The sequence below is a fragment of the Pholis gunnellus genome (assembly GCF_910591455.1).
Source record: "Pholis gunnellus genome assembly, chromosome: 23".
In the NCBI taxonomy this organism is placed as follows: Eukaryota; Metazoa; Chordata; class Actinopteri; order Perciformes; family Pholidae; genus Pholis; species Pholis gunnellus.
In genome coordinates, this window is record NC_136550.1 from 14658436 (window position 1) to 14730524 (window position 72089).

The following is a 72089-nucleotide window of genomic DNA, read 5'->3' on the forward strand; positions in this document are numbered from 1 at the left end:
TTGCACCACCAGAGCTTCCGAAGAGACGGCCCCCACTCTACAGTCGCCATTCCCCCCGTTCCTGCCAGCTGCCGGACACCTTTTTTTTAATACATTTTTCAACATACTATACTGTGAGATTTTATGACTTTTTCGACATTATATTATGACTTCTTATGACATACTATACCATGACTTTTTATTACTTTTTCGACATAGATGCCAAATAAGTTATAGGGAGAGAACCTGGAAGCAAGTGTGTAGCAACTCATTTAATATGGACTGCCAACCACATCCACTGGAAATATTAATTTCAGGGCTGAATTAAAATGTATCTAAGAAATCTTAGAAATGACTGAGGTCAGGAGTCCAGATTCCACAATTACAATCCCACCTACCTTAAACCAGACAGGACTGGGCTTGACTAGCCACCAAAATAGGCCTGTGAATATTTTTGATGTTTTCTCATTTTAATTTATCAATGTAAATGTGAAATTACTGTGTGCTGTTTCAAAGCCCTCTCCACACTGCCAGTGTACCTCAGTTCCTTTAATACTTTATTTAATGTACAATTTATCTGAACACACTCAATATGTATTCTTGGAAATATCATATCATTAGTAGTATAGTGTCATTACAGTAGATAAGCTCCCCTTCAGAGCACTAAAACCCCAATGCTCCCAGAGACTGACGTGACTTTGGTGTCCTTAATGTGTCTTCAGACCTGATACATGGTGGACATCTCCAACCTCCCCCTGAGACACAGTGCAAATAAACAGAAATGGTGCCAGTGGACCAATATATGGAAGAGGGTGTGTCCCTGTAAGGTTTAACCTGTGACAATCACAATCACAGTCCAGTATGTTGGCACCACAAACTCTAAAAAAACAAAAACCTTTTTCTTTCAAAAGGAAAATATAAAAAACGGAGAAACTTTTAATACAGCTTTTATTTTCCATAAATGTTAGTTGATATCACAAAGGAAACATCAGTAAAGATATAGGTAGTGATCATCATAAAGTAATCAACAATCTGAACAAAAACATTTTCAGAAAAGCATTAATGTTTATCAATTTGTGATTATATTTATGCCGTAAGCGTTAAGTTCATTTGTTGCCTCTATAGAGTGGTGCATGAATGATGTGTTTTTGTTGGCCACCACGGCCAACAGTTGTGCATGAATGCTCTGGCTCCTTCCACAAAAAGCAAACTTTTTTTTTTCTATTTTTCCAAATGAACACCACTTTTTAAAGACATGTAAAAGCTTAACAATTCTCGAGAGGGATATTGACAAAGGTATTTTATGTTGTAAAACAAAACTTTAAGCTTGTGTTGACTGCAGAAATGATTTCAGGCAACCAAAAACCCATTACAAAAACCATCGACTTCGAGACGAGGGAACCAGAAAACCAGAAACGCTGACTAATTTCTGGGTTTTAGAACTCATTCCCACAGCACTCTATACAGTTGTAACTATTTACCTATGATTAAAGTTACTTTAGAGAAGGAGTACATATAAAACAGACATACAAAAATATGGTAACATACAAAATGTAAGTACATTGTAATTTAACTAGAAATACTGAAATTCTTTCTTAAGCTCCTCCTCAGATCATTAAACCCCCAATGTTCTTGATTTTACTTCTTTTTTTTACCACTTGAGTGGAGTGGAACAAGCTGTTAACACAAAATTGACACATAAACACCTTATAAAGTAGCTATGAATATTATGACAGAAAATACTTATTTTACACATCCAGCAGATCAGAGCAGCATTAGCATTTAGACGTGCACGACTGCTTAATGTAAGTCCAAGTCTCTTTTAGCTCTGGTTTGGTCTCTTTGGTCTCTTTCACTGCTAAATACTCCACTATGTTCACCACCTAGTCTCGGACTGTGTCTGTGTTCTGTTCGCTGCTGGACAAGTAGGGTAGGTTTGTAACAACAACAACCTATTTCACATTACATTACATTTTCACATTGTTAATACAAAGATATTGATTAGAGCAGCTTTAAATTTGTATAGCATTTGTAAGTAGCTGAAAAACTGTCTTATGCGCTTGTCCACTTTGTCTCCTCACTGTTGGACAGGTGGCACATGCACAGTGATCACTGGCTGAGAGGGACAGAAAAAAAGAAAAAGAAGATATTACATGTAATGGTTGATTAAAAGTTACTGTAACGAAACTCTGCTTAGGGTCCTAAACACAAAGATTGTGCTGGCCCTGCATCTTTCTTTTGCTCGTGTGGTTGGTATATATTTAGGCATTAGTAGTAAACCCTGTTATCCAGAGGAGTGCCATGATAGAACCAGATGTGGATACAAGATTTGTGACAAAACTAGAACATTTTTGCAGCTGTATTGCTACAGCCATTGTCAGCATGTACTCACCATTTTGGGAGCTGGCGAGCAGCAGTTGACCACCTTGCAGCAGTAGGCGGCCAGAGTGATGGAGATGGCGAACAGAGCAGCCTGAATGACCACAACCTCAGCAAAGAAATGGGAATTGGCGCTCTGTAATAGAGATACGATTTGCAGAAATTATGCTTGGACAATATAAAGAAAGATAAAAAACAAATAATGAAAAGCATGAACAGATGTGATGTGTAGCATTATAGGGTTGCTCAAAGTGGCAGCTGAACTTGGACAAAAAGTATACATTTTGAAGATACACTTTAACTAATATTTTAAGTGACTCTATCGGTTACACTTTAACTGACACTTCATCTACTTTCTCATGTCAAGTGAGATTTTAACTGTCCATCTGTTACTATTCAATTGCTTTAATCTTGTAACCTATAACTCACACTTCAGCTGCTTTCAGATTTTAAATGATAATGTAATCCAACTCTGAAACATGAAATAATTGTTCTTAAAACGAGCAAACAGTTATAGCTCACCTGAAGTTTATGGCAGATTTCTTCTAAGTGAGTGGAGTCGGAGTCATAGTCATAACTCCAGCAGCCATAGTGAATAAGATCCATTTTAACCAGAGAACAGATCAAGTTGAGGACGGAGGCGACGCAGGCCACAATCTGCATCCCTAAACAGGCCTTCAGCTGAAAAACAGGGGATTTACGAGACATATGTTTTCTTTTTTGCTTGGTTCTACAAGATATTTACAGACTGGATAACATACGTGACAAAGAACTCGATATTGAATTCCTGAAATTAAAATTGAAAAAGCAAATCATTCAATCAATTTACCCGTTGTACTAGGTAAATTCACAACTATTATGAAGTGTCACAGCCTGATGAACCGGCTTCACTCTCATCTGCGGTGTATTAAGTTTTGCTTCTCTCCACTGCTTCTTCACTAAATAGTGCTCTCTTTCACTTCCAGTTAAAGGAGCAACATGGCTGAATCTGGACACATATGGACAAGTCTGCCGGGGCCGGAGGACTTGTGTAACAATTCAACCTTACCCAGTGACTCATTTGACTTCTCCTAGAGGAAGTGACTGAAGTGACTTTTTTTGGGGTAGGGGAAGTCCAATAGTCTTCATTTCTCATGACAAGACATTTTGATCAACCCGTTCTCACTTCCAACTTGTCAAATACCGCAGCTTGCTCAATGCCCCTAGGCGTCCGATACCGATGCATTGAGGCCACCCTTAGCATCTGTATGAGACACACCAGGCTTTCAACTAGCTCCACTGTTAACCCATCCACATCATCATTTGTTGCTCAGAGCAACTGATGTAGTATCAAGAGCAAGAACGCCTGCTGGGTTGGATGGGTGAAACAAACACAGGATGTTCACCCAGAAGACCCCTGTTCATGTCCAGTGTAAAACCAAGTCAATGTTGACTAACTTTACAGTAGTTTTCTTTAACAACTTACGCACTTAACTCACGCCAGTTACATAACAAACCGACAAATTTTACGTTACAAGCATACTTTTTTAACCCAAACCATGATCCTTTCCTAAACCTAACCGAGTAGTTTTGTTGCAAAAGCAAACCTAAAAACAAAATAAACCTACATTGAAAGTTTATCTTGAAAAGACACTATGCATGTAATGAGTGACAACTGACACGCAGGACATGATGCGTCCATTAGGTACGCTAGATTGGTACCTAATGCGTCATAGTTTGAGGCGTGAGTATTTACACTGACAAGTATTTGACGAGTTGGGAGTGAGGATGAGATATGTTCTGGTAATTTCTGAAGGCAGTAGGCCTGGATCCGTATTCAGTACTTGTTTTCACACTGTACATTGCTTCTATAGGATTGGTGATCATGTTGGTGTCTCCTCTCAGTCGGGTAACTCACCGTTGGCAGATGGAGGTTCCGTGCTGCTACAGCCAAACTCCCAGCTATTATCAACTGTGAAGAGAACACACATCACACAAACCAAACGTTTCAGCGTCCAGCCAGAGTTCCACCAGTTGACAGCACAGTCAGACTATAACAGGGTGAAAAAAGGTGGCCTGACTACAGCTAGGAGAACAAATAGACATTAGTTAGTCTAATACATTTAAAACAATTGACTGTCCAAATATGTTGGCGAGTAAGAGTAGAAGTGAGTAAACAAAATCTGCTGTCAAGGTATTTCATTTCAAATCATGATATATAAACTCTTTGTGGATAAAACAGTAAAATTGTCATGGTTAGGCCGACCCAGTCTGAGAAATCTGTGGTATAATGTCTTCTGCACACCTACAGTAAGACTTAACAATACTGACTATATGTGCACAGTAAATATGACCTTCAGAAGCAGTGGTGAATTGTAACTAAGTACATTTAAGTATTGCACTTTTTATTTTTTAAGATTATTTCTTTGGGCCATTTTGCCGTTATTAGATAGAGAGGAGAGATATACTATTGTATGCCTCTTTCTTCTCCTACACTACATTTCACTTTTACTCAATTATTAACAATTATTTGACTTTTCAGATTAAGATTTAAATATTGACATATTAAGAACTTTTAAAAACATAATGTATAAAAAAAACTGCCAAACAGAAATATACAAATTGACCTTAAATGATTTATCAATTAATCAATAAGTTTATTCATCAATTATAAAAAACTATTTATAATCAACATTTCTCATTTCATCAACATTTCTCATGCCAAGTCCCTGAAATATTTCATGGCTTCAGCTTCATAAATGTACAGAAAAGTATCTCTGGAGCTTTAGCTATGATGCCATTTCTTTAAAAAGACAGAAGTGAGTGCTGCACCCTGAATACAATACTGAATCACTGGACTGCCCCTTTAAATACCTGACAAAATCAATTGACAACATTGCCATCACCTACTGTTGACCTTAGGTATCATATCTGAGTTAACCACGTGCTTACCAGCAGAGATGAAATGAAGAATGGTATGTCAATCCACTCGTGACTCAGGCCTTTGGACAGGAACACAGCCACACAGGTGATCTGAAACACACTCAGGCCAATCTGGGTGATCTGGGGACAGCAGAGAGGATACTTTATATTGAGGTCACAGAGCTCATGGCATGTATAGTTTTAAAGAGACACGCACTATACCCCCAGAGCTTTGGGTTCAGCCTCCAGGTACTTCTCCTTCCTGTGGACGTTTCTCTGGAAGTTGACTGCGACCAGAGGGCTCTGAGCTGGCCCGATGCCTTCCTCCACAAATGCTGCTACATCTGCAACAGCCACCTCTGCTCTTACTTTCACGTCGTATATACGCACACGTATAAGACGCACAAGCGTCGTGCATTGCAGACGCTTGTGCGGCGGAAATCAGCTTCAGTATCTCAAGCAGAAAACAACATCTGGATTTCATCACTCTGCACAAACTACATAGATCTCCATGTCTTTCGTTCCTCACGTTCGACATAAAAACTGTGATTTAATGCATTAACAAAGCATGTTTTTACCTGCCATGGTCACGATATCTGCGATTACTTCCCTTTTTTAAAAGTTGTGTAGCGCTCCGACGCTGCTGGTCGGATGTTTAGCAATAACTGATTTGGGTGTTCGAGTCCCGCCCATGGATGTAGCCTTATAGGTCCCGCCCCGCGTCTGTCTGTCACGGCAACATGACTCCTACGGAACGTCTTCTCTCGGAAACAGCTGTATCAAACTGGGCTCAATACTGGCGGAGGGGCGGCCAATTCAACTTCAGTTCCGTTTCTGCAAAAATCTGCCAAGTTTTTGCCAAGTCACTTTTGCCAAGTCAAAAAAAAGTCTTACTATGACCATTTTAGTTTAGTTTGTTACTTTATTTTCATCTGTAAAAACAACATTATTCTAAACAGGAATCCTGTTTTCTTGCAAGTAAGTTTTATTTTCTCCATGCAATCTAAACTCAAGGTGCACACATGTACAGTGGGTACGGAAAGTATTCAGACCCCTTTAAATTTTTCACTCTTTGTTTCATTGCAGCCATTTGCTAAAATCAAAAAAGTTCATTTTATTTCTCATTAATGTACACTCAGCACCCCATCTTGACAGAAAAAAACTGAAATGTAGAAATTTTTGCAAATTTATTAAAAAAGAAAAACTGAAATATCACATGGTCATAAGTATTCAGACCCTTTGCTGTGACACTCATATTTAACTCACATGCTGTCCATTTCATCTGATCCTCCTTGAGATGGTTCTACTCCTTCATTGGAGTCCAGCTGTGTTTAATTAAACTGATTGGACTTGATTAGGAAAAGCACACACCTGTCTATATAAGACCTTACAGCTCACAGTGCATGTCAGAGCAAATGAGAATCATGAGGTCGAAGGAACTGCCCAAGGAGCTCAGAGACAGAATTGTGGCAAGGCACAGATCTGTCCAAGGTTACAAAAGAATTTCTGCAGCACTCAAGCTGCAGAAGGTTCCTAAGAGCACAGTGGCCTCCATAATCCTTAAATAGAAGAAGTTTGGGACGACCAGAACTCTTCCTAGACCTGGCCGTCCAGCCAAACTGAGCAATCGTGGGAGAAGAGCCTTGGTGAGAGAGGTAAAGAAGAACCCAAAGATCACTGTGGCTGAGCTCCAGAGATGCAGTAGGGAGATGGGAGAAAGTTCCACAAAGTCAACTATCACTGCAGCCCTCCACCAGTTGGGGCTTTATGGCAGAGTGGCCCGACGGAAGCCTCTCCTCAGTGCAAGACATATGAAAGCCCGCATAGAGTTTGCCAAAAAACACATGAAGGACTCCCAGACTATGAGAAATAAGATTCTCTGGTCTGATGAGACCAAGATTGAACTTTTTGGCGTTAATTCTAAGCGGTTTGTGTGGAGAAAACCAGGCACTGCTCATCACCTGCCCAATACAATCCCAACAGTAGAACATGGTGGTGGCAGCATCATGCTATGGGGGTGTTTTTCAGCTGCAGGGACAGGACGATTGGTTGCAATTGAAGGAAAGATGAATGCGGCCAAGTATAGAGATATCCTGAAAGAAAACCTCTTCCAGAGTGCTCTGGACCTCAGACTGGGCCGAAGGTTCACCTTCCAACAAGACAATGGCCCTAAGCACACAGCTAAAATAACAAAGGAGTGGCTTCGGAACAACTCTGTGACCATTCTTGACTGGCCCAGCCAGAGCCCTGACCTAAACCCAATTGAGCATCTCTGGAGACCTGAAAATGGCTGTTCACCATCCAACCTGACGGAACTGGAGAGGATCTGCAAGGAAGAATGGCAGAGGATCCCCAAATCCAGGTGTGAAAAACTTGTTGCATCATTCCCAAGAAGACTCATGGCTGTACTAGCTCAAAAGGGTGCTTCTACTCAATACTGAGCAAAGGGTCTGAATACTTATGACCATGTGATATTTCAGTTTTTCTTTTTTAATAAATTTGCAAAAATTTCTACATTTCATTTTTTTTCTGTCAAGATGGGGTGCTGAGTGTACATTAATGAGAAATAAAATGAACTTTTTTGATTTTAGCAAATGGCAGCAATGAAACAAAGAGTGAAAAATGTAAAGGGGTCTAAATACTTTCTGTACCCACTGTACATGTTGTTAGCAAGTTATGCAAACAAAAATGTGTGTGTGTGTGTGTATGTATGTATGTATGTATGTATGTATATATATATATATATATATATATATATATATATATATATATATATATATATATATATATATATATATAAAGCCCTCTAAGGTGCATTTGTGATTTTGGGCCATACAAAAATATATAATATATATATTATACACATATATTTGCATATGACCTATGATAGTCTGGCAATCTGTCCAGGGTATACCCTGCCTTCGCCCAATGTCAGCTGGGATCGGCTCCATCAAACACACACACACACACACACACACACACACACACACACACACACACACACACACACACACACACACACACACACACACACACACACACACACACTTAGAAATATATCTTTATTGGCACAGGAAGTCAACAACAGGAAAACGTGCTCACACACTGTGGTTAAGTGTACATACAGAGAGGTCCCTCATTTCTGATCACTAGTGTAACCTGCTTTCATCCTTACCTCTAGTGGTATCAGACATACACAGGTTTGGTTTGTTCAGGTTTTGAGGTATCTGCCTTTGAGATTTCTGCTTCCAAACTTGAAAAATGTAACAGCAGCTTAGTGATTTCCGGCACAATGTCCTGGTTACACTGTGTACTCTACAGTCTCACAGGAACTAATTTCTTGTTTTATTTAAAGAAATAGACACTTTGAAAATTGCTGACAGATACATCTGTGGATTACACAGGGTGCCCGGAACATGGATTCTACAAATACCAAGCACTATTCCATTTTTCAATGCTTCGAGCATCAATGAAATTACGTTCACCTTCATTCTATTAAAGTGGCGAATATATCAAAACCTGAGTACATAAAACTCAAACGACCTGCCTGGTTAAATACCACTATTTCTTTATAATGTGTTTATTTTACTTTGTGTACTCCAATTGCAATTCTATCTCCGATAGGCGCCTGAATGCAGCATCATATTTGAGGTTCAAAGTTCATTTTTGACCTTGGAAAGCGGTTTAGAAAACAATCTCACCATTAGGTTTATTTAGAAGCTGTTCTGGAGCATTTTGTAATGACCTGTTTTCTGAGCATTTTAAAACGTTGGCTTTTAAGATGGGCTGATGAAGACTATTTTTAAATTTCAATTCAATTTGATTTGTATCGCCAAATATCACAAATTTGCCTCATCATACAGATCATGTGTCATGATCAGAAGCTCCAGAGCAGCTACTAAATGGACATCGGGTGGGCATCGGTTTTCTTAACAACATGTTTATTTCTTACATCCACTTAGGTGCATATTTAAAGGACTAGTTTGACACTATGGGAAATACACTTATTTGCTTTTGGTGTCGAGAGTTAGAAGCTCTATACCACTCTAATATCTGTCCATTAAATGTGAAGCTAGAGAGGAGACTATTAGCTTAGCTTAGCATAAAGACGGACAACAGCTAGAATAGTTCATATGCGTATTTCCCAAAATGTCAAACTTTACTTTTTTTTAAATTTGAGGCAGTAAAGTGTATGAGAGTAGACCTAGTGAGAGAGGAGCTGGACTCCTGAGATGTGATCAATTTAGAACTCATTTGAAGTCTAATCAGGATCAGACCAGACTCATTACTGACCCACATGGACAGTCCATCCCTGCATTTACAGCTACGTATTGTATGACAGAGACAAAGGCAATCAAGTTGGAACAGCATCAGTGCAATTATTGTTGACTAGGTTTTAATAATCCCTGACTAACATCCCTGTAATTTTCCCTTTGTGGTATTCAATAATGTAGACACATTCAGTACAATCAGATGTAACATTATGGATATGATAACTTCCCTTCTTCGTTCCTAGAAGACAGAGGACACGATATTTGATTCTTTAAAAACAAAGGAATAACAAAACATTTCCACATAATCTTAAAACAATGAAGAAAAGCTAACATTTACTTTATCGTGTATTTCCTTAGACAAGCTGAACATAATTTCGATAGAACCCAGGAACATCTGTCTTACTTGTATAATGTTGGGTTAGACTGATAAAAGGAATGTAAGTCTTGTGTCAGAAATGGAATATAACATTGCATCATTATCACAGTACTACACACTAATAAACTGTCTGTCTATGGGAAAAATAACCTGTACTGATTCTGAATTGAGACATTTTGGTCAGTTTTTACTTTAGTAGTTAGTATTTAGATGTCAGTCTGTAAAGAATGTAATTATTAGCATCATCGTTTTCACTCGTCCCATTATAGAAATGCCATTTCAGAGGATTGTCCATCCTGATGAGATTTCATTTGTAACTTTGTGTAATTTGCAGGAATAAAAATGCTCACATATAAAGATTGGCCATCCGCATGTTAAATCTAAAAAATTTTGTCTTATATTGGAACACCTCACAGGTATGGAGCGTGCCACTGGAAAAATAATACAAAAGATACTTTAAATGTATTTATTACATTTGCATTTATTGAATGTTCTCTCTTTAAATAATGGATTCATAATTGAGTTTAAAAAAATAATTGAAATGAATTGTCAAATCATCACACAATTCATTTGTTTCCTGCTTCAACATTTACAGCTTTCATTTTGTTTTATATTCTAAACTTTAATCAACGAATTAATTTAGTTTTTTAGTGCTATAATTGAATCTAAAGATGTTTAAGCAGTGTGCCTGCTTTAACATTTTGAGTTGTGATCAATTGATTTATTTATTTGACTTTGAATTCATGAATTAGATTCATTAATTTATAATATTATGATTATAATCATCACTTTCGAGGTCTACAATTATTCCAGTGGCACACTCTAGCCTCCATACTTGGGAGCTCCAGTTAGCAAACTGTTAATACCAGCAAATTAGGTAACCCAAGGCATAAAAGAACAGAAAAATGGCACGTTAGGTTTTAGTGGAAGGGCCCTTTAGCCCCTGACAAAGATCCCAGACTTCGGATTTTAATAGGATTAACCTCTGAATTGTGAATTCGGATCGAAGGCTGCCCGGCTTCCCTCACAGAGACTGGTAGCCATTGGCCCTCTTCCTGCGGCCCAGCAGGTAGGCCACCACCACGATGACAATGAGCACCAGCAACGTCACTCCAACCGCAATGGCAACGCGGTAGTCAGGCTGGTCAGCAGCACAGAGATCAGCTGGAAAACACACACACACACACACACACACACACACACACACACACACACACACACACACACACACACACACACACACACACACACACACACACACACACACACACACACACACACACATACATATCAGAGATACTTCTGACAACAATAAAACCCATATTACGAAACCCTATGCAACAGTAAATTGCTTGCATCTAATATCATTAACACACAAATAAGAATTTCGAAATACTTGTATCTTCAGTTATTAACGTATTATTTGTTAAATGTGTTAATTAAGAAGGTGCCGTTTTACCAAGCAGAGGTTGTCTTTACTTTTCTTTACTCCAGTTTACTTAAAAAATGGATAATTACTACAAAAATCAATCTTCATTTTTAAGTTTAGGTTGCACATTGTCGAACAATTTGAAAATAAAAATGACATGTGTATTTGACATACAATACCTTTATCATTTTAGTAGTGTTGTGCTTAACCACATTTCCCCATGGGGTTACATTGAAATGTTTTACAGTCATTTTTAAACATACAATTTTAAATAAAAATTGGAATTTTGTCATCCATCATGCCCACCCAATTGGAAAATGGCATCTTCACATTAATGAATTTAAATGATTTGATTGTATTATTGTTTCTTACCAGATTAGAAGCCTATTCTCTTGTGTGCACAAACACAAACAACATCTTTTGTAGTTGTTACATGCTGTGAGCAGCTGTGCACAAATCATTTACAGCCGTCAAACATGGCATCATGATGGTGCAGTTAGGCCTGGCCTGCAGATGGCTGCTGATAAAGCCACTGGGTGTGTTAGTACACTGATAAGCAGTAAATGCAACTGTCTTACCCAACTTACACTTAAGTGATTTAACTGTGATTAAGGATTGGTGGAAGTAACTAAGTACCTTTACAACAGTACATTTTAATGGTACTAGTACTTTACTGAAGTATTTCTGTTTCAGGCCACTCTTTACTTCTCCTCCACTACATCGAGCCTATTGTCGTCTTTAAAATATTGTACTTTTAACTCCACTAGCTTGATCTTAGAGCTGTATTTACTATGTACTTTGCAGATTTAGCTTTTACATAGAAAACACATGATCAGTTTGTAACAAGAAGTTGTTACTTGTTTTAATTTAAACGGCACAGTACAGCTACTTTATGAAAGGAGCCATTCCGTGTAACGACAGTTTAAATACATTTCGCTTCTACTTTTACATGTATTGGAGTATTTTTACATTGCCCTATTGCAGAGCATCGTCTAAGGAGCAGCTTAATGTATTGATAAGAAGCTCTAATTGAGCCAAAATGCTCCCATGCTCATTTGTCTTCATAAACACACTTACGAGTGCCAAACCCGCTGCCCTTGGTCAGATTGAAGGCCTGCATCTTGTCTTGATCGACGTCAAGGTACAGTCCACCCCCCATGTCGAGTGATTCCATCTTGCAGGAGTAGGAGTGTCCGACCTTTGCGCTGAAGAGATGCATTGACTTGTTGCTGGCAGTGTACCGGGTTTTGCCTGCAACAATAAAACATAGCAATGTCCGGGTGCTTTCAGAGTCTAATGACGATTCCCATAACAACAAACTCAGATGATCAAATATGGAACCAAACCTGTTACACTGCATTGCATTGAAAGTAGGTTGGTTGTTACCAGCATCACATGCTTAACAGTAATTCCACAGATTATCTTATTGAACAGACACACAAACAAGGAAGTTGTTCTTGTCTTTATTAATATTTGACCGTGTGGCACAACCCCCACCTGCAATTTATTAGTCTAAAGTTTATATAATAGCAGCACATCATATCTAGAGACTGGAGTATTTCCAAACTTACCTCCTGGGGTTAAGGGGTAGGAGAGGTCGAAAGACAGAGCATCAACGTAGACAGTATTATCCGTGCTCTGAGGAAAGAAAATAGGACACGTTGTATCCAATGGAGGTGGTTGTTCTGTGCCGTTCACTTATATATCTGGATAAGGAAGGTACCTTTTTTAATAAACAATCAATTTGTTTTATCTTTTTGAATTCAATAATTAAAAATCTGTTTTAGTGTCCTTTAATAAGCACCATTACCCATAAGGCCAAGCCAAACCAGACGAAGGACGAGGTATTACACACGCTGGCATACTAGTTAAACCTCTAGTTCTCTGAAGGCTAACGAATAAATTACTTTTAAAGTTGTCCATAACTTGTATTACTTGCCATTGTTAACAGCTAAACCTCAATAGTTTTGCTAAAGGTTTTGAAAGGGTTCAAACTCAGGGGGCACAGCAGAGCTGATTGATCGATTAGTCAATTGACAGAAAATTTTGCAGCAAATATTTTGATATTTCAATCATTTTTCAAGCAAAACAGCCAGATATTCACTAGCTCCTGATCTTTCTCTGTTTTATATCATGGTAAACTGCACATCTCTGGGTCTTGGATTGTTGGTCGGACAGAACTAGATGTTAGAAGATGCCACCTTGAACTCTGAGCAACTGTGACGGGAGTTTTTTTTAATGTTCTTTATTCAGAAAATCACTAAATGAATCACACAAGCGCTGTGGAGTGAGGCACTCCCTGTCACATGCTCCCAGAACAGGCTTGTCAGCTAAACTTCCCTTTTTTATCAAATCTTCTCTGATTCCAGTTCCTATGAAGTTACTAGTCAAACAATGTGTTATTCATCAATATACTGAATTGGTTAATTGTGTTAATGTCACAGTATAGTACCTTGTTGAACATGAACATGATGTAGCCCTCTTTGAAGACAAGGGTAAGGTTGGCCTTGGTTCCTTGACAACCTCCCTTTGCTGTCGTCATATTTGGCTGAACAATGAAGTTTCCTTTGACCTGAAAGATAAAGAGAGAGAAAAATCAGACAATGGGATGGCCACTTTGTATCAGAATGTTCCACATCGTACTACCAACAATATTACTTTGTCATGTAGAATTAGAAATTGTCATTTGACACAAATACAACATCGACCACAGTCAATCAAATGCGCCACAATGAGGAAATTAAAACATGCCACGCAAACATGTTTCTGAAAACAGGATAATGACAATTACATTGCTGAAAGCTGAGTCAGAGGCTCGTGCAGAAACTTCTATGTTGACACATTTTGAAATGGTTTAATAAACACCTTAAGATAAGAACCAGCTCAAACATTTAGGTCTTTTAACCAACTTTGCTGGGGCGATAGTGAGGAATTGTACCTTTGGTGTTTCCAGTCGGATCTGTAGTGACATCTGAGCCACCAGGCAAATCACATTTTTGTCTGTCGTCACGTTGTAGTTTCCTGCAGCCCTCTGGGTGGGGGGAGTGGGTTTGGGAGGGGATGGGGTTGTAGGCTTGGTGGTGGTAGTCGTGGGGGGAGCCTTGGTGGTAGTCTTGGGGGGAGCCTTGGTGGTAGGCTTGGGGGGAGCCTTGGTGGTAGTCTTGGGGGGAGCCTTGGTGGTAGTCGTGGGGGGAGCCTTGGTGGTAGTCGTGGGGGGAGCCTTGGTGGTAGGCTTGGGGGGAGCCTTGGTGGTGGTCGTGGGGGGAGCCTTGGTGGTAGTCGTGGGGGGAGCCTTGGTGGTGGTCGTGGGGGGAGCCTTGGTGGTGGTCGTGGGGGGAGCCTTGGTGGTGGTCGTGGGGGGAGCCTTGGTGGTGGTCGTGGGGGGAGCCTTGGTGGTGGTCGTGGGGGGAGCCTTGGTGGTGGTCGTGGGGGGAGCCTTGGTGGTGGTCGTGGGGTTAAACTCCTGCGCAGGCTTCATGGTTACAGAAGGACTAGAATTCTTTTCATCTTCAGCCAATGACAGTGCTTCAGTCAGAAAGACAGAGAGGGAGAAACAAATGAATTTAAAGGTTTATACATATACCAAGAACAAGCTGAAAACACAACATCTAACATATCGTCGACTTTAAAAAAGTTGTTCTGGCTAACAGTTAGCAAACCTAGCAGGTTTAGAGCAACATTATCATTCATTTGGATTAGTGCCACCTGATAAATGTATGTCCAATGTTCTCCTTTTAGCTTTGGTTTGGTCTCCATCAATGTCTGAGAAAAATACTTGTCTCTTTAGCTGCTAGGTGTTCTTCACCAGCTAGTTGCTAACTTTGTCTTTCTGCTAGTTTACAGTAGGTTAATTAAACCCACTGAAAACCGCTATCTGCTGCTGCTGGAAATGTAGCTGATGTTATGCTAATATTCAGGCTGTAAAACCAAACCAATGAGCTATAACAGGCTAAAAAAAAACAGAGGGGAACTTCAATTAGATGATAATTATCTGGAGATTTGTTAATAGAAGTGAACCCTTTCACATTACACAAAGTTATTTAACCCATTGTTAATATGAAAAATACTGAATTGTGCAGCTTTAATGTTTGTTGACTAAAACTGCTGCTCTTTGAACTGTGAGCAGCTAATTCCTTTTAAACAAACAGTCAAATCAGCAGACATCTGCCACACGTTTGATAACGTCAACTGGTATCGCCACATTTAAGGACACAAGTCCGCACTCCGCATTCATTTATGACACTTTGTGATGCACAGCTTATCTGCAAGTTCAGGCAGTGTTTATTGAAGGGTTCCACTTGAGGGTTCAGATAGAACACACACGGTTGGCTTTTAAAAGTGTAATATTACTGGTCAGCTCAGCTTGAGGCAGATAGATTCATAGCAGCCATGAACAGTAAATACAAACTATGACCTCCAGTCAGGGATCAGCATTAAGTAAACAACCACCAAAGGAAACACACATATGCATACTATAAATATCTCTAAAAACATAATTCTAGATATGATTTATGTATTTCTGACGAATTGATTTGACTTAATTGCACTTAGGAATCCTATTTAATTGTACAACCCCAATAGATAAATGTTAAATGTAACGCTAATAATGGGTTTGGGCTTCAACACAAGTTGCAGATTCATCCTGTCCTGTAAAAAAACACAGCGCGCTTCTGCCAGCAGACATGTGACTCAGAGCTGAAACACCGTCGAAAGACTGCGGAAACTTCTGTTCCCTAAACAATCCAGGAAGTCAGTCATAAACGCATCGCACGTCCATTTCTACAGACAACGCGGAGACTATTTGATAAACTGATGAAGGCAAATACTCCGACATAAAAGTTGCATACAATTATTTTCAAGTTTTGACATAAGTCAATACGCGCAGCAACTCAATTTCATTACACAACACTTGGACTCATAAAAACAGGTTTCGTACAGCATAACACCTTATATAAACTTCTATAATAAATCTTCCGCATGTGTTTGCACTTAGTGTGACATAGTTAGAGGAGTCCTACCTGAGACAACAGCGCAGACTATAAGAGTGAACACAACAGCCCTCTTCATCATGGTGACAGGTGCTGACTGGCGGACGGTATCTCGTTCTCTTCTGCACTTTTTCTGACCTGAGCTCAATGTGCGAAAACAGCGCTGCGTCTTCACAGATAAATAATCAGCCGCGTCAAGCTAACAGGAACACGACGTCACCGGAACAGGCTGATGTAAAAAGTAAATGTATCCAAGTGTCAGAGAAAAACATTTGATTAGGTACCGTCGGTGATCGAGAGGGAAGCCAGACAAATAGTCTGAAAAAGACAGTATTCTTGAAACTTTTTGATTACTTATATTTAAATAAAAAGCTATGTCCTTTTTATTCATGCCAGAGTTCTTCAAATTAAATTCTAATTGAATCAATAAATAATATCTGTAAATAAGATGTTTTAAAAAATCAATGTGATATTAGGAATTTGATGTATGTTGGTGGTTTGAACTATTTTAGAGTAATATATTAAGTGGTTTTCTGAGTGGAGTAAGGAGGTTTAAAGTCTTAATGTTTTAATTAAAGTGCAAATGCAGGGATCCACAACACATTTGACAATAATGAACACATTGACAAATGTATGAATTACAATATATTTTTCAGAATATGTTAATATTTAACACAATGCCTTTTTTAATTCAGACCCGTTTTTTTGTTTTCAAGATATCTCCTCGGTCAAGAGGGAACTTCAACCAGTTAGTGGTGTTACATGAGTATGAGAATAGCCAAGGCGATAATAAACAGAGGTGGTTTATCACAATAACCAAATCACTACCACAATCTGGGCTGAAGAGTTATGAGCTTTTAGACATGTACTTTTTAAGAGGCACTGCGGCGCGCGATAGTATTTTTATTTTGAAAGCACTAACCGGAAGCGCTAGTATTGACTGAAGTGCTAATGAATCTTTTAAACTTGCGAACTGATAACACTTGGCCACTCAGGAAACGAAAGTTACACGACAGCAGGGAGCGAAGTCGCTGCCTAAAAGAGGAGCGTAGGGTCACGTGTTATTTTCCACCAGAACGAAACGAAACCTAAACTGATTCAAACTGGAATGACCGCACGAGCTCACCAGACCTGCTCCGTGACTTAGTTCATGTGATTTTTTTACCGTGTCATTTAGGACGACATGCTTCACTGCAAGAACAACAAGTATAGAACCAGTAGCTATAGGCCGAGAGCCGTCAGTACTGTCTGTAGCAAGAGTACTTCTGGTTGTAGAAGTCGCAGTAGAAGTAGTGTAATAGTGCTAGTAACAGTATAACTGTAATAGTCGTGATAGTAGTTGTAGTAATAGTAGTGCAAGTAAGTATCTAGTCGTCTTAGACCTAGTGTAGTAGTTCAAGTGGTAATTATACAGTAGTAGTAATATGGGTAGTTATTGTACTAATAGTAGAAGTAGTAAATGCAGTGGTGGAGAAAGTATTTAGCTCTTTTACATTGAGTAGCAATACTACGGTGTAAAAATACTCTGTTACAAGTAAAAGACCTACATTCAAAATGCACATAAGTATTAGCATGTGCTACGCTGGGTAGTTTAACCTATACAATAATATATCATAATGTATTTGTTGATTTATATTTCATATTGATATAAATCTGTAAGGTAACTAATCACTAAAAATGTCAAATAAATATAGGGGAGTACAATATTTGCCCCCAAAATGTAGTGGAGTAAAAAAAATGAAGTAGCATAAAATGGAAATACTCAAGTAAAGTACAAGTAGTTTAAAATTGTATTAAAGTGCAGATAAATGTGCTTAGTTACTCTCCACCACTGAGTATACAAGAAGTGGTAATGGTGGCAGAATAGCAGTAGTAGTTACAGTAGTATTAGCAGCAGTGGTAATAGTAGTTATAGCAATAGTAGTAGGCCTAGTAGTATACTTTAATTCAGGTAGTATTTGTTATCGGAGTAGGAGTGGTGTAAAAGTAGCAGCATCGTTTCTAGTAGGAGTGACACTATTAGTTATACTGTAGTAGTATACTAGTGGTAGAAAGATTAGTAGTGTAATAATAGTAAAAGTCACAGTAGTTGAAGTAGTAATAAGTCTTTTTTTGTATAGAGCTGATGATAATAGTAGTAGTTATAGTAGCTTCATATATGGTGGTAGTGGTAGCAGTTATAGCAGTTATAGTAATCGTAGTTGTAGTAGTAGAAGTAGTTGCAGTGCTAGTGATACTTAAAGTAGGAGGACAATGAATGTAGTACTATTGGCAGTAGACAAGAACATGTACTGTAATAATATGACAAGGCTTAAGATTGCTGTGAGCATCTGCAGTAGACAGAACGCTGAGGACATTTCCTGACATCATGTGACACAAAAAGAGGAAACAAGTCATTTACCAAACACACACACACACACACACACACACACACACACACACACACACACACACACACACACACACACACACTAGCAAGTGGTTCACAGTGACACTGCTTAATGAGCTCGTCTCACATAGACAGGCCTGTTGTCACCTCAACCTTGTGACCGAGTGTATAGCTGTTGCTTTGGTAGTGCTTAGAATGGTTGCCACCCTGGCATATGCTAGTGTGAACGTTTCTTAAAGTCAGTTTTAAAAAATACATGTGATATTTGTTCAATAAAAAAAAAAACACACACAACATACGTAGACCCATTAAGGCTACTGTGTAGTTTGCAACCTCCAAAGTGTTTGAAGCTTGACCCATGCTGGGGACTAAAACCCACAATATCTTTGCCTCAGCTGCTTCAACTTTTCTTTATTTAAATGTGTCTCTTAAATCCCTCTTCGTTTTGGAAATGAAATAATGAATCGCTAGAATACTATTTTAATTAAGAGATCATTTATTGTTCCGATATTTGTGTACAAAATATAGGAAAAAAACACCACCAAAAATTCAGAAGAGAAGTCAAATATCAAAGTCAAAGTAAATGAATAATATGTAAATGTATTGCAGTAAACAGGTTTATGTTGAATTCTGACAAGCTCAAAACAATCATGATAAAAATAAATTAATAAAAAAGACTTATGCTGCTGTTCTGCCCTAATATGAAACAAAGGCAAAGGTAAAATTATATTAGGTCTCCGTCTAAACTACGGCAAGTCTGTGTTTTCAATTTCCCCATTGGTTTAATTTCCCGGGAAAACTGTTATGATAATGAGGGCACTCTCTGCCAATCCCGATGCCGCAAACCCAATTGGGCCCGCCTTCGATGACGACAAATAAGAGGAAACGGTATAATACCATAAAAGGAATATACTCCCGCATGCGCAGTGGCCTGAGTTTTGTTTGAAGTGAACTGCTGCCTGGGACTGCCCTACAAGCTGCAAAGTCGCCAAGCATTTGATTTTAACAGTATATATTTCCCATTTCCTCCATATTCTTTTCGTGCCTCTATGCATCGTAAAGACGATGTTAGGCCATCACTACCCAAATGCCGACAAGTCGCAACAACTGGTCAACTATGTGGAGGATTATCTGGAATGTGTGGAGTCCCTGCCTTTGGACATACAAAGAAATGTTTCTCTGCTTCGAGAAATTGATGCAAAGTATCAAGGTATTGTGTTTCCGTGTTTCTGTCATTCATTACCTCTGCGTGTATACAATTAGCGAACATTAACTGCAGTCTAGCAGGGTGTGCTGAAATGGTGGAGCAGGCGCGAGCCGTGTGTTCCCATTTTGCAAAAACCGAGCGCCTCTTGTCTAAATATCTAACGTTCCTCCGATAAACAGTACTGTGACTAACTGTAATATGGATAACCATATAAGCGAGCCAATCGTTAAATGAGCAAGTCAGCCAACCGTCAGTTAGCGTAGCCCGGATACGCTCCGTAACGTTTGGTGTGTGACACCAAACTCAATGAGAAAATTCTGATATTCGTTATTTCTTTCTCTCAGCAAAAGTAAACCGGCATTATGACCCGATACGAGATCGGTATTGAGTACTTCGTGTTCAATAGCAAATTCGGCATCAATATAATCCCATAACAAGCACCGAAAGATAATAAAATCTGAACTTTTTTAACAGGTACACACTGCCGCCCACCGCGGTGTTTCCGTGGAGGATTATTGTGCGAATACCGGGGAAAACAACGAATAAACTCGGGCATTTATTTGGAACACAACGCTGCTTGGTGTGCATACTGTATGCCCAAGCCCAGACCGGAGAGCAAGGACGTGTAGACGTTGAGAAACGGTGGTCATTGAGGTGTGAATCATTGCCCGATAACCATGGTGAACATACACCGCCGTGTTTTTAAACGACAAAAACAAAACAATCCTCATTGATGCTTTATGTTGACGCAGGGTTAGCAGCGGCTAACAACTAGCCTTCGTTACCAATAGGTTCTACGAAACCATCGACAGATAACGACATATATCGATAACATTGAGGACGCATTGCATTTGGACATTTTGAAGCGAGATTCAGCATCTTCGAGTGTTGGTACAGCGTCTGCACCTCCACTGTGCTCCTGTCGAGTGAGAGTCGCAGAGCCGGATAGCTGCTCCTCTAGGCAACCCCTCTCCACAGCTTCCTGACGTCACTTCCTGTAGGCAGGAACTCACTGCGGCTCAGCCCTCCTCCTCTGAGGTTTAAAGCAGCATCGATAACGTCGCGTTACTGTCCCCCTCTGGATAGTCTTCCTCAATGCCCATTTTAAAAGTCAGTTGCATACTGGACTTGAAAACGTCATAAACTCCTGCTGGCACATCCGAACGGAGCACAGATAACCTCTCCCTTTCTCTCCCATTAGATGAATGCACACACATAATTCTGTCAAGGAACAATAAGAGATTTGTTATTGTATACGTTGTTATAAATATTTTTAAATTTGTGATTTATCTCCAGAGGTGCTGAAGGAGGTGGATGAAGTGTTTGATAAGTACAAATGTGAGCAGGATGCAGCTCAGAGAAAACGCCTGCAGATCCAGCTGCAGAGGGCGCTCATCGTCAGCCAGGAGCTGGGCGACGAGAAGATCCACGTGGTCACCCAGATGACGGAGCTTGTGGAGAACCGCTCCCGCCAGATGGACTCGCACTCCCTCTGCCTCCAGGAGCCCAGCGAGCCCGAGCGGCTCACGACGGAGCGCCGTGCCAGCGTCCAAGACTCCCCTGCGCCCGAACGCACCTCGGCCCGTCGCCCGCGACGCCAGCGCAACAGCGAGAGCCGCGACTCCAGTCACCCGTCGGCCAACGGCTCCCTGGTGGACGACCCAGTGGAGGAGCTGTCCATCGCTCCGCCCCGAGAGAAGAAGTCCAAGTCCGCGAAGAAGAAAAAGCGTAAGGCCAAACAGGAGCGGGACGCCTCGCCGGTCGACTTCGCCATCGACCCCAACGAGCCCACCTACTGCCTCTGCGAGCAGGTATCGTACGGCGAGATGATCGGCTGCGACAACGACCAGTGCCCCATCGAGTGGTTCCACTTCTCCTGCGTGGGGCTCACCTACAAGCCCAAGGGCAAGTGGTACTGTCCCAAATGCAGAGGCGACAATGAAAAGACCATGGACAAAAGCCTAGACAAAAACAGAAAAGACCGCAGGTCCAGGTAGTGACGCGTCTTCAGTCGCCTCTCGTCTGGAAGATGTCTTCAGCCTGAGGGTTGAGACCATCAGCCGTAGTTGATAACAGTACTCGTGATGTTGTAAGAGCACAATCGAACACCATTAGTAGCAGCACTTATCATTAATCAAGGACAAGTTGTGATTGAACTTGTGCTGTGACATCACTGAGTGTTTCCTCTGGCTATAACTGTGCTGTCGTCTGTAGGGAGTCCAGCTGCTGCAGGAACCATCAGCCTGAAGCTCCCATCTTCCTCAAGTGTTTTGCTTTGTGCCAGACTTTTATTTCTTATTTTGATTTACTTAAAACAAATGAAAGCATCTTTTGGTTTCATATCCCCTTTTATTCTGGACAAGGTCCAATTTTAAAATAAGGTGATCCTGCTAATGATCATTATTTTCGTCAGTTATGGCCAATCAAAACTTTTTTCCCCATTTTTTTATTTTAACTTTCTTAATAGCACGCAATTCATTTGAAATCAGTGTCTGTCTCTATACAATAATGGCTTGTAGAGAATAACCTACAGATGTAATATGTTTACAAGAGATTATTTAATTGAGGAGATGATTGTTGGGACACTGGAAGAGGATGTCATGTTTGTGGACTCAATGTTTTCACTTGTTCACTATCACTATTGTGTAAATGTCTTTTTATATTCATTAAAACAAAGTATAGTCATTCAGTCACCATTCAGTTGTCTTTTCTCCATCATCATGGAGTATGCAACCAGGTTTACACACAGCCTGAACCAATGCAGTACAGTCTGTTGTGCTATTAGCCAAGAGTGTTATTCATCAATACATCAATATTTCTTTTTTAGCCACATTAGCAGGCATTAGCCTCTGCGCTGGCATTGTTAGTCATCAGTCTTTGGTCCAACACTGAGTGAAATATCAACTTAAGTGTTAACTAGATAGCGCTGACATTTGAAAGAGACATTCATGCTCCCCAGAGGCTGAACCCTGATGACTTTGGTGATCCTCTGTCTTTTCATATTGTGTATTTATAAAGGCACAAACCCCAGTATCGAGATTATAGTTATTGTTGTTCTCAACAACTTCACTCAACTAATGGAAGACGTTCAGAAGTGTTGAACATGCTGTATGTTATAACTGCTAAATTCAAGGTTATAGGCTCTAGAGGTGATTATTGCAGACATAAATAATGAAACGTTAATGAATTTTAGAGCTTTAATGAGTATGAGTACATTGCGTATAAATGGCTAAAAGCATACTGCCCTAAAGCCTCTTGGCTGCAGTACTGTTTTTAGTTTAACATAGTTGTCAAACTAGGAAGCAGAGGCTATATCAAACCTTTCCAACTGTCTGTCACGGTCATATGGGACCTGAAATTAAAAGCAATAAGGATTACAAAACTCTGACGTGCACAATTAAAGCTGAATAATAAAAAAATGACAGCTTGATTTCAATCCAATTGTAATTTAACTCTGGTTGCAAGCAAATGGACTTGATTCAAAAATACTACAGCAACAAACACATGTTTTTGATGTATATCTAAATGTGAACAAGCTGCAGTCACAATGAAATAATTGGTTTGAAATGAGATGATGTACAATCCTCTGATGATCTGGATTATGGCTGCATGTGACCCCCCACTGGCCTTAAAAGACCGTAACGCAAAGATTACAAGAAAAAAGCTGTAAAACTCTGGATTTTCACAAGTCCTGCTCTTCTTCCTCGCTGCTGCTGGACTCACCAAACAGGTCTCTGTGTGGAGAGACTTGAGCCTCTGGGCTCACGGTCCTGGACGTGGACCTGACGCTGATGAGGACAGGGCTGTGGCTGAGGCCGAGCAGGATGGAAACCTGGCCTCCGCGAAGCAGCCGTGCACAGCAGACATGTATGTCCAGGGACAACATGGACAGGACGCTGCATGCCTCCAGGTCCCACAGGCTCAGCTGCCCTGGATTAGCAACATAGAAAGTCACTGTTACACATGGAGAGAGTCTGCTGTGTATGATATGATAGTGAAAATAAAATATGTTCTTAGTCTGATTATTTTGAATCGCTTTTTGGGGGGTGAAATGTTATAATCCTGAAGATGTTAAGGCCTGGAGGATATGGCAACACCTGTGGTTACTGGTGGTAACGGCAAGTGTGTTTTTAACAATAAAGGTCCAAGAGTTCCTTTAGAAGCAGGCAGCAACCTGATGCTGAAGTGCCTTAAACCTGCATTCTTTCTAATGGCCATCAGGGGGCGACTCCTAAAAAAAGTAGCCTACAATGGTCATATACATACTAGGGGTTTCTCCGACTATGGAATTACATAGTCGAGTCTAGTCGCCTCCCCCAGCTGATTTTAGTGCCATTTTAACCAAATGAAAAAGTAAAACCAGACTATGTCACCCAGCAAGGGGCTGCGTTGGTAATCCTGGTAATTACTTTTGTAATATAAAAGGAGTATTCCTCCGTAAGAAAAGATGAAACAGTCTCAGAGTGTTATAAAACCTCTGTGCAAACCTTCAAACGTTTGGAACTGTTACTCAAACTGGAGTTCCTGGATCAGATTTTGTGTCTCACCGGTACCTGAAACAACATGATCCCATGTTGTTTTAACTCGAGGCTGTTTTTAGTCTGAACAACCCGCTAATGTTCATGCTCTCTGGTCCCCAGAGGACTGAGGAAGCCTGGAAAAACCTTTTCGGGATATGAAGGGTAGCTTTAACTATAGAAAGTTATGGTGAAAAAGTTCCAAATAATCACAATTTGAATCCTGTGAGGGAGAGAAAATGAATAAATCGGGAGGCAACAGATTCTTATGACATAATCAGATCAGAAGTTAAATCACATTAATTTAGTATTATAGAGTCTGCTCAACCAAATTGCAATAAACCCAGCAGTCACTTCGGCTCTCAGCGTTATTTTTTTCTTGACTTAAAAACGAGACTGATGAATTCCATTTACCTCTTTTAACTTAATCCAATCCTTATCTGGACTGCACTGATTTCCCTTCCTTGAAAGTGTGAGAGCATGACACCTTAATGTGAATGAACCTTGAAGAAACAGTTGTTTTTAGCACCAGAGTGTGAAGACAAACACACACCTCGGTCACATGACTGATGCCCTAATAAATCCTTCCACTCCTTCATAGGAGCTTTTAATAACTTCCAGTTGTGTTTCACACCTGACAGCAGGATGGCTCTGGTTCTTCCCTCTGTCACGTAAAGCTTACTGGAGACTTCTATCGACAGGTTCCCATAGCCACAGATGCTCCTGTAGTTTCTCTTGAAGGGGTCCCACACCTTCAGTCTGTCAGGGCAAACCTTGACAACACTAATTATATAGAAAGTTAAAGCATTTTCACATCTACATATTTAAAACAGAGTACATAATCCACTATTGGGTTTGTTATTCTATTAAAACACCAGTGGAACACAATGGCAGGGTGATGAGCATCATTATCTTGTGTTTTGAAGTTTATGTTGCAGAAAGGGAAGGCTGCAGCAGGACTAACCGGTTCTCCTGTTAAATATGAATCTGTTTATCAAGTGTGTGAATGGCATAAGCTCATAGAAGCTTTTTCTGGAGCTTTCAACCCCATCTCACGGTCTTCCTTGGCGAGTGGAGGTTGCTTACTTTTCATGAAGGTGGCTCAGTTGCCATTACATGACTGTGATGGATCAGCTGAGGCTTTGAAGAGCCTAGATGACGGCTTCAGCTCCTCATGGGTAAGGGCTCACTTATGGCAATGTAAAGTGGTGAAAATATTCCACTTAAAGGTGCAGTGTATAGGATTTGGCGGCATCTAGCAGCGAGGCAGCAGATTGCAACCATCTGAAACCTCTCCCATGTGCCCAGTGTGTAGGAGAACTACAGTGAAGAGGACCCGCTCATATTCTTATTTTTAAGAGGTACATTACTCTGCTCTTGTGCTGATACTCCTGTCTGTTTCTCTAAACTCTGTCTACTGTAGTAATACCCAGACTATGGAGAAATGCCTCATACAACCACACTTCAAAACATCAAAACTATCGCTTTATACTAGCATAGAGATGAACACGTCTTTATGCTAGGGTAAGATAGCATAAAAATGATTCGTCCAGCTTGACCATATTGACAGTTACAAAGAAATTAGAATCGCTAGGCAACAGCTTGGGTCCATTTTTACTTAGTGTCAACTTCTGCCATTCATATACTCTGCAGCAACAACTATAACCTACTTCATATTGCTTGCACTGCAACAGGAAATAAACTGGGTCATACTTGGAATTTACAACTGTGAAATGGTCTCTAAAGAACGTCCTTGTTCCAGCTCCAAGGTTACCCACACAGGCATGAGACTGATATCAATCTTCTCATCTAACGCAGGATAAAAACAGTAACTTTACTTTTACTTTCCAGAACTTTTCAAAACCAGAGTAACAAGGTGCTTCGCAGATATACATAAAATGCAGTACCAGTATTCAAATGAGGAAAAGTAATCCTAAATGTGTGATGAGTTTGTTGTCAGCAGTCTAAGGTTCAGTGTCATCAGTGCTGAAAGGTGAACGCATGTACCTGTTGCTCCCTGTCACCCCAAAGACAACTCTGTCTGCGTTGTCTGTGACGGCTACACAGCAAGCTTTCATCACCTGAAAGAAATAGTGTTGACTAAAACAAACTGAAAACTGAAAATGTAAGCGCATAGTTCAAGTTGTAACAGTGACGGCCCACCGTCCCCGGTGCAGGTCCCACAGCGTGACGCAGGGGCTCCTGTGCTCTCGGTTGTAGCTGGTCAGCACCAGGTGACGGCCGCTGTAGGTCACGGCTGCAGTGTGGAGGCTCAGCTCTGATGTGTTATCCTCCAGGGTGTGAAGGTGTTCCTGCTGAGCCACGCTGAAGACATTGAGGTGGTGAGCAAAGTAGGAGCACACCACCACCTACAAAATAAAGAGTGTAGAGAAACTTCCTGTAAAAAAACTTAAACATTTTTATATTTTTTTATTATAATCGTCATTTACATTAGGTACATATATATGAAATTGAACCTCTGCATTTAACCCATCCTTGGCATATTAGGAGCAGTGGGCTGCTGTGTGAAGCGATTTGGGGTTCTGTGTCTTGCTCAAGGACACTTTGGCACAGGACACGTAGCAGCCTGGGATTGAACCGCCAGCCTTGCGGTTACTGGATGACCCTCTCTACCCCCTGGCCAATAATCTTGAAAATGTGTGCTTTGCAAACAATGCTGACATTACAAAATAAAATGAAACTTATATATAATCAGATGGCAACCTCCGGTTCTGACGAGTGAAGCCGATGCGGAAGTGTCTTAAAACCTGCATTCTCTCGAATGACCACCAGGGGGCGACTCCTCTGGTTGTATAGAAGTCTATGAGAAAATGACTCTACTTCTCTCTTGATTTATTACCTCAGTAAACATTATAAACATGAGTTTATGGTCTCAATCTCTAGTTTCAAGTCTTCTTACATTACAGCATGATGTTCATTTAGCCAATTATGGTCCATTTAGAGTCAAACAGACCATAAAGTGGAGTATGCTAATGCTTGCTTATGCTTTATGCTAGGGCGGGACCTTGTGATTGACAGTTCGCTTTTGCTACCAGAGCTGTATATGGTATACGTAAGTTCTGTTGACTGGTTGCGAAAAAAACAACATGGCGCTGGCCGTAATCCAAGATGGTGATGGCTAAATCGCCAAAATCGAGGCTTCATAACGTCAGTCCACAAACCACTGGGGGACGTCACGATGACTACATCCACTTCTGTTACACAGTCTATGTATACAATACAGCCTAAAACATGCATTTACAAATATAGATTTGGAATCCTCTTGCTCTTTTGCTGTGTACCTGTTCATCTCCGCTAAGGAGGTACTGGTCTATAGAGTTGTATTTCTCTCTGACCAGCCTCCTCTTGGCCTCCTTCTCCCTCTGGGTCTCTCGCTCCAGCCTGCTCTTCTTTGCTGACTGGCTCTCTGTGCGGAGCTCCCACGGCATCACTGAGGCGAGGCACCAAAACTCAAAGTTACTGAGAGCTCCAGGCCCATCCAGACACGTGCTATGATCGAACCAGATATTAGAGATTACAAGTAATATGTTTTTATAACAGCAGAACATCAATTGTTTATTTATTTATATTAAAGAAAGGGTAATAATGTATCTGTGTTGTTTCCTTTCACTATGACAAACAAATATATTAATATACAAATATGAGGGAAACCCTCTAAAGTGACTAACCCTGTAGTGATTTGAACGGACTATCTAAAAGCAGTTGAGCACAAAAAAAGAAAATATAATGACGCAGATCACCTGACACACAGCACCGAATCAGACCCAAACAGATGGTTTAACACTGACAGCCTCAGACCACATCTGCTCCAATTACACATAGAGTATGATTACACAATAATGGATACTTTGATAGGATACTTTGATAAGTAACACATCAAATCCTACACAAAGTGGCTTTAGGGAGTCGGTCCAGGATGGAATTTGGATTCATTGGTAAGATCAGAATGAAGATTAGGTTAGTGTAAAGGTTCAAGTGGGAAGGGGGGTGGGGGAAGAGTACCAGCACTAGGATCTACCTCTCCCACTGAGTAAAATGTCAATGTTGTTGCCATGTCACAGAGAAGACGATGAGGACAAATGTGTGTTTACAGACGAGGATCGAGCAGCTCACGTGTCGTCTCTCTGCGCAGCGTCACATCGGGCAGCAGGTCTTGGACGCTGCACAGGAGCGACTCTCTGTGGCACGGCGTGATCTCATGCTTGATAGAGCCAGAGTCGAGATCCCATAGACCAGATGAGCTCTGCAACAACAGACATTTGGTAAGAATAGCTTTATTAACTTACTTTCTTTTTTAATTCAGTTCAGTTCATGTGAACGTGGTTTTACTTTTTTTTTAGGGTGTCAGGATCATAGGGAGCGTCAAATTTCTTTGCAGACTTTTCACACTGCCTGTATCTCACAGATGAACCCTCACCTGGTCTCTGACGGGCCCAGAGGAGTCCGTCCATCCTCCAGAAGACGGTACTCATGCTGAGGACAGGGAATAACTGTGATCCCAGTCTGTCTCCTCACGTAGCTCCGCTTTATCAAATCATGCACCAGAAGAGTTTGCAAGGTCATATGTGTTACTATTACAGGGGGTTTGGTTAGCTCAGTCATTCACAACCTAGCTAAGAGTACACATGAATTTAAAGGAGTGTTAGCTGACTTTTCGCGATAAAGCATCATTAATTATAGGTCTGTACCATAGACAGTGTATAAGAAGAAGTAAAAGTAGTCACTGACGACATCCATTGGTTTCTAGACTGTCCACGCTGCTGCTTGTGCTCCTGTCGGGAAAGATGTACAGTTCGAAGTCGTGGGCGAGCACCGCGTCAGTGCCGCTGTAGAGGCCGTGCTCCACTCTGACCGGTCGGCGGGTGAAACGCCGCCTGGTCAAGTTCCACACATACACCGTCCCAGCTCTGATGGAGCGGCACACCGCGTACCTGCCAGCAGAGGGAGCCAGACTCCATCAGAGGAGGACGTTACAACAATACTGTAGGAGCCATATTCTATTTGCTGTTGCATGTTTGCTTGTGTTTGCATGTTTAACTTTGGTCGCATCTGTTTCTGCATTGAATGTTACAGGGATGTTATAGTTTGTTATGGGAGGTATGCGTGGGTGTCAGACTGACGTCACTTTGGTGACACTTGGCGACCGTTAGTCACGGTTGGTTGGTAGTGGGTGGAGGGACGACAGTTAGTGACGGTTGGGAGTTTTAGTAGTATCTGAAGAAGAATGGAGCGGCACAGTTTTCCGACCGTGTCTGATGGAATGTGTTAGGTGGATGAACCTGTGGATCCTGTGCGAGGTAATCGGGATAACTTTAGGAATAAAGGAAGTTGTTCTCTAACATATGGATGGATCAATAAAACACGTATTGCTTTCCTCTACGAGCGGTATCTGTCTGAGATTTGTGTTTAGGACCAAAAACACGCGTCAACTGAAAGTTTACATTCTGAAGGTTTGGATAATACAAATACTAATCTGGACTGTATGGTGCCTCCAAAGTACTCCTAAACTAAATAAATTCTGAAATATCATGTAGTAAGTGTTTGCCCCACATTCTATTCTCCTCAGGGTGTCAATAAGTGAAAGCAAAACTATAATTACTCACTGATACCAAGCACATACAGTTTGGTGTCAGATTTGGCACGGACATAATAAATTGAATTATGAGCAAATTATTTCTTCTCATGGGGTCCTGACATTTTTTTCCGTCAGCCTCTGTCTGGAACCTGCTTTATGATAAAAAAGACATTGGATTCTCTCTTTCTACAGTAGTAGATAAAAAGTACAGATAGTCAAAAGTAATTCCTGACTGAAATGTTGCATTTATGATTTATCGAGTTGTAGAGCGATTCAAAAATAGGAATAAATCGCCACACTCATTGCTTCAATCAGTTTTATGACAGAATTAACATTCAAATAATAAACTCACTGTAATGCATGCTCAGCTGGAACTATTCACCTTACTATGAACACCTAAGGGGGAAAGTGCACGCTACAGCTGAGGGAACGGGCAGATGTGATACCTGGTGTGTACAGACACTGCAATGTGACTGCCTAATATGTTTGAAAGCTACGAAAACACGCTGAAAGGCTCTCCCGTTTCCTCACTATAATGTCACATTAAATCCTATAAACGAAAACACACAGTTTGTTGCATATAGCACCATATATTAATGCAAATCAAATTCATTCACGTCCCACCTGGTCGGCATAAGTTACAGCGAACAAAAGAGGAAAGCCGTGAGACTCCCACTTGTACTCCGACACAATAAACAAGCGTAACATTCACAAAGTATACCCCATAACCAGTGTCCCCAACCCAAATCCCCGAGGCCAAACATAATATTATCAACAGGTGGAAGGAAGCGTGGTGAGAAGCCGCTGTTCCGTCATCTGTGAAGCCACGCTATCTCACCACGGCCCGTTTAGATGGTGGCTCTTTCTTGCAGTAGTCCAGTGAGGTTTCCGATTTATAATCCACAAAGTTGGATTGTGCTCTTTGCTGTACAGTCGCCTGGAAATCCTACTCTTTGAGCCCACTGAACGCAGAGTGCTTCACCTGTCTGCGCGCTCCATACTCCTCTCACGTCACTTCAACCCGTCACATTTTATACAAGCGAGGGAAATAAAAATAATAGTAAGAATAATAAGAGACCCTTTTCATAAGCTGTGTTAACATTGCAGGCCACTGATAACATTTACAAGTATACACAGCACTTTATGTGTAGGAAAATAAACAGCAACATGTTCCCCATTCACAACTGCCGTACACAAGGATATAGACAGTAATGAAATAACGTAACTTCATTCAAACTTGTATATACTGAATATATTTATGTGGGATTTTACAAGAGAGTGCTCCTTGTAATAAAGCAAAATTCGTTCAGGTGTGGTTGAAGAAACATTTTTGAAATGAGCTGATGACAATCACCATCAAATCCCCCGACATCTGTCCCGCTGAAGTGGATTTACTCTCACATGGGATGGGTTTTTTGAAACACAAACGTGCTTTACTCTCTCCACTGACACTGTGTTGTGGCTGGAAACGGTACTGCATCCAATTTCTCTCTGGTTCTGGAGAGTGCTGCTGAGTGTTCGAATCCACGTGTCATTCAAAACATAACAATTGTTAATACATCCATAGTTACACAGCGGTATTGGTAATTACCCACAATTCCAAGGGGCAGCCTCAGACACATTATTAAAGCCAATAACTTGAAAATTAAAGCAATTTAAAATGTGAAAAAAGTCTCTGCGAAGTGAAAATGAGCCGGAGACTTTGTCAGACATGAAAATCGACAGAAAAAAAAAGCTGGCACCCTCAGTGAGAAGGGTTTTACATTAGGGTACTATAAATAGTTCTGGACTTCTTAGCTATATTTGGTAGTGGGTGGTCCATCTGCTGTCTTTGGGCTTGATAAGCGGGTATGAGCCCCACTGGCCACGTGCTATGGACATATGAGCCCCACTGGCCACGTGCTATGGACATAGCAGGCTAAGGGACGTGCCATTGACATGGCAGGCCGACCGGGCAGGTCTACTCTGATAATGATAATGAGGGGATATATACCTAGATAAACAGGCCTTGTAGCCTGGTCTAGGGTAGGACACAGGTTGGAACAACAAACTACTTTTTTTCCACTTTTCTAGTGTGTATAATATATTCATATTATATATATATATATATATATATATACACACACACTGTAAATGTGTGTGTGTGTGTGTGTGTGTGTGTGTGTGTGCGTGCGTGTCGGTACTCATGTCAAAAACTGCATTTTTAGGACAAACATTTAATCCACCTTTGTCACTCCTTTGCTTGAAAACAAAACATTTGACCTGATTCTATTTATTTAATTATGTCTAGATATCCTTCATTTTTTATCAGGGTCATTTCTGAGAAAGTAATTTGTGTGAGATCAGAGGAGTGTTTTTAACTTAGCACCATGGGGTCACTTACTTGTGGTGTACACTGTAAATGAGATGCTCTTGTAAAGAGGAGGGGAATTGTGTCTTTCCTCTCAGTTAGCAATGGCCAGATCATTGTCTCTTTTAACCCCCTTTGTAACTGTTTAACTTGTCTTGAGGTTCTTCCAAGGACCTGCAAAACATTTGCATCAAGCAGCCTTACTAATCTTTAACTAACAGCCTAATTAGCATGAATTAATAAACCCATCAACATCTATCTGTGTATGTCACGAAAAAGACACAATGTGAAAGACAAAAACACTTATTTCAGCATTTATTTATTCATTTCTGTATTTATTTACTTATTCATGTATTTATACATGTATTTATTCATTCCTGTATTCATTTATACATGTATTATTGCATTTATTTGTACTTAAAACAATTTCGTCCTCCACACGTCACATGGCATCTCTTCTGTGTAATTGAACCGATATTGCCATGTTCCCACATGTTGCGTGACCTTTGCATTCCATAGCCGAATGGTTAGCGTGACTGCACACAGCGTAGACCCTTAATGCGCATGCGCAGATCATTGGGACGCAGGATTGGGAGGTTCGACTCCCGAGTGAACCTTTAAATGTGAAAACCTCACCAGGTTCTCAGGAGGGGAGTAGACACAAAATATTCTCTTTTTCTTGTTGTATGAATTAATAAAAGCGACAACTCGGGTCCTGTCCTGACTTCATATCATACAATACACCCAAATATATGTAGCCACAAAACTCGGCAAATTGATGCATCCTTGCTACATTTTGCATCCACTTGTTAATTAAGAAAGACCTCAGCATGATCACATGTTTAATCTTGACAGGGAGCAGAGAGGGCAGGGGCTCTGAAGGCTGTATACAGCCGCCCCCCGTGTGGCCCGTGCCCCGTCACTCTCCCTTTCATTCCCTTTATATCCGATTGTGTTATGCCCACAGAGGTACCGGTTATATATCCACCGTGCGCCGTGCGCCCCATGTGCCTGCGCCCCGTACGCCGTCTGGCCCGTGCGCCATCAGTCTTCATTTTATATCCGATTGTGTTCTGCCCTCTTGTTAAGACAAATGCCTTTGTCCAACTAAAGGGTTGCATGAAAAACTATAGAGTCAAACCTCATTACATGATCACATGTTTCTTACAGTTTCATTGAAAATATATATGCAAATACTTTTCAAGCACTGACTTGTAATGCAATTCTATATATTACTACCATATCATTTTCATTTCTTGAATCATTTCTTGTATTTTATTTAACAGATGGCATTTCTCTCTCCATCGTGACCAAACGGTCAGCTGGAACAAGCATCAAACTAAAACACGTTTGTCCAAAATATGTAGAGCGATTCAAAAATAGGAATACATCGCCACACTCATTGCTTCAATCATATTTTATGACAGAATTAACATTCAAATAATAAACTCACTGTAATGCATGCTCAGCTGGAACTATTCACCTTACTATGAACACCTAAGGGGGAAAGTGCACGCTACAGCTGAGGGAACGGGCAGATGTGATACCTGGTGTGTACAGACACTGCAATGTGACTGCCTAATATGTTTGAAAGCTACGAAAACACGCTGAAAGGCTCTCCCGTTTCCTCACTATAATGTCACATTGAATCCTATAAACGAAAACACACAGTTTGTTGCATATAGCACCATATATTAATGCAAATCAAATTCATTCACGTCCCACCTGGTCGGCATAAGTTACAGCGAACAAAAGAGGAAAGCCGTGAGACTCCCACTTGTACTCCGACACAATAAACAAGCGTAACATTCACAAAGTATACCCCATAACCAGTGTCCCCAACCCAAATCCCCGAGGCCAAACATAATATTATCAACAGGTGGAAGGAAGCGTGGTGAGAAGCCGCTGTTCCGTCATCTGTGAAGCCACGCTATCTCACCACGGCCCGTTTAGATGGTGGCTCTTTCTTGCAGTAGTCCAGTGAGGTTTCCGATTTATAATCCACAAAGTTGGATTGTGCTCTTTGCTGTACAGTCGCCTGGAAATCCTACTCTTTGAGCCCACTGAACGCAGAGTGCTTCACCTGTCTGCGCGCTCCATACTCCTCTCACGTCACTTCAACCCGTCACATTTTATACAAGCGAGGGAAATAAAAATAATAGTAAGAATAATAAGAGACCCTTTTCATAAGCTGTGTTAACATTGCAGGCCACTGATAACATTTACAAGTATACACAGCACTTTATGTGTAGGAAAATAAACAGCAACATGTTCCCCATTCACAACTGCCGTACACAAGGATATAGACAGTAATGAAATAACGTAACTTCATTCAAACTTGTATATACTGAATATATTTATGTGGGATTTTACAAGAGAGTGCTCCTTGTAATAAAGCAAAATTCGTTCAGGTGTGGTTGAAGAAACATTTTTGAAATGAGCTGATGACAATCACCATCAAATCCCCCGACATCTGTCCCGCTGAAGTGGATTTACTCTCACATGGGATGGGTTTTTTGAAACACAAACGTGCTTTACTCTCTCCACTGACACTGTGTTGTGGCTGGAAACGGTACTGCATCCAATTTCTCTCTGGTTCTGGAGAGTGCTGCTGAGTGTTCGAATCCACGTGTCATTCAAAACATAACAATTGTTAATACATCCATAGTTACACAGCGGTATTGGTAATTACCCACAATTCCAAGGGGCAGCCTCAGACACATTATTAAAGCCAATAACTTGAAAATTAAAGCAATTTAAAATGTGAAAAAAGTCTCTGCGAAGTGAAAATGAGCCGGAGACTTTGTCAGACATGAAAATCGACAGAAAAAAAAAGCTGGCACCCTCAGTGAGAAGGGTTTTACATTAGGGTACTATAAATAGTTCTGGACTTCTTAGCTATATTTGGTAGTGGGTGGTCCATCTGCTGTCTTTGGGCTTGATAAGCGGGTATGAGCCCCACTGGCCACGTGCTATGGACATATGAGCCCCACTGGCCACGTGCTATGGACATAGCAGGCTAAGGGACGTGCCATTGACATGGCAGGCCGACCGGGCAGGTCTACTCTGATAATGATAATGAGGGGATATATACCTAGATAAACAGGCCTTGTAGCCTGGTCTAGGGTAGGACACAGGTTGGAACAACAAACTACTTTTTTTCCACTTTTCTAGTGTGTATAATATATTCATATTATATATATATATATATATATATATATATACACACACACTGTAAATGTGTGTGTGTGTGTGTGTGTGTGTGTGTGTGTGTGTGCGTGCGTGTCGGTACTCATGTCAAAAACTGCATTTTTAGGACAAACATTTAATCCACCTTTGTCACTCCTTTGCTTGAAAACAAAACATTTGACCTGATTCTATTTATTTAATTATGTCTAGATATCCTTCATTTTTTATCAGGGTCATTTCTGAGAAAGTAATTTGTGTGAGATCAGAGGAGTGTTTTTAACTTAGCACCATGGGGTCACTTACTTGTGGTGTACACTGTAAATGAGATGCTCTTGTAAAGAGGAGGGGAATTGTGTCTTTCCTCTCAGTTAGCAATGGCCAGATCATTGTCTCTTTTAACCCCCTTTGTAACTGTTTAACTTGTCTTGAGGTTCTTCCAAGGACCTGCAAAACATTTGCATCAAGCAGCCTTACTAATCTTTAACTAACAGCCTAATTAGCATGAATTAATAAACCCATCAACATCTATCTGTGTATGTCACGAAAAAGACACAATGTGAAAGACAAAAACACTTATTTCAGCATTTATTTATTCATTTCTGTATTTATTTACTTATTCATGTATTTATACATGTATTTATTCATTCCTGTATTCATTTATACATGTATTATTGCATTTATTTGTACTTAAAACAATTTCGTCCTCCACACGTCACATGGCATCTCTTCTGTGTAATTGAACCGATATTGGCATGTTCCCACATGTTGCGTGACCTTTGCATTCCATAGCCGAATGGTTAGCGTGACTGCACACAGCGTAGACCCTTAATGCGCATGCGCAGATCATTGGGACGCAGGATTGGGAGGTTCGACTCCCGAGTGAACCTTTAAATGTGAAAACCTCACCAGGTTCTCAGGAGGGGAGTAGACACAAAATATTCTCTTTTTCTTGTTGTATGAATTAATAAAAGCGACAACTCGGGTCCTGTCCTGACTTCATATCATACAATACACCCAAATATATGTAGCCACAAAACTCGGCAAATTGATGCATCCTTGCTACATTTTGCATCCACTTGTTAATTAAGAAAGACCTCAGCATGATCACATGTTTAATCTTGACAGGGAGCAGAGAGGGCAGGGGCTCTGAAGGCTGTATACAGCCGCCCCCCGTGTGGCCCGTGCCCCGTCACTCTCCCTTTCATTCCCTTTATATCCGATTGTGTTATGCCCACAGAGGTACCGGTTATATATCCACCGTGCGCCGTGCGCCCCATGTGCCTGCGCCCCGTACGCCGTCTGGCCCGTGCGCCATCAGTCTTCATTTTATATCCGATTGTGTTCTGCCCTCTTGTTAAGACAAATGCCTTTGTCCAACTAAAGGGTTGCATGAAAAACTATAGAGTCAAACCTCATTACATGATCACATGTTTCTTACAGTTTCATTGAAAATATATATGCAAATACTTTTCAAGCACTGACTTGTAATGCAATTCTATATATTACTACCATATCATTTTCATTTCTTGAATCATTTCTTGTATTTTATTTAACAGATGGCATTTCTCTCTCCATCGTGACCAAACGGTCAGCTGGAACAAGCATCAAACTAAAACACGTTTGTCCAAAATATGTAGAGCGATTCAAAAATAGGAATACATCGCCACACTCATTGCTTCAATCATATTTTATGACAGAATTAACATTCAAATAATAAACTCACTGTAATGCATGCTCAGCTGGAACTATTCACCTTACTATGAACACCTAAGGGGGAAAGTGCACGCTACAGCTGAGGGAACGGGCAGATGTGATACCTGGTGTGTACAGACACTGCAATGTGACTGCCTAATATGTTTGAAAGCTACGAAAACACGCTGAAAGGCTCTCCCGTTTCCTCACTATAATGTCACATTGAATCCTATAAACGAAAACACACAGTTTGTTGCATATAGCACCATATATTAATGCAAATCAAATTCATTCACGTCCCACCTGGTCGGCATAAGTTACAGCGAACAAAAGAGGAAAGCCGTGAGACTCCCACTTGTACTCCGACACAATAAACAAGCGTAACATTCACAAAGTATACCCCATAACCAGTGTCCCCAACCCAAATCCCCGAGGCCAAACATAATATTATCAACAGGTGGAAGGAAGCGTGGTGAGAAGCCGCTGTTCCGTCATCTGTGAAGCCACGCTATCTCACCACGGCCCGTTTAGATGGTGGCTCTTTCTTGCAGTAGTCCAGTGAGGTTTCCGATTTATAATCCACAAAGTTGGATTGTGCTCTTTGCTGTACAGTCGCCTGGAAATCCTACTCTTTGAGCCCACTGAACGCAGAGTGCTTCACCTGTCTGCGCGCTCCATACTCCTCTCACGTCACTTCAACCCGTCACATTTTATACAAGCGAGGGAAATAAAAATAATAGTAAGAATAATAAGAGACCCTTTTCATAAGCTGTGTTAACATTGCAGGCCACTGATAACATTTACAAGTATACACAGCACTTTATGTGTAGGAAAATAAACAGCAACATGTTCCCCATTCACAACTGCCGTACACAAGGATATAGACAGTAATGAAATAACGTAACTTCATTCAAACTTGTATATACTGAATATATTTATGTGGGATTTTACAAGAGAGTGCTCCTTGTAATAAAGCAAAATTCGTTCAGGTGTGGTTGAAGAAACATTTTTGAAATGAGCTGATGACAATCACCATCAAATCCCCCGACATCTGTCCCGCTGAAGTGGATTTACTCTCACATGGGATGGGTTTTTTGAAACACAAACGTGCTTTACTCTCTCCACTGACACTGTGTTGTGGCTGGAAACGGTACTGCATCCAATTTCTCTCTGGTTCTGGAGAGTGCTGCTGAGTGTTCGAATCCACGTGTCATTCAAAACATAACAATTGTTAATACATCCATAGTTACACAGCGGTATTGGTAATTACCCACAATTCCAAGGGGCAGCCTCAGACACATTATTAAAGCCAATAACTTGAAAATTAAAGCAATTTAAAATGTGAAAAAAGTCTCTGCGAAGTGAAAATGAGCCGGAGACTTTGTCAGACATGAAAATCGACAGAAAAAAAAAGCTGGCACCCTCAGTGAGAAGGGTTTTACATTAGGGTACTATAAATAGTTCTGGACTTCTTAGCTATATTTGGTAGTGGGTGGTCCATCTGCTGTCTTTGGGCTTGATAAGCGGGTATGAGCCCCACTGGCCACGTGCTATGGACATATGAGCCCCACTGGCCACGTGCTATGGACATAGCAGGCTAAGGGACGTGCCATTGACATGGCAGGCCGACCGGGCAGGTCTACTCTGATAATGATAATGAGGGGATATATACCTAGATAAACAGGCCTTGTAGCCTGGTCTAGGGTAGGACACAGGTTGGAACAACAAACTACTTTTTTTCCACTTTTCTAGTGTGTATAATATATTCATATTATATATATATATATATATATATATATACACACACACTGTAAATGTGTGTGTGTGTGTGTGTGTGTGTGTGTGTGTGTGTGTGTGTGTGTGCGTGCGTGTCGGTACTCATGTCAAAAACTGCATTTTTAGGACAAACATTTAATCCACCTTTGTCACTCCTTTGCTTGAAAACAAAACATTTGACCTGATTCTATTTATTTAATTATGTCTAGATATCCTTCATTTTTTATCAGGGTCATTTCTGAGAAAGTAATTTGTGTGAGATCAGAGGAGTGTTTTTAACTTAGCACCATGGGGTCACTTACTTGTGGTGTACACTGTAAATGAGATGCTCTTGTAAAGAGGAGGGGAATTGTGTCTTTCCTCTCAGTTAGCAATGGCCAGATCATTGTCTCTTTTAACCCCCTTTGTAACTGTTTAACTTGTCTTGAGGTTCTTCCAAGGACCTGCAAAACATTTGCATCAAGCAGCCTTACTAATCTTTAACTAACAGCCTAATTAGCATGAATTAATAAACCCATCAACATCTATCTGTGTATGTCACGAAAAAGACACAATGTGAAAGACAAAAACACTTATTTCAGCATTTATTTATTCATTTCTGTATTTATTTACTTATTCATGTATTTATACATGTATTTATTCATTCCTGTATTCATTTATACATGTATTATTGCATTTATTTGTACTTAAAACAATTTCGTCCTCCACACGTCACATGGCATCTCTTCTGTGTAATTGAACCGATATTGGCATGTTCCCACATGTTGCGTGACCTTTGCATTCCATAGCCGAATGGTTAGCGTGACTGCACACAGCGTAGACCCTTAATGCGCATGCGCAGATCATTGGGACGCAGGATTGGGAGGTTCGACTCCCGAGTGAACCTTTAAATGTGAAAACCTCACCAGGTTCTCAGGAGGGGAGTAGACACAAAATATTCTCTTTTTCTTGTTGTATGAATTAATAAAAGCGACAACTCGGGTCCTGTCCTGACTTCATATCATACAATACACCCAAATATATGTAGCCACAAAACTCGGCAAATTGATGCATCCTTGCTACATTTTGCATCCACTTGTTAATTAAGAAAGACCTCAGCATGATCACATGTTTAATCTTGACAGGGAGCAGAGAGGGCAGGGGCTCTGAAGGCTGTATACAGCCGCCCCCCGTGTGGCCCGTGCCCCGTCACTCTCCCTTTCATTCCCTTTATATCCGATTGTGTTATGCCCACAGAGGTACCGGTTATATATCCACCGTGCGCCGTGCGCCCCATGTGCCTGCGCCCCGTACGCCGTCTGGCCCGTGCGCCATCAGTCTTCATTTTATATCCGATTGTGTTCTGCCCTCTTGTTAAGACAAATGCCTTTGTCCAACTAAAGGGTTGCATGAAAAACTATAGAGTCAAACCTCATTACATGATCACATGTTTCTTACAGTTTCATTGAAAATATATATGCAAATACTTTTCAAGCACTGACTTGTAATGCAATTCTATATATTACTACCATATCATTTTCATTTCTTGAATCATTTCTTGTATTTTATTTAACAGATGGCATTTCTCTCTCCATCGTGACCAAACGGTCAGCTGGAACAAGCATCAAACTAAAACACGTTTGTCCAAAATATGTAGAGCGATTCAAAAATAGGAATACATCGCCACACTCATTGCTTCAATCATATTTTATGACAGAATTAACATTCAAATAATAAACTCACTGTAATGCATGCTCAGCTGGAACTATTCACCTTACTATGAACACCTAAGGGGGAAAGTGCACGCTACAGCTGAGGGAACGGGCAGATGTGATACCTGGTGTGTACAGACACTGCAATGTGACTGCCTAATATGTTTGAAAGCTACGAAAACACGCTGAAAGGCTCTCCCGTTTCCTCACTATAATGTCACATTGAATCCTATAAACGAAAACACACAGTTTGTTGCATATAGCACCATATATTAATGCAAATCAAATTCATTCACGTCCCACCTGGTCGGCATAAGTTACAGCGAACAAAAGAGGAAAGCCGTGAGACTCCCACTTGTACTCCGACACAATAAACAAGCGTAACATTCACAAAGTATACCCCATAACCAGTGTCCCCAACCCAAATCCCCGAGGCCAAACATAATATTATCAACAGGTGGAAGGAAGCGTGGTGAGAAGCCGCTGTTCCGTCATCTGTGAAGCCACGCTATCTCACCACGGCCCGTTTAGATGGTGGCTCTTTCTTGCAGTAGTCCAGTGAGGTTTCCGATTTATAATCCACAAAGTTGGATTGTGCTCTTTGCTGTACAGTCGCCTGGAAATCCTACTCTTTGAGCCCACTGAACGCAGAGTGCTTCACCTGTCTGCGCGCTCCATACTCCTCTCACGTCACTTCAACCCGTCACATTTTATACAAGCGAGGGAAATAAAAATAATAGTAAGAATAATAAGAGACCCTTTTCATAAGCTGTGTTAACATTGCAGGCCACTGATAACATTTACAAGTATACACAGCACTTTATGTGTAGGAAAATAAACAGCAACATGTTCCCCATTCACAACTGCCGTACACAAGGATATAGACAGTAATGAAATAACGTAACTTCATTCAAACTTGTATATACTGAATATATTTATGTGGGATTTTACAAGAGAGTGCTCCTTGTAATAAAGCAAAATTCGTTCAGGTGTGGTTGAAGAAACATTTTTGAAATGAGCTGATGACAATCACCATCAAATCCCCCGACATCTGTCCCGCTGAAGTGGATTTACTCTCACATGGGATGGGTTTTTTGAAACACAAACGTGCTTTACTCTCTCCACTGACACTGTGTTGTGGCTGGAAACGGTACTGCATCCAATTTCTCTCTGGTTCTGGAGAGTGCTGCTGAGTGTTCGAATCCACGTGTCATTCAAAACATAACAATTGTTAATACATCCATAGTTACACAGCGGTATTGGTAATTACCCACAATTCCAAGGGGCAGCCTCAGACACATTATTAAAGCCAATAACTTGAAAATTAAAGCAATTTAAAATGTGAAAAAAGTCTCTGCGAAGTGAAAATGAGCCGGAGACTTTGTCAGACATGAAAATCGACAGAAAAAAAAAGCTGGCACCCTCAGTGAGAAGGGTTTTACATTAGGGTACTATAAATAGTTCTGGACTTCTTAGCTATATTTGGTAGTGGGTGGTCCATCTGCTGTCTTTGGGCTTGATAAGCGGGTATGAGCCCCACTGGCCACGTGCTATGGACATATGAGCCCCACTGGCCACGTGCTATGGACATAGCAGGCTAAGGGACGTGCCATTGACATGGCAGGCCGACCGGGCAGGTCTACTCTGATAATGATAATGAGGGGATATATACCTAGATAAACAGGCCTTGTAGCCTGGTCTAGGGTAGGACACAGGTTGGAACAACAAACTACTTTTTTTCCACTTTTCTAGTGTGTATAATATATTCATATTATATATATATATATATATATATATATATACACACACACTGTAAATGTGTGTGTGTGTGTGTGTGTGTGTGTGTGTGTGTGTGTGTGTGCGTGCGTGTCGGTACTCATGTCAAAAACTGCATTTTTAGGACAAACATTTAATCCACCTTTGTCACTCCTTTGCTTGAAAACAAAACATTTGACCTGATTCTATTTATTTAATTATGTCTAGATATCCTTCATTTTTTATCAGGGTCATTTCTGAGAAAGTAATTTGTGTGAGATCAGAGGAGTGTTTTTAACTTAGCACCATGGGGTCACTTACTTGTGGTGTACACTGTAAATGAGATGCTCTTGTAAAGAGGAGGGGAATTGTGTCTTTCCTCTCAGTTAGCAATGGCCAGATCATTGTCTCTTTTAACCCCCTTTGTAACTGTTTAACTTGTCTTGAGGTTCTTCCAAGGACCTGCAAAACATTTGCATCAAGCAGCCTTACTAATCTTTAACTAACAGCCTAATTAGCATGAATTAATAAACCCATCAACATCTATCTGTGTATGTCACGAAAAAGACACAATGTGAAAGACAAAAACACTTATTTCAGCATTTATTTATTCATTTCTGTATTTATTTACTTATTCATGTATTTATACATGTATTTATTCATTCCTGTATTCATTTATACATGTATTATTGCATTTATTTGTACTTAAAACAATTTCGTCCTCCACACGTCACATGGCATCTCTTCTGTGTAATTGAACCGATATTGGCATGTTCCCACATGTTGCGTGACCTTTGCATTCCATAGCCGAATGGTTAGCGTGACTGCACACAGCGTAGACCCTTAATGCGCATGCGCAGATCATTGGGACGCAGGATTGGGAGGTTCGACTCCCGAGTGAACCTTTAAATGTGAAAACCTCACCAGGTTCTCAGGAGGGGAGTAGACACAAAATATTCTCTTTTTCTTGTTGTATGAATTAATAAAAGCGACAACTCGGGTCCTGTCCTGACTTCATATCATACAATACACCCAAATATATGTAGCCACAAAACTCGGCAAATTGATGCATCCTTGCTACATTTTGCATCCACTTGTTAATTAAGAAAGACCTCAGCATGATCACATGTTTAATCTTGACAGGGAGCAGAGAGGGCAGGGGCTCTGAAGGCTGTATACAGCCGCCCCCCGTGTGGCCCGTGCCCCGTCACTCTCCCTTTCATTCCCTTTATATCCGATTGTGTTATGCCCACAGAGGTACCGGTTATATATCCACCGTGCGCCGTGCGCCCCATGTGCCTGCGCCCCGTACGCCGTCTGGCCCGTGCGCCATCAGTCTTCATTTTATATCCGATTGTGTTCTGCCCTCTTGTTAAGACAAATGCCTTTGTCCAACTAAAGGGTTGCATGAAAAACTATAGAGTCAAACCTCATTACATGATCACATGTTTCTTACAGTTTCATTGAAAATATATATGCAAATACTTTTCAAGCACTGACTTGTAATGCAATTCTATATATTACTACCATATCATTTTCATTTCTTGAATCATTTCTTGTATTTTATTTAACAGATGGCATTTCTCTCTCCATCGTGACCAAACGGTCAGCTGGAACAAGCATCAAACTAAAACACGTTTGTCCAAAATATGTAGAGCGATTCAAAAATAGGAATACATCGCCACACTCATTGCTTCAATCAGTTTTATGACAGAATTAACATTCAAATAATAAACTCACTGTAATGCATGCTCAGCTGGAACTATTCACCTTACTATGAACACCTAAGGGGGAAAGTGCACGCTACAGCTGAGGGAACGGGCAGATGTGATACCTGGTGTGTACAGACACTGCAATGTGACTGCCTAATATGTTTGAAAGCTACGAAAACACGCTGAAAGGCTCTCCCGTTTCCTCACTATAATGTCACATTGAATCCTATAAACGAAAACACACAGTTTGTTGCATATAGCACCATATATTAATGCAAATCAAATTCATTCACGTCCCACCTGGTCGGCATAAGTTACAGCGAACAAAAGAGGAAAGCCGTGAGACTCCCACTTGTACTCCGACACAATAAACAAGCGTAACATTCACAAAGTATACCCCATAACCAGTGTCCCCAACCCAAATCCCCGAGGCCAAACATAATATTATCAACAGGTGGAAGGAAGCGTGGTGAGAAGCCGCTGTTCCGTCATCTGTGAAGCCACGCTATCTCACCACGGCCCGTTTAGATGGTGGCTCTTTCTTGCAGTAGTCCAGTGAGGTTTCCGATTTATAATCCACAAAGTTGGATTGTGCTCTTTGCTGTACAGTCGCCTGGAAATCCTACTCTTTGAGCCCACTGAACGCAGAGTGCTTCACCTGTCTGCGCGCTCCATACTCCTCTCACGTCACTTCAACCCGTCACATTTTATACAAGCGAGGGAAATAAAAATAATAGTAAGAATAATAAGAGACCCTTTTCATAAGCTGTGTTAACATTGCAGGCCACTGATAACATTTACAAGTATACACAGCACTTTATGTGTAGGAAAATAAACAGCAACATGTTCCCCATTCACAACTGCCGTACACAAGGATATAGACAGTAATGAAATAACGTAACTTCATTCAAACTTGTATATACTGAATATATTTATGTGGGATTTTACAAGAGAGTGCTCCTTGTAATAAAGCAAAATTCGTTCAGGTGTGGTTGAAGAAACATTTTTGAAATGAGCTGATGACAATCACCATCAAATCCCCCGACATCTGTCCCGCTGAAGTGGATTTACTCTCACATGGGATGGGTTTTTTGAAACACAAACGTGCTTTACTCTCTCCACTGACACTGTGTTGTGGCTGGAAACGGTACTGCATCCAATTTCTCTCTGGTTCTGGAGAGTGCTGCTGAGTGTTCGAATCCACGTGTCATTCAAAACATAACAATTGTTAATACATCCATAGTTACACAGCGGTATTGGTAATTACCCACAATTCCAAGGGGCAGCCTCAGACACATTATTAAAGCCAATAACTTGAAAATTAAAGCAATTTAAAATGTGAAAAAAGTCTCTGCGAAGTGAAAATGAGCCGGAGACTTTGTCAGACATGAAAATCGACAGAAAAAAAAAGCTGGCACCCTCAGTGAGAAGGGTTTTACATTAGGGTACTATAAATAGTTCTGGACTTCTTAGCTATATTTGGTAGTGGGTGGTCCATCTGCTGTCTTTGGGCTTGATAAGCGGGTATGAGCCCCACTGGCCACGTGCTATGGACATATGAGCCCCACTGGCCACGTGCTATGGACATAGCAGGCTAAGGGACGTGCCATTGACATGGCAGGCCGACCGGGCAGGTCTACTCTGATAATGATAATGAGGGGATATATACCTAGATAAACAGGCCTTGTAGCCTGGTCTAGGGTAGGACACAGGTTGGAACAACAAACTACTTTTTTTCCACTTTTCTAGTGTGTATAATATATTCATATTATATATATATATATATACACACACACTGTAAATGTGTGTGTGTGTGTGTGTGTGTGTGTGTGTGTGTGTGTGTGTGTGTGTGTGTGCGTGCGTGTCGGTACTCATGTCAAAAACTGCATCTTTAGGACAAACATTTAATCCACCTTTGTCACTCCTTTGCTTGAAAACAAATTATTTGACCTGATTCTATTTATTTGATTATGTCTAGATATCCTTCATTTTTTATCAGGGTCATTTCTGAGAAAGTAATTTGTGTGAGATCAGAGGAGTGTTTTTAACTTAGCACCATGGGGTCACTTACTTGTGGTGTACACTGTAAATGAGATGCTCTTGTAAAGAGGAGGGGAATTGTGTCTTTCCTCTCAGTTAGCAATGGCCAGATCATTGTCTCTTTTAACCCCCTTTGTAACTGTTTAACTTGTCTTGAGGTTCTTCTAAGGACCTGCAAAACATTTGCATCAAGCAGCCTTACTAATCTTTAACTAACAGCCTAATTAGCATGAATTAATAAACCCATCAACATCTATCTGTGTATGTCACGAAAAAGACACAATGTGAAAGACAAAAACACTTATTTCAGCATTTATTTATTCATTTCTGTATTTATTTACTTATTCATGTATTTATACATGTATTTATTCATTCCTGTGTTCATTTATACATGTATTATTGCATTTATTTGTACTTAAAACAATTTCGTCCTCCACACGTCACATGGCATCTCTTCTGTGTAATTGAACCGATATTGCCATGTTCCCACATGTTGCGTGACCTTTGCATTCCATAGCCGAATGGTTAGCGTGACTGCACACAGCGTAGACCCTTAATACGCATGCGCAGATCATTGGGACGCAGGATTGGGAGGTTCGACTCCCGAGTGAACCTTTAAATATGAAAACCTCACCAGGTTCTCAGGAGGGGAGTAGACACAAAATATTCTCTTTTTCTTGTTGTATGAATTAATAAAAGCGACAACTCGGGTCCTGTCCTGACTTCATATCATACAATACACCCAAATATATGTAGCCACAAAACTCGGCAAATTGATGCATCCTTGCTACATTTTGCATCCACTTGTTAATTAAGAAAGACCTCAGCATGATCACATGTTTAATCTTGACAGGGAGCAGAGAGGGCAGGGGCTCTGAAGGCTGTATACAGCCGCCCCCCGTGTGGCCCGTGCCCCGTCACTCTCCCTTTCATTCCCTTTATATCCGATTGTGTTATGCCCACAGAGGTACCGGTTATATATCCACCGTGCGCCGTGCGCCCCATGTGCCTGCGCCCCGTACGCCGTCTGGCCCGTGCGCCATCAGTCTTCATTTTATATCCGATTGTGTTCTGCCCTCTTGTTAAGACAAATGCCTTTGTCCAACTAAAGGGTTGCATGAAAAACTATAGAGTCAAACCTCATTACATGATCACATGTTTCTTACAGTTTCATTGAAAATATATATGCAAATACTTTTCAAGCACTGACTTGTAATGCAATTCTATATATTACTACCATATCATTTTCATTTCTTGAATCATTTCTTGTATTTTATTTAACAGATGGCATTTCTCTCTCCATCGTGACCAAACGGTCAGCTGGAACAAGCATCAAACTAAAACACGTTTGTCCAAAATATGTAGAGCGATTCAAAAATAGGAATACATCGCCACACTCATTGCTTCAATCAGTTTTATGACAGAATTAACATTCAAATAATAAACTCACTGTAATGCATGCTCAGCTGGAACTATTCACCTTACTATGAACACCTAAGGGGGAAAGTGCACGCTACAGCTGAGGGAACGGGCAGATGTGATACCTGGTGTGTACAGACACTGCAATGTGACTGCCTAATATGTTTGAAAGCTACGAAAACACGCTGAAAGGCTCTCCCGTTTCCTCACTATAATGTCACATTGAATCCTATAAACGAAAACACACAGTTTGTTGCATATAGCACCATATATTAATGCAAATCAAATTCATTCACGTCCCACCTGGTCGGCATAAGTTACAGCGAACAAAAGAGGAAAGCCGTGAGACTCCCACTTGTACTCCGACACAATAAACAAGCGTAACATTCACAAAGTATACCCCATAACCAGTGTCCCCAACCCAAATCCCCGAGGCCAAACATAATATTATCAACAGGTGGAAGGAAGCGTGGTGAGAAGCCGCTGTTCCGTCATCTGTGAAGCCACGCTATCTCACCACGGCCCGTTTAGATGGTGGCTCTTTCTTGCAGTAGTCCAGTGAGGTTTCCGATTTATAATCCACAAAGTTGGATTGTGCTCTTTGCTGTACAGTCGCCTGGAAATCCTACTCTTTGAGCCCACTGAACGCAGAGTGCTTCACCTGTCTGCGCGCTCCATACTCCTCTCACGTCACTTCAACCCGTCACATTTTATACAAGCGAGGGAAATAAAAATAATAGTAAGAATAATAAGAGACCCTTTTCATAAGCTGTGTTAACATTGCAGGCCACTGATAACATTTACAAGTATACACAGCACTTTATGTGTAGGAAAATAAACAGCAACATGTTCCCCATTCACAACTGCCGTACACAAGGATATAGACAGTAATGAAATAACGTAACTTCATTCAAACTTGTATATACTGAATATATTTATGTGGGATTTTACAAGAGAGTGCTCCTTGTAATAAAGCAAAATTCGTTCAGGTGTGGTTGAAGAAACATTTTTGAAATGAGCTGATGACAATCACCATCAAATCCCCCGACATCTGTCCCGCTGAAGTGGATTTACTCTCACATGGGATGGGTTTTTTGAAACACAAACGTGCTTTACTCTCTCCACTGACACTGTGTTGTGGCTGGAAACGGTACTGCATCCAATTTCTCTCTGGTTCTGGAGAGTGCTGCTGAGTGTTCGAATCCACGTGTCATTCAAAACATAACAATTGTTAATACATCCATAGTTACACAGCGGTATTGGTAATTACCCACAATTCCAAGGGGCAGCCTCAGACACATTATTAAAGCCAATAACTTGAAAATTAAAGCAATTTAAAATGTGAAAAAAGTCTCTGCGAAGTGAAAATGAGCCGGAGACTTTGTCAGACATGAAAATCGACAGAAAAAAAAAGCTGGCACCCTCAGTGAGAAGGGTTTTACATTAGGGTACTATAAATAGTTCTGGACTTCTTAGCTATATTTGGTAGTGGGTGGTCCATCTGCTGTCTTTGGGCTTGATAAGCGGGTATGAGCCCCACTGGCCACGTGCTATGGACATATGAGCCCCACTGGCCACGTGCTATGGACATAGCAGGCTAAGGGACGTGCCATTGACATGGCAGGCCGACCGGGCAGGTCTACTCTGATAATGATAATGAGGGGATATATACCTAGATAAACAGGCCTTGTAGCCTGGTCTAGGGTAGGACACAGGTTGGAACAACAAACTACTTTTTTTCCACTTTTCTAGTGTGTATAATATATTCATATTATATATATATATATATATATATATATATACACACACACTGTAAATGTGTGTGTGTGTGTGTGTGTGTGTGTGTGTGTGTGTGTGTGTGTGCGTGCGTGTCGGTACTCATGTCAAAAACTGCATTTTTAGGACAAACATTTAATCCACCTTTGTCACTCCTTTGCTTGAAAACAAAACATTTGACCTGATTCTATTTATTTAATTATGTCTAGATATCCTTCATTTTTTATCAGGGTCATTTCTGAGAAAGTAATTTGTGTGAGATCAGAGGAGTGTTTTTAACTTAGCACCATGGGGTCACTTACTTGTGGTGTACACTGTAAATGAGATGCTCTTGTAAAGAGGAGGGGAATTGTGTCTTTCCTCTCAGTTAGCAATGGCCAGATCATTGTCTCTTTTAACCCCCTTTGTAACTGTTTAACTTGTCTTGAGGTTCTTCTAAGGACCTGCAAAACATTTGCATCAAGCAGCCTTACTAATCTTTAACTAACAGCCTAATTAGCATGAATTAATAAACCCATCAACATCTATCTGTGTATGTCACGAAAAAGACACAATGTGAAAGACAAAAACACTTATTTCAGCATTTATTTATTCATTTCTGTATTTATTTACTTATTCATGTATTTATACATGTATTTATTCATTCCTGTGTTCATTTATACATGTATTATTGCATTTATTTGTACTTAAAACAATTTCGTCCTCCACACGTCACATGGCATCTCTTCTGTGTAATTGAACCGATATTGCCATGTTCCCACATGTTGCGTGACCTTTGCATTCCATAGCCGAATGGTTAGCGTGACTGCACACAGCGTAGACCCTTAATACGCATGCGCAGATCATTGGGACGCAGGATTGGGAGGTTCGACTCCCGAGTGAACCTTTAAATGTGAAAACCTCACCAGGTTCTCAGGAGGGGAGTAGACACAAAATATTCTCTTTTTCTTGTTGTATGAATTAATAAAAGCGACAACTCGGGTCCTGTCCTGACTTCATATCATACAATACACCCAAATATATGTAGCCACAAAACTCGGCAAATTGATGCATCCTTGCTACATTTTGCATCCACTTGTTAATTAAGAAAGACCTCAGCATGATCACATGTTTAATCTTGACAGGGAGCAGAGAGGGCAGGGGCTCTGAAGGCTGTATACAGCCGCCCCCCGTGTGGCCCGTGCCCCGTCACTCTCCCTTTCATTCCCTTTATATCCGATTGTGTTATGCCCACAGAGGTACCGGTTATATATCCACCGTGCGCCGTGCGCCCCATGTGCCTGCGCCCCGTACGCCGTCTGGCCCGTGCGCCATCAGTCTTCATTTTATATCCGATTGTGTTCTGCCCTCTTGTTAAGACAAATGCCTTTGTCCAACTAAAGGGTTGCATGAAAAACTATAGAGTCAAACCTCATTACATGATCACATGTTTCTTACAGTTTCATTGAAAATATATATGCAAATACTTTTCAAGCACTGACTTGTAATGCAATTCTATATATTACTACCATATCATTTTCATTTCTTGAATCATTTCTTGTATTTTATTTAACAGATGGCATTTCTCTCTCCATCGTGACCAAACGGTCAGCTGGAACAAGCATCAAACTAAAACACGTTTGTCCAAAATATGTAGAGCGATTCAAAAATAGGAATAAATCGCCACACTCATTGCTTCAATCAGTTTTATGACAGAATTAACATTCAAATAATAAACTCACTGTAATGCATGCTCAGCTGGAACTATTCACCTTACTATGAACACCTAAGGGGGAAAGTGCACGCTACAGCTGAGGGAACGGGCAGATGTGATACCTGGTGTGTACAGACACTGCAATGTGACTGCCTAATATGTTTGAAAGCTACGAAAACACGCTGAAAGGCTCTCCCGTTTCCTCACTATAATGTCACATTAAATCCTATAAACGAAAACACACAGTTTGTTGCATATAGCACCATATATTAATGCAAATCAAATTCATTCACGTCCCACCTGGTCGGCATAAGTTACAGCGAACAAAAGAGGAAAGCCGTGAGACTCCCACTTGTACTCCGACACAATAAACAAGCGTAACATTCACAAAGTATACCCCATAACCAGTGTCCCCAACCCAAATCCCCGAGGCCAAACATAATATTATCAACAGGTGGAAGGAAGCGTGGTGAGAAGCCGCTGTTCCGTCATCTGTGAAGCCACGCTATCTCACCACGGCCCGTTTAGATGGTGGCTCTTTCTTGCAGTAGTCCAGTGAGGTTTCCGATTTATAATCCACAAAGTTGGATTGTGCTCTTTGCTGTACAGTCGCCTGGAAATCCTACTCTTTGAGCCCACTGAACGCAGAGTGCTTCACCTGTCTGCGCGCTCCATACTCCTCTCACGTCACTTCAACCCGTCACATTTTATACAAGCGAGGGAAATAAAAATAATAGTAAGAATAATAAGAGACCCTTTTCATAAGCTGTGTTAACATTGCAGGCCACTGATAACATTTACAAGTATACACAGCACTTTATGTGTAGGAAAATAAACAGCAACATGTTCCCCATTCACAACTGCCGTACACAAGGATATAGACAGTAATGAAATAACGTAACTTCATTCAAACTTGTATATACTGAATATATTTATGTGGGATTTTACAAGAGAGTGCTCCTTGTAATAAAGCAAAATTCGTTCAGGTGTGGTTGAAGAAACATTTTTGAAATGAGCTGATGACAATCACCATCAAATCCCCCGACATCTGTCCCGCTGAAGTGGATTTACTCTCACATGGGATGGGTTTTTTGAAACACAAACGTGCTTTACTCTCTCCACTGACACTGTGTTGTGGCTGGAAACGGTACTGCATCCAATTTCTCTCTGGTTCTGGAGAGTGCTGCTGAGTGTTCGAATCCACGTGTCATTCAAAACATAACAATTGTTAATACATCCATAGTTACACAGCGGTATTGGTAATTACCCACAATTCCAAGGGGCAGCCTCAGACACATTATTAAAGCCAATAACTTGAAAATTAAAGCAATTTAAAATGTGAAAAAAGTCTCTGCGAAGTGAAAATGAGCCGGAGACTTTGTCAGACATGAAAATCGACAGAAAAAAAAAGCTGGCACCCTCAGTGAGAAGGGTTTTACATTAGGGTACTATAAATAGTTCTGGACTTCTTAGCTATATTTGGTAGTGGGTGGTCCATCTGCTGTCTTTGGGCTTGATAAGCGGGTATGAGCCCCACTGGCCACGTGCTATGGACATATGAGCCCCACTGGCCACGTGCTATGGACATAGCAGGCTAAGGGACGTGCCATTGACATGGCAGGCCGACCGGGCAGGTCTACTCTGATAATGATAATGAGGGGATATATACCTAGATAAACAGGCCTTGTAGCCTGGTCTAGGGTAGGACACAGGTTGGAACAACAAACTACTTTTTTTCCACTTTTCTAGTGTGTATAATATATTCATATTATATATATATATATATATATATATATACACACACACTGTAAATGTGTGTGTGTGTGTGTGTGTGTGTGTGTGTGTGCGTGCGTGTCGGTACTCATGTCAAAAACTGCATTTTTAGGACAAACATTTAATCCACCTTTGTCACTCCTTTGCTTGAAAACAAAACATTTGACCTGATTCTATTTATTTAATTATGTCTAGATATCCTTCATTTTTTATCAGGGTCATTTCTGAGAAAGTAATTTGTGTGAGATCAGAGGAGTGTTTTTAACTTAGCACCATGGGGTCACTTACTTGTGGTGTACACTGTAAATGAGATGCTCTTGTAAAGAGGAGGGGAATTGTGTCTTTCCTCTCAGTTAGCAATGGCCAGATCATTGTCTCTTTTAACCCCCTTTGTAACTGTTTAACTTGTCTTGAGGTTCTTCCAAGGACCTGCAAAACATTTGCATCAAGCAGCCTTACTAATCTTTAACTAACAGCCTAATTAGCATGAATTAATAAACCCATCAACATCTATCTGTGTATGTCACGAAAAAGACACAATGTGAAAGACAAAAACACTTATTTCAGCATTTATTTATTCATTTCTGTATTTATTTACTTATTCATGTATTTATACATGTATTTATTCATTCCTGTGTTCATTTATACATGTATTATTGCATTTATTTGTACTTAAAACAATTTCGTCCTCCACACGTCACATGGCATCTCTTCTGTGTAATTGAACCGATATTGCCATGTTCCCACATGTTGCGTGACCTTTGCATTCCATAGCCGAATGGTTAGCGTGACTGCACACAGCGTAGACCCTTAATACGCATGCGCAGATCATTGGGACGCAGGATTGGGAGGTTCGACTCCCGAGTGAACCTTTAAATGTGAAAACCTCACCAGGTTCTCAGGAGGGGAGTAGACACAAAATATTCTCTTTTTCTTGTTGTATGAATTAATAAAAGCGACAACTCGGGTCCTGTCCTGACTTCATATCATACAATACACCCAAATATATGTAGCCACAAAACTCGGCAAATTGATGCATCCTTGCTACATTTTGCATCCACTTGTTAATTAAGAAAGACCTCAGCATGATCACATGTTTAATCTTGACAGGGAGCAGAGAGGGCAGGGGCTCTGAAGGCTGTATACAGCCGCCCCCCGTGTGGCCCGTGCCCCGTCACTCTCCCTTTCATTCCCTTTATATCCGATTGTGTTATGCCCACAGAGGTACCGGTTATATATCCACCGTGCGCCGTGCGCCCCATGTGCCTGCGCCCCGTACGCCGTCTGGCCCGTGCGCCATCAGTCTTCATTTTATATCCGATTGTGTTCTGCCCTCTTGTTAAGACAAATGCCTTTGTCCAACTAAAGGGTTGCATGAAAAACTATAGAGTCAAACCTCATTACATGATCACATGTTTCTTACAGTTTCATTGAAAATATATATGCAAATACTTTTCAAGCACTGACTTGTAATGCAATTCTATATATTACTACCATATCATTTTCATTTCTTGAATCATTTCTTGTATTTTATTTAACAGATGGCATTTCTCTCTCCATCGTGACCAAACGGTCAGCTGGAACAAGCATCAAACTAAAACACGTTTGTCCAAAATATGTAGAGCGATTCAAAAATAGGAATAAATCGCCACACTCATTGCTTCAATCAGTTTTATGACAGAATTAACATTCAAATAATAAACTCACTGTAATGCATGCTCAGCTGGAACTATTCACCTTACTATGAACACCTAAGGGGGAAAGTGCACGCTACAGCTGAGGGAACGGGCAGATGTGATACCTGGTGTGTACAGACACTGCAATGTGACTGCCTAATATGTTTGAAAGCTACGAAAACACGCTGAAAGGCTCTCCCGTTTCCTCACTATAATGTCACATTAAATCCTATAAACGAAAACACACAGTTTGTTGCATATAGCACCATATATTAATGCAAATCAAATTCATTCACGTCCCACCTGGTCGGCATAAGTTACAGCGAACAAAAGAGGAAAGCCGTGAGACTCCCACTTGTACTCCGACACAATAAACAAGCGTAACATTCACAAAGTATACCCCATAACCAGTGTCCCCAACCCAAATCCCCGAGGCCAAACATAATATTATCAACAGGTGGAAGGAAGCGTGGTGAGAAGCCGCTGTTCCGTCATCTGTGAAGCCACGCTATCTCACCACGGCCCGTTTAGATGGTGGCTCTTTCTTGCAGTAGTCCAGTGAGGTTTCCGATTTATAATCCACAAAGTTGGATTGTGCTCTTTGCTGTACAGTCGCCTGGAAATCCTACTCTTTGAGCCCACTGAACGCAGAGTGCTTCACCTGTCTGCGCGCTCCATACTCCTCTCACGTCACTTCAACCCGTCACATTTTATACAAGCGAGGGAAATAAAAATAATAGTAAGAATAATAAGAGACCCTTTTCATAAGCTGTGTTAACATTGCAGGCCACTGATAACATTTACAAGTATACACAGCACTTTATGTGTAGGAAAATAAACAGCAACATGTTCCCCATTCACAACTGCCGTACACAAGGATATAGACAGTAATGAAATAACGTAACTTCATTCAAACTTGTATATACTGAATATATTTATGTGGGATTTTACAAGAGAGTGCTCCTTGTAATAAAGCAAAATTCGTTCAGGTGTGGTTGAAGAAACATTTTTGAAATGAGCTGATGACAATCACCATCAAATCCCCCGACATCTGTCCCGCTGAAGTGGATTTACTCTCACATGGGATGGGTTTTTTGAAACACAAACGTGCTTTACTCTCTCCACTGACACTGTGTTGTGGCTGGAAACGGTACTGCATCCAATTTCTCTCTGGTTCTGGAGAGTGCTGCTGAGTGTTCGAATCCACGTGTCATTCAAAACATAACAATTGTTAATACATCCATAGTTACACAGCGGTATTGGTAATTACCCACAATTCCAAGGGGCAGCCTCAGACACATTATTAAAGCCAATAACTTGAAAATTAAAGCAATTTAAAATGTGAAAAAAGTCTCTGCGAAGTGAAAATGAGCCGGAGACTTTGTCAGACATGAAAATCGACAGAAAAAAAAAGCTGGCACCCTCAGTGAGAAGGGTTTTACATTAGGGTACTATAAATAGTTCTGGACTTCTTAGCTATATTTGGTAGTGGGTGGTCCATCTGCTGTCTTTGGGCTTGATAAGCGGGTATGAGCCCCACTGGCCACGTGCTATGGACATATGAGCCCCACTGGCCACGTGCTATGGACATAGCAGGCTAAGGGACGTGCCATTGACATGGCAGGCCGACCGGGCAGGTCTACTCTGATAATGATAATGAGGGGATATATACCTAGATAAACAGGCCTTGTAGCCTGGTCTAGGGTAGGACACAGGTTGGAACAACAAACTACTTTTTTTCCACTTTTCTAGTGTGTATAATATATTCATATTATATATATATATATATACACACACACTGTAAATGTGTGTGTGTGTGTGTGTGTGTGTGTGTGTGTGTGTGTGTGTGTGTGTGCGTGCGTGTCGGTACTCATGTCAAAAACTGCATCTTTAGGACAAACATTTAATCCACCTTTGTCACTCCTTTGCTTGAAAACAAAACATTTGACCTGATTCTATTTATTTAATTATGTCTAGATATCCTTCATTTTTTATCAGGGTCATTTCTGAGAAAGTAATTTGTGTGAGATCAGAGGAGTGTTTTTAACTTAGCACCATGGGGTCACTTACTTGTGGTGTACACTGTAAATGAGATGCTCTTGTAAAGAGGAGGGGAATTGTGTCTTTCCTCTCAGTTAGCAATGGCCAGATCATTGTCTCTTTTAACCCCCTTTGTAACTGTTTAACTTGTCTTGAGGTTCTTCTAAGGACCTGCAAAACATTTGCATCAAGCAGCCTTACTAATCTTTAACTAACAGCCTAATTAGCATGAATTAATAAACCCATCAACATCTATCTGTGTATGTCACGAAAAAGACACAATGTGAAAGACAAAAACACTTATTTCAGCATTTATTTATTCATTTCTGTATTTATTTACTTATTCATGTATTTATACATGTATTTATTCATTCCTGTGTTCATTTATACATGTATTATTGCATTTATTTGTACTTAAAACAATTTCGTCCTCCACACGTCACATGGCATCTCTTCTGTGTAATTGAACCGATATTGCCATGTTCCCACATGTTGCGTGACCTTTGCATTCCATAGCCGAATGGTTAGCGTGACTGCACACAGCGTAGACCCTTAATACGCATGCGCAGATCATTGGGACGCAGGATTGGGAGGTTCGACTCCCGAGTGAACCTTTAAATGTGAAAACCTCACCAGGTTCTCAGGAGGGGAGTAGACACAAAATATTCTCTTTTTCTTGTTGTATGAATTAATAAAAGCGACAACTCGGGTCCTGTCCTGACTTCATATCATACAATACACCCAAATATATGTAGCCACAAAACTCGGCAAATTGATGCATCCTTGCTACATTTTGCATCCACTTGTTAATTAAGAAAGACCTCAGCATGATCACATGTTTAATCTTGACAGGGAGCAGAGAGGGCAGGGGCTCTGAAGGCTGTATACAGCCGCCCCCCGTGTGGCCCGTGCCCCGTCACTCTCCCTTTCATTCCCTTTATATCCGATTGTGTTATGCCCACAGAGGTACCGGTTATATATCCACCGTGCGCCGTGCGCCCCATGTGCCTGCGCCCCGTACGCCGTCTGGCCCGTGCGCCATCAGTCTTCATTTTATATCCGATTGTGTTCTGCCCTCTTGTTAAGACAAATGCCTTTGTCCAACTAAAGGGTTGCATGAAAAACTATAGAGTCAAACCTCATTACATGATCACATGTTTCTTACAGTTTCATTGAAAATATATATGCAAATACTTTTCAAGCACTGACTTGTAATGCAATTCTATATATTACTACCATATCATTTTCATTTCTTGAATCATTTCTTGTATTTTATTTAACAGATGGCATTTCTCTCTCCATCGTGACCAAACGGTCAGCTGGAACAAGCATCAAACTAAAACACGTTTGTCCAAAATATGTAGAGCGATTCAAAAATAGGAATAAATCGCCACACTCATTGCTTCAATCAGTTTTATGACAGAATTAACATTCAAATAATAAACTCACTGTAATGCATGCTCAGCTGGAACTATTCACCTTACTATGAACACCTAAGGGGGAAAGTGCACGCTACAGCTGAGGGAACGGGCAGATGTGATACCTGGTGTGTACAGACACTGCAATGTGACTGCCTAATATGTTTGAAAGCTACGAAAACACGCTGAAAGGCTCTCCCGTTTCCTCACTATAATGTCACATTAAATCCTATAAACGAAAACACACAGTTTGTTGCATATAGCACCATATATTAATGCAAATCAAATTCATTCACGTCCCACCTGGTCGGCATAAGTTACAGCGAACAAAAGAGGAAAGCCGTGAGACTCCCACTTGTACTCCGACACAATAAACAAGCGTAACATTCACAAAGTATACCCCATAACCAGTGTCCCCAACCCAAATCCCCGAGGCCAAACATAATATTATCAACAGGTGGAAGGAAGCGTGGTGAGAAGCCGCTGTTCCGTCATCTGTGAAGCCACGCTATCTCACCACGGCCCGTTTAGATGGTGGCTCTTTCTTGCAGTAGTCCAGTGAGGTTTCCGATTTATAATCCACAAAGTTGGATTGTGCTCTTTGCTGTACAGTCGCCTGGAAATCCTACTCTTTGAGCCCACTGAACGCAGAGTGCTTCACCTGTCTGCGCGCTCCATACTCCTCTCACGTCACTTCAACCCGTCACATTTTATACAAGCGAGGGAAATAAAAATAATAGTAAGAATAATAAGAGACCCTTTTCATAAGCTGTGTTAACATTGCAGGCCACTGATAACATTTACAAGTATACACAGCACTTTATGTGTAGGAAAATAAACAGCAACATGTTCCCCATTCACAACTGCCGTACACAAGGATATAGACAGTAATGAAATAACGTAACTTCATTCAAACTTGTATATACTGAATATATTTATGTGGGATTTTACAAGAGAGTGCTCCTTGTAATAAAGCAAAATTCGTTCAGGTGTGGTTGAAGAAACATTTTTGAAATGAGCTGATGACAATCACCATCAAATCCCCCGACATCTGTCCCGCTGAAGTGGATTTACTCTCACATGGGATGGGTTTTTTGAAACACAAACGTGCTTTACTCTCTCCACTGACACTGTGTTGTGGCTGGAAACGGTACTGCATCCAATTTCTCTCTGGTTCTGGAGAGTGCTGCTGAGTGTTCGAATCCACGTGTCATTCAAAACATAACAATTGTTAATACATCCATAGTTACACAGCGGTATTGGTAATTACCCACAATTCCAAGGGGCAGCCTCAGACACATTATTAAAGCCAATAACTTGAAAATTAAAGCAATTTAAAATGTGAAAAAAGTCTCTGCGAAGTGAAAATGAGCCGGAGACTTTGTCAGACATGAAAATCGACAGAAAAAAAAAGCTGGCACCCTCAGTGAGAAGGGTTTTACATTAGGGTACTATAAATAGTTCTGGACTTCTTAGCTATATTTGGTAGTGGGTGGTCCATCTGCTGTCTTTGGGCTTGATAAGCGGGTATGAGCCCCACTGGCCACGTGCTATGGACATATGAGCCCCACTGGCCACGTGCTATGGACATAGCAGGCTAAGGGACGTGCCATTGACATGGCAGGCCGACCGGGCAGGTCTACTCTGATAATGATAATGAGGGGATATATACCTAGATAAACAGGCCTTGTAGCCTGGTCTAGGGTAGGACACAGGTTGGAACAACAAACTACTTTTTTTCCACTTTTCTAGTGTGTATAATATATTCATATTATATATATATATATATACACACACACTGTAAATGTGTGTGTGTGTGTGTGTGTGTGTGTGTGTGTGTGTGTGTGTGCGTGCGTGTCGGTACTCATGTCAAAAACTGCATCTTTAGGACAAACATTTAATCCACCTTTGTCACTCCTTTGCTTGAAAACAAAACATTTGACCTGATTCTATTTATTTAATTATGTCTAGATATCCTTCATTTTTTATCAGGGTCATTTCTGAGAAAGTAATTTGTGTGAGATCAGAGGAGTGTTTTTTACTTAGCACCATGGGGTCACTTACTTGTGGTGTACACTGTAAATGAGATGCTCTTGTAAAGAGGAGGGGAATTGTGTCTTTCCTCTCAGTTAGCAATGGCCAGATCATTGTCTCTTTTAACCCCCTTTGTAACTGTTTAACTTGTCTTGAGGTTCTTCTAAGGACCTGCAAAACATTTGCATCAAGCAGCCTTACTAATCTTTAACTAACAGCCTAATTAGCATGAATTAATAAACCCATCAACATCTATCTGTGTATGTCACGAAAAAGACACAATGTGAAAGACAAAAACACTTATTTCAGCATTTATTTATTCATTTCTGTATTTATTTACTTATTCATGTATTTATACATGTATTTATTCATTCCTGTGTTCATTTATACATGTATTATTGCATTTATTTGTACTTAAAACAATTTCGTCCTCCACACGTCACATGGCATCTCTTCTGTGTAATTGAACCGATATTGCCATGTTCCCACATGTTGCGTGACCTTTGCATTCCATAGCCGAATGGTTAGCGTGACTGCACACAGCGTAGACCCTTAATACGCATGCGCAGATCATTGGGACGCAGGATTGGGAGGTTCGACTCCCGAGTGAACCTTTAAATGTGAAAACCTCACCAGGTTCTCAGGAGGGGAGTAGACACAAAATATTCTCTTTTTCTTGTTGTATGAATTAATAAAAGCGACAACTCGGGTCCTGTCCTGACTTCATATCATACAATACACCCAAATATATGTAGCCACAAAACTCGGCAAATTGATGCATCCTTGCTACATTTTGCATCCACTTGTTAATTAAGAAAGACCTCAGCATGATCACATGTTTAATCTTGACAGGGAGCAGAGAGGGCAGGGGCTCTGAAGGCTGTATACAGCCGCCCCCCGTGTGGCCCGTGCCCCGTCACTCTCCCTTTCATTCCCTTTATATCCGATTGTGTTATGCCCACAGAGGTACCGGTTATATATCCACCGTGCGCCGTGCGCCCCATGTGCCTGCGCCCCGTACGCCGTCTGGCCCGTGCGCCATCAGTCTTCATTTTATATCCGATTGTGTTCTGCCCTCTTGTTAAGACAAATGCCTTTGTCCAACTAAAGGGTTGCATGAAAAACTATAGAGTCAAACCTCATTACATGATCACATGTTTCTTACAGTTTCATTGAAAATATATATGCAAATACTTTTCAAGCACTGACTTGTAATGCAATTCTATATATTACTACCATATCATTTTCATTTCTTGAATCATTTCTTGTATTTTATTTAACAGATGGCATTTCTCTCTCCATCGTGACCAAACGGTCAGCTGGAACAAGCATCAAACTAAAACACGTTTGTCCAAAATATGTAGAGCGATTCAAAAATAGGAATAAATCGCCACACTCATTGCTTCAATCAGTTTTATGACAGAATTAACATTCAAATAATAAACTCACTGTAATGCATGCTCAGCTGGAACTATTCACCTTACTATGAACACCTAAGGGGGAAAGTGCACGCTACAGCTGAGGGAACGGGCAGATGTGATACCTGGTGTGTACAGACACTGCAATGTGACTGCCTAATATGTTTGAAAGCTACGAAAACACGCTGAAAGGCTCTCCCGTTTCCTCACTATAATGTCACATTAAATCCTATAAACGAAAACACACAGTTTGTTGCATATAGCACCATATATTAATGCAAATCAAATTCATTCACGTCCCACCTGGTCGGCATAAGTTACAGCGAACAAAAGAGGAAAGCCGTGAGACTCCCACTTGTACTCCGACACAATAAACAAGCGTAACATTCACAAAGTATACCCCATAACCAGTGTCCCCAACCCAAATCCCCGAGGCCAAACATAATATTATCAACAGGTGGAAGGAAGCGTGGTGAGAAGCCGCTGTTCCGTCATCTGTGAAGCCACGCTATCTCACCACGGCCCGTTTAGATGGTGGCTCTTTCTTGCAGTAGTCCAGTGAGGTTTCCGATTTATAATCCACAAAGTTGGATTGTGCTCTTTGCTGTACAGTCGCCTGGAAATCCTACTCTTTGAGCCCACTGAACGCAGAGTGCTTCACCTGTCTGCGCGCTCCATACTCCTCTCACGTCACTTCAACCCGTCACATTTTATACAAGCGAGGGAAATAAAAATAATAGTAAGAATAATAAGAGACCCTTTTCATAAGCTGTGTTAACATTGCAGGCCACTGATAACATTTACAAGTATACACAGCACTTTATGTGTAGGAAAATAAACAGCAACATGTTCCCCATTCACAACTGCCGTACACAAGGATATAGACAGTAATGAAATAACGTAACTTCATTCAAACTTGTATATACTGAATATATTTATGTGGGATTTTACAAGAGAGTGCTCCTTGTAATAAAGCAAAATTCGTTCAGGTGTGGTTGAAGAAACATTTTTGAAATGAGCTGATGACAATCACCATCAAATCCCCCGACATCTGTCCCGCTGAAGTGGATTTACTCTCACATGGGATGGGTTTTTTGAAACACAAACGTGCTTTACTCTCTCCACTGACACTGTGTTGTGGCTGGAAACGGTACTGCATCCAATTTCTCTCTGGTTCTGGAGAGTGCTGCTGAGTGTTCGAATCCACGTGTCATTCAAAACATAACAATTGTTAATACATCCATAGTTACACAGCGGTATTGGTAATTACCCACAATTCCAAGGGGCAGCCTCAGACACATTATTAAAGCCAATAACTTGAAAATTAAAGCAATTTAAAATGTGAAAAAAGTCTCTGCGAAGTGAAAATGAGCCGGAGACTTTGTCAGACATGAAAATCGACAGAAAAAAAAAGCTGGCACCCTCAGTGAGAAGGGTTTTACATTAGGGTACTATAAATAGTTCTGGACTTCTTAGCTATATTTGGTAGTGGGTGGTCCATCTGCTGTCTTTGGGCTTGATAAGCGGGTATGAGCCCCACTGGCCACGTGCTATGGACATATGAGCCCCACTGGCCACGTGCTATGGACATAGCAGGCTAAGGGACGTGCCATTGACATGGCAGGCCGACCGGGCAGGTCTACTCTGATAATGATAATGAGGGGATATATACCTAGATAAACAGGCCTTGTAGCCTGGTCTAGGGTAGGACACAGGTTGGAACAACAAACTACTTTTTTTCCACTTTTCTAGTGTGTATAATATATTCATATTATATATATATATATATATATATATATACACACACACTGTAAATGTGTGTGTGTGTGTGTGTGTGTGTGTGTGTGTGCGTGCGTGTCGGTACTCATGTCAAAAACTGCATTTTTAGGACAAACATTTAATCCACCTTTGTCACTCCTTTGCTTGAAAACAAAACATTTGACCTGATTCTATTTATTTAATTATGTCTAGATATCCTTCATTTTTTATCAGGGTCATTTCTGAGAAAGTAATTTGTGTGAGATCAGAGGAGTGTTTTTAACTTAGCACCATGGGGTCACTTACTTGTGGTGTACACTGTAAATGAGATGCTCTTGTAAAGAGGAGGGGAATTGTGTCTTTCCTCTCAGTTAGCAATGGCCAGATCATTGTCTCTTTTAACCCCCTTTGTAACTGTTTAACTTGTCTTGAGGTTCTTCCAAGGACCTGCAAAACATTTGCATCAAGCAGCCTTACTAATCTTTAACTAACAGCCTAATTAGCATGAATTAATAAACCCATCAACATCTATCTGTGTATGTCACGAAAAAGACACAATGTGAAAGACAAAAACACTTATTTCAGCATTTATTTATTCATTTCTGTATTTATTTACTTATTCATGTATTTATACATGTATTTATTCATTCCTGTGTTCATTTATACATGTATTATTGCATTTATTTGTACTTAAAACAATTTCGTCCTCCACACGTCACATGGCATCTCTTCTGTGTAATTGAACCGATATTGCCATGTTCCCACATGTTGCGTGACCTTTGCATTCCATAGCCGAATGGTTAGCGTGACTGCACACAGCGTAGACCCTTAATACGCATGCGCAGATCATTGGGACGCAGGATTGGGAGGTTCGACTCCCGAGTGAACCTTTAAATGTGAAAACCTCACCAGGTTCTCAGGAGGGGAGTAGACACAAAATATTCTCTTTTTCTTGTTGTATGAATTAATAAAAGCGACAACTCGGGTCCTGTCCTGACTTCATATCATACAATACACCCAAATATATGTAGCCACAAAACTCGGCAAATTGATGCATCCTTGCTACATTTTGCATCCACTTGTTAATTAAGAAAGACCTCAGCATGATCACATGTTTAATCTTGACAGGGAGCAGAGAGGGCAGGGGCTCTGAAGGCTGTATACAGCCGCCCCCCGTGTGGCCCGTGCCCCGTCACTCTCCCTTTCATTCCCTTTATATCCGATTGTGTTATGCCCACAGAGGTACCGGTTATATATCCACCGTGCGCCGTGCGCCCCATGTGCCTGCGCCCCGTACGCCGTCTGGCCCGTGCGCCATCAGTCTTCATTTTATATCCGATTGTGTTCTGCCCTCTTGTTAAGACAAATGCCTTTGTCCAACTAAAGGGTTGCATGAAAAACTATAGAGTCAAACCTCATTACATGATCACATGTTTCTTACAGTTTCATTGAAAATATATATGCAAATACTTTTCAAGCACTGACTTGTAATGCAATTCTATATATTACTACCATATCATTTTCATTTCTTGAATCATTTCTTGTATTTTATTTAACAGATGGCATTTCTCTCTCCATCGTGACCAAACGGTCAGCTGGAACAAGCATCAAACTAAAACACGTTTGTCCAAAATATGTAGAGCGATTCAAAAATAGGAATACATCGCCACACTCATTGCTTCAATCATATTTTATGACAGAATTAACATTCAAATAATAAACTCACTGTAATGCATGCTCAGCTGGAACTATTCACCTTACTATGAACACCTAAGGGGGAAAGTGCACGCTACAGCTGAGGGAACGGGCAGATGTGATACCTGGTGTGTACAGACACTGCAATGTGACTGCCTAATATGTTTGAAAGCTACGAAAACACGCTGAAAGGCTCTCCCGTTTCCTCACTATAATGTCACATTGAATCCTATAAACGAAAACACACAGTTTGTTGCATATAGCACCATATATTAATGCAAATCAAATTCATTCACGTCCCACCTGGTCGGCATAAGTTACAGCGAACAAAAGAGGAAAGCCGTGAGACTCCCACTTGTACTCCGACACAATAAACAAGCGTAACATTCACAAAGTATACCCCATAACCAGTGTCCCCAACCCAAATCCCCGAGGCCAAACATAATATTATCAACAGGTGGAAGGAAGCGTGGTGAGAAGCCGCTGTTCCGTCATCTGTGAAGCCACGCTATCTCACCACGGCCCGTTTAGATGGTGGCTCTTTCTTGCAGTAGTCCAGTGAGGTTTCCGATTTATAATCCACAAAGTTGGATTGTGCTCTTTGCTGTACAGTCGCCTGGAAATCCTACTCTTTGAGCCCACTGAACGCAGAGTGCTTCACCTGTCTGCGCGCTCCATACTCCTCTCACGTCACTTCAACCCGTCACATTTTATACAAGCGAGGGAAATAAAAATAATAGTAAGAATAATAAGAGACCCTTTTCATAAGCTGTGTTAACATTGCAGGACACTGATAACATTTACAAGTATACACAGCACTTTATGTGTAGGAAAATAAACAGCAACATGTTCCCCATTCACAACTGCCGTACACAAGGATATAGACAGTAATGAAATAACGTAACTTCATTCAAACTTGTATATACTGAATATATTTATGTGGGATTTTACAAGAGAGTGCTCCTTGTAATAAAGCAAAATTCGTTCAGGTGTGGTTGAAGAAACATTTTTGAAATGAGCTGATGACAATCACCATCAAATCCCCCGACATCTGTCCCGCTGAAGTGGATTTACTCTCACATGGGATGGGTTTTTTGAAACACAAACGTGCTTTACTCTCTCCACTGACACTGTGTTGTGGCTGGAAACGGTACTGCATCCAATTTCTCTCTGGTTCTGGAGAGTGCTGCTGAGTGTTCGAATCCACGTGTCATTCAAAACATAACAATTGTTAATACATCCATAGTTACACAGCGGTATTGGTAATTACCCACAATTCCAAGGGGCAGCCTCAGACACATTATTAAAGCCAATAACTTGAAAATTAAAGCAATTTAAAATGTGAAAAAAGTCTCTGCGAAGTGAAAATGAGCCGGAGACTTTGTCAGACATGAAAATCGACAGAAAAAAAAAGCTGGCACCCTCAGTGAGAAGGGTTTTACATTAGGGTACTATAAATAGTTCTGGACTTCTTAGCTATATTTGGTAGTGGGTGGTCCATCTGCTGTCTTTGGGCTTGATAAGCGGGTATGAGCCCCACTGGCCACGTGCTATGGACATATGAGCCCCACTGGCCACGTGCTATGGACATAGCAGGCTAAGGGACGTGCCATTGACATGGCAGGCCGACCGGGCAGGTCTACTCTGATAATGATAATGAGGGGATATATACCTAGATAAACAGGCCTTGTAGCCTGGTCTAGGGTAGGACACAGGTTGGAACAACAAACTACTTTTTTTCCACTTTTCTAGTGTGTATAATATATTCATATTATATATATATATATATACACACACACTGTAAATGTGTGTGTGTGTGTGTGTGTGTGTGTGTGTGTGTGTGTGTGTGTGTGCGTGCGTGTCGGTACTCATGTCAAAAACTGCATCTTTAGGACAAACATTTAATCCACCTTTGTCACTCCTTTGCTTGAAAACAAAACATTTGACCTGATTCTATTTATTTAATTATGTCTAGATATCCTTCATTTTTTATCAGGGTCATTTCTGAGAAAGTAATTTGTGTGAGATCAGAGGAGTGTTTTTAACTTAGCACCATGGGGTCACTTACTTGTGGTGTACACTGTAAATGAGATGCTCTTGTAAAGAGGAGGGGAATTGTGTCTTTCCTCTCAGTTAGCAATGGCCAGATCATTGTCTCTTTTAACCCCCTTTGTAACTGTTTAACTTGTCTTGAGGTTCTTCTAAGGACCTGCAAAACATTTGCATCAAGCAGCCTTACTAATCTTTAACTAACAGCCTAATTAGCATGAATTAATAAACCCATCAACATCTATCTGTGTATGTCACGAAAAAGACACAATGTGAAAGACAAAAACACTTATTTCAGCATTTATTTATTCATTTCTGTATTTATTTACTTATTCATGTATTTATACATGTATTTATTCATTCCTGTGTTCATTTATACATGTATTATTGCATTTATTTGTACTTAAAACAATTTCGTCCTCCACACGTCACATGGCATCTCTTCTGTGTAATTGAACCGATATTGCCATGTTCCCACATGTTGCGTGACCTTTGCATTCCATAGCCGAATGGTTAGCGTGACTGCACACAGCGTAGACCCTTAATACGCATGCGCAGATCATTGGGACGCAGGATTGGGAGGTTCGACTCCCGAGTGAACCTTTAAATGTGAAAACCTCACCAGGTTCTCAGGAGGGGAGTAGACACAAAATATTCTCTTTTTCTTGTTGTATGAATTAATAAAAGCGACAACTCGGGTCCTGTCCTGACTTCATATCATACAATACACCCAAATATATGTAGCCACAAAACTCGGCAAATTGATGCATCCTTGCTACATTTTGCATCCACTTGTTAATTAAGAAAGACCTCAGCATGATCACATGTTTAATCTTGACAGGGAGCAGAGAGGGCAGGGGCTCTGAAGGCTGTATACAGCCGCCCCCCGTGTGGCCCGTGCCCCGTCACTCTCCCTTTCATTCCCTTTATATCCGATTGTGTTATGCCCACAGAGGTACCGGTTATATATCCACCGTGCGCCGTGCGCCCCATGTGCCTGCGCCCCGTACGCCGTCTGGCCCGTGCGCCATCAGTCTTCATTTTATATCCGATTGTGTTCTGCCCTCTTGTTAAGACAAATGCCTTTGTCCAACTAAAGGGTTGCATGAAAAACTATAGAGTCAAACCTCATTACATGATCACATGTTTCTTACAGTTTCATTGAAAATATATATGCAAATACTTTTCAAGCACTGACTTGTAATGCAATTCTATATATTACTACCATATCATTTTCATTTCTTGAATCATTTCTTGTATTTTATTTAACAGATGGCATTTCTCTCTCCATCGTGACCAAACGGTCAGCTGGAACAAGCATCAAACTAAAACACGTTTGTCCAAAATATGTAGAGCGATTCAAAAATAGGAATAAATCGCCACACTCATTGCTTCAATCAGTTTTATGACAGAATTAACATTCAAATAATAAACTCACTGTAATGCATGCTCAGCTGGAACTATTCACCTTACTATGAACACCTAAGGGGGAAAGTGCACGCTACAGCTGAGGGAACGGGCAGATGTGATACCTGGTGTGTACAGACACTGCAATGTGACTGCCTAATATGTTTGAAAGCTACGAAAACACGCTGAAAGGCTCTCCCGTTTCCTCACTATAATGTCACATTAAATCCTATAAACGAAAACACACAGTTTGTTGCATATAGCACCATATATTAATGCAAATCAAATTCATTCACGTCCCACCTGGTCGGCATAAGTTACAGCGAACAAAAGAGGAAAGCCGTGAGACTCCCACTTGTACTCCGACACAATAAACAAGCGTAACATTCACAAAGTATACCCCATAACCAGTGTCCCCAACCCAAATCCCCGAGGCCAAACATAATATTATCAACAGGTGGAAGGAAGCGTGGTGAGAAGCCGCTGTTCCGTCATCTGTGAAGCCACGCTATCTCACCACGGCCCGTTTAGATGGTGGCTCTTTCTTGCAGTAGTCCAGTGAGGTTTCCGATTTATAATCCACAAAGTTGGATTGTGCTCTTTGCTGTACAGTCGCCTGGAAATCCTACTCTTTGAGCCCACTGAACGCAGAGTGCTTCACCTGTCTGCGCGCTCCATACTCCTCTCACGTCACTTCAACCCGTCACATTTTATACAAGCGAGGGAAATAAAAATAATAGTAAGAATAATAAGAGACCCTTTTCATAAGCTGTGTTAACATTGCAGGCCACTGATAACATTTACAAGTATACACAGCACTTTATGTGTAGGAAAATAAACAGCAACATGTTCCCCATTCACAACTGCCGTACACAAGGATATAGACAGTAATGAAATAACGTAACTTCATTCAAACTTGTATATACTGAATATATTTATGTGGGATTTTACAAGAGAGTGCTCCTTGTAATAAAGCAAAATTCGTTCAGGTGTGGTTGAAGAAACATTTTTGAAATGAGCTGATGACAATCACCATCAAATCCCCCGACATCTGTCCCGCTGAAGTGGATTTACTCTCACATGGGATGGGTTTTTTGAAACACAAACGTGCTTTACTCTCTCCACTGACACTGTGTTGTGGCTGGAAACGGTACTGCATCCAATTTCTCTCTGGTTCTGGAGAGTGCTGCTGAGTGTTCGAATCCACGTGTCATTCAAAACATAACAATTGTTAATACATCCATAGTTACACAGCGGTATTGGTAATTACCCACAATTCCAAGGGGCAGCCTCAGACACATTATTAAAGCCAATAACTTGAAAATTAAAGCAATTTAAAATGTGAAAAAAGTCTCTGCGAAGTGAAAATGAGCCGGAGACTTTGTCAGACATGAAAATCGACAGAAAAAAAAAGCTGGCACCCTCAGTGAGAAGGGTTTTACATTAGGGTACTATAAATAGTTCTGGACTTCTTAGCTATATTTGGTAGTGGGTGGTCCATCTGCTGTCTTTGGGCTTGATAAGCGGGTATGAGCCCCACTGGCCACGTGCTATGGACATATGAGCCCCACTGGCCACGTGCTATGGACATAGCAGGCTAAGGGACGTGCCATTGACATGGCAGGCCGACCGGGCAGGTCTACTCTGATAATGATAATGAGGGGATATATACCTAGATAAACAGGCCTTGTAGCCTGGTCTAGGGTAGGACACAGGTTGGAACAACAAACTACTTTTTTTCCACTTTTCTAGTGTGTATAATATATTCATATTATATATATATATATATATATATATATACACACACACTGTAAATGTGTGTGTGTGTGTGTGTGTGTGTGTGTGTGTGCGTGCGTGTCGGTACTCATGTCAAAAACTGCATTTTTAGGACAAACATTTAATCCACCTTTGTCACTCCTTTGCTTGAAAACAAAACATTTGACCTGATTCTATTTATTTAATTATGTCTAGATATCCTTCATTTTTTATCAGGGTCATTTCTGAGAAAGTAATTTGTGTGAGATCAGAGGAGTGTTTTTAACTTAGCACCATGGGGTCACTTACTTGTGGTGTACACTGTAAATGAGATGCTCTTGTAAAGAGGAGGGGAATTGTGTCTTTCCTCTCAGTTAGCAATGGCCAGATCATTGTCTCTTTTAACCCCCTTTGTAACTGTTTAACTTGTCTTGAGGTTCTTCCAAGGACCTGCAAAACATTTGCATCAAGCAGCCTTACTAATCTTTAACTAACAGCCTAATTAGCATGAATTAATAAACCCATCAACATCTATCTGTGTATGTCACGAAAAAGACACAATGTGAAAGACAAAAACACTTATTTCAGCATTTATTTATTCATTTCTGTATTTATTTACTTATTCATGTATTTATACATGTATTTATTCATTCCTGTGTTCATTTATACATGTATTATTGCATTTATTTGTACTTAAAACAATTTCGTCCTCCACACGTCACATGGCATCTCTTCTGTGTAATTGAACCGATATTGCCATGTTCCCACATGTTGCGTGACCTTTGCATTCCATAGCCGAATGGTTAGCGTGACTGCACACAGCGTAGACCCTTAATACGCATGCGCAGATCATTGGGACGCAGGATTGGGAGGTTCGACTCCCGAGTGAACCTTTAAATGTGAAAACCTCACCAGGTTCTCAGGAGGGGAGTAGACACAAAATATTCTCTTTTTCTTGTTGTATGAATTAATAAAAGCGACAACTCGGGTCCTGTCCTGACTTCATATCATACAATACACCCAAATATATGTAGCCACAAAACTCGGCAAATTGATGCATCCTTGCTACATTTTGCATCCACTTGTTAATTAAGAAAGACCTCAGCATGATCACATGTTTAATCTTGACAGGGAGCAGAGAGGGCAGGGGCTCTGAAGGCTGTATACAGCCGCCCCCCGTGTGGCCCGTGCCCCGTCACTCTCCCTTTCATTCCCTTTATATCCGATTGTGTTATGCCCACAGAGGTACCGGTTATATATCCACCGTGCGCCGTGCGCCCCATGTGCCTGCGCCCCGTACGCCGTCTGGCCCGTGCGCCATCAGTCTTCATTTTATATCCGATTGTGTTCTGCCCTCTTGTTAAGACAAATGCCTTTGTCCAACTAAAGGGTTGCATGAAAAACTATAGAGTCAAACCTCATTACATGATCACATGTTTCTTACAGTTTCATTGAAAATATATATGCAAATACTTTTCAAGCACTGACTTGTAATGCAATTCTATATATTACTACCATATCATTTTCATTTCTTGAATCATTTCTTGTATTTTATTTAACAGATGGCATTTCTCTCTCCATCGTGACCAAACGGTCAGCTGGAACAAGCATCAAACTAAAACACGTTTGTCCAAAATATGTAGAGCGATTCAAAAATAGGAATAAATCGCCACACTCATTGCTTCAATCAGTTTTATGACAGAATTAACATTCAAATAATAAACTCACTGTAATGCATGCTCAGCTGGAACTATTCACCTTACTATGAACACCTAAGGGGGAAAGTGCACGCTACAGCTGAGGGAACGGGCAGATGTGATACCTGGTGTGTACAGACACTGCAATGTGACTGCCTAATATGTTTGAAAGCTACGAAAACACGCTGAAAGGCTCTCCCGTTTCCTCACTATAATGTCACATTAAATCCTATAAACGAAA

At 40.8% G+C, this 72089-nt stretch overlaps 3 protein-coding genes across 3 annotated transcripts; 1 reads left to right on the forward strand and 2 right to left on the reverse strand.

Moving 5' to 3' along the window:
* Positions 1-1088: 1088 nt before the first annotated feature.
* LOC306714342 (uncharacterized protein) lies at positions 1089-5929 on the reverse strand. The gene is made up of 7 exons (XM_079184347.1): positions 5838-5929; positions 5482-5603; positions 5290-5400; positions 4256-4309; positions 2881-3039; positions 2372-2494; positions 1089-2095 (listed from the first exon to the last, which is right to left on the reverse strand). The coding sequence occupies exons 1-7, from the start codon at positions 5842-5844 to the stop codon at positions 2057-2059; spliced, it is 615 nt and encodes a 204-aa protein (XP_079040473.1). The 5' UTR covers positions 5845-5929; the 3' UTR covers positions 1089-2056.
* A 2373-nt stretch (positions 5930-8302) lies between these two features.
* Positions 8303-16495, reverse strand: LOC306714628 (macrosialin-like). The gene is made up of 6 exons (XM_079184697.1): positions 16357-16495; positions 14277-14863; positions 13791-13910; positions 12910-12976; positions 12416-12589; positions 8303-11073 (listed from the first exon to the last, which is right to left on the reverse strand). Exons 1-6 carry the CDS (start codon positions 16406-16408, stop codon positions 10934-10936), a joined length of 1140 nt encoding a protein of 379 aa, XP_079040823.1. The 5' UTR covers positions 16409-16495; the 3' UTR covers positions 8303-10933.
* Positions 16496-19688: 3193 nt separating this feature from the next.
* Positions 19689-22512, forward strand: ing2 (inhibitor of growth family, member 2). The gene is made up of 2 exons (XM_079184294.1): positions 19689-19925; positions 21219-22512. Exons 1-2 carry the CDS (start codon positions 19781-19783, stop codon positions 21917-21919), a joined length of 846 nt encoding a protein of 281 aa, XP_079040420.1. The 5' UTR covers positions 19689-19780; the 3' UTR covers positions 21920-22512.
* Positions 22513-72089: the final 49577 nt, after the last annotated feature.

Coding starts and splice junctions, on each gene's coding strand:
- LOC306714342 (XM_079184347.1), bottom strand. Junction 5,401..5,481: donor CTGAACCCAAAGCTCTGGGG/GTATAGTGCGTG, acceptor TGCTGTCCCCAG/ATCACCCAGATTGGCCTGAG. Junction 2,495..2,880: donor AAATCTGCCATAAACTTCAG/GTGAGCTATAAC, acceptor TCTCTATTACAG/AGCGCCAATTCCCATTTCTT.
- LOC306714628 (XM_079184697.1), bottom strand. CDS start 16,408: ATGATGAAGAGGGCTGTTGTGTTCACTCTTATAGTCTGCGCTGTTGTC. Junction 12,977..13,790: donor TCATGTTCATGTTCAACAAG/GTACTATACTGT, acceptor TTCTTTCCTCAG/AGCACGGATAATACTGTCTA. Junction 11,074..12,415: donor GGGCAGCGGGTTTGGCACTC/GTAAGTGTGTTT, acceptor TGTGTTTTCCAG/CTGATCTCTGTGCTGCTGAC.
- ing2 (XM_079184294.1), top strand. CDS start 19,781: ATGTTAGGCCATCACTACCCAAATGCCGACAAGTCGCAACAACTGGTC. Junction 19,926..21,218: donor AATTGATGCAAAGTATCAAG/GTATTGTGTTTC, acceptor ATTTATCTCCAG/AGGTGCTGAAGGAGGTGGAT.